Genomic DNA, 72089 nt, shown 5'->3' with positions numbered 1-72089 from the left:
CTCCCAGCAGGGGTCAACAGACACCTCATACAGGAGAGCTCTGGCTGGCTCTGGTGTCCCTTTGGGATGAAGCTTCCGGAGGAAGGCACAGGCAGCAATCTTTGCTGTTCTGCAGCCTCTGCTGGTGATACCCAGGCAAAGAGGGTCTAGAGTGGACCTCTAGCAAACTCCAGCAGACCTGCAGCAGAGGGTCCTGACTGTTAGAATGAAAACTAACAAAGAGAAAGGAATATCACCAATATCAATAAAAGATGTCTACACAAAATCCACATCCGAAAGTCACCAACGTCAAAGACCAAACGTAGATAAATCCACAAAGATGAGGAAAAACCAGCTCAAAAATGTTGAAAATTCCAAAAACCAGAATGCCTCTTCTCCTCCAAAGGATCACAACTCCTCTCCAGCAAGGAAACAAAAATGGATGGAGAATAAGTTTGATGAATTGACAGAAGTAGGCTTCAGAAGGTGAGTAATAACAAACTCCCCCGAGCTAAAGGAGCATGTTCTAACCCAATGCAAGGAAGCCAAAAACCTTGAAAAATGGTTAGAGGAATTGCTAACTAGAATAACCAGTTTAGAGAAGAACATAAATGACCTGATGGAGCTGAAAAACACAGACAAGAGAACATCTTGAAGCATACACAAGTATCAGTAGCCAAATTGATCAAGTGGAAGAAAAGACATCAGAGATTGAAGATCAACTTAATGAAATAAAGCGTGAAGACAAGATTAGAGAAAAAAGAATGAATAAGAATGAACAAAGCCTCCAAGAAATATGAGACTATGTGGAAAGGCCAAACCTACATTTGATTGTTGTACCTGAAAGTGACGGGGAGCATGGAACCAAGTTGGAAAAACACTCTTCAGGTTATTATCCAGGAGAACTTCCCCAACCTAGGAAGACAGGTCAACATTCAAATTCAGGAAACACAGAGAACACTACAAAGATACTCCTTGAGAAGAGCAACCCCAAGACACATAATCATCAATTCACCAAGATTGAAATGAAGGAAAAAATGTTAAGGGCAGTCAGAGAGAAAGGTCAGGTTACCCACAAAGGCAGGCCCGTCACACTAACAACGGATCTCTCTGCAGAAACCCTACAAGCCAGAAGAGAGTGGGGGCCAATGTTCAACACTCTTAAAAGAATTTTCAACCCAGAATTTCATATCCAGTCAAACTAATCTTTATAAGCAAAGAAGAAATAAAATCCTTTACAGATAAGCAAATGCTGAGAAATTTTGTCACCACCAGGACTGCCTTACAGGAGCTCCTGAAGGAAGCACTAAATATGGAAAGGAAGAACCAGTACCAGCCACTGCAAAAACATACCAAACTGTAAAGACCATTGACACCATAAAGAAACTGCATCAACTTATGACCAAAATAACCAGCAAGCATCATAATGACAGAATCAAATTCACACATAACCATATTAACCTTAAATGTAAATGGATTAAATGCCCCAATTAAAAGACACAGACTGGCAAATTGGAGAAAGAGTCAAGACCCATCAGTGTGCCATATTCAGGAGACCCATCTCACATGCAGAGACACACATAGGCTCAAAATAAAGGGATGGAGGAAGATTTACCAAGCAAATAGAAAGCAAAAAACAAACAAACAAACAGCAGGGGTTGCAATTCTAGTATCTGATAAACCAGACTTTAAACCAACAAAGATCAAAAAAGACAAAGAAGGGTATTACATTATGGTAAAGGGATCAATGCAACAAGAAGCGCTAACTATCCCAAATGTATATGTACCCAGTACAGGAGCACCCAATACAGATTCATAATGCAAGTTCTTAGAGACTTACAGAGAGATTTAGACTCCCACACATTAACAGTGGGAGACTTTAACACCTGCTGTCAATATTAGACAGATCAACAAGACAGAAAACTAACAAGGATATTCAGGACTTGAACTCAGCTCTGGACCAAGCAGAACTAATAGACATCTACAGAACTCTCCACCCCAAATCAACAGAATATACGTTCTACTCAGCACCACATCGCAGTTATTCTATAATTGACCACATAATTGGAAGTAAAACACTGCTCAGCAAATGCAAAAGAACGGAAATCATAACAAACAGTCTTTCAGACCACAGTGCAATCAAATTAGAACTCAGGATTGAGACACTCAAAACTACACAACTACATGGAAGCTGAACAACCTGCTCCTGAATGACTACTGGGTAAATAATGAAATTAAGGCAGAAATAAATAAGTTTCTTGAAATCAAGGAGAACAAAGTCATCATGTACTAGAATCTCTGGGACACAGCTAAAGCAGTGTTTACAGGGAAATTTACAGCATTAAATGCCCACAGGAGAAAGCAGGAAAGATGTAAAATTGACACCCTAACATCACAATTAAAAGAACTAGAGAAGCAAGAGCAAACAAATTCAAAACCTAGCAGAAGACAAGAAATAACTAAGAGCAGAACTGAAGGAGATGAACACACAAAAAAGCCTTCAAAAAATCAAGGAATCCAGGAGCTGGTTTAGTCAAAAGATCAACAAAATAGATAGACTGCACTCCAGCCTGGGTGACAGAGCGAGATTCCATCTCAAAAAAAAAAAAAAAAAGATAGACCACTAGCCAGACTAATAAAGAAGAAATGAGAGAAGAATCATATTGAGACAATAAAAAATGATAAAAGGGATATCACCACTGATCCCACAGAAATACAAACTACCATCAGAGAATACTGTAAACACCTCTATGCAAATAAACTAGAAAATCTAGAAGAAATGGATAAATTCCTGGACACATACACCCTCCCAAGACTGAACCAGGAAGAAGTCAAATCCCTGACTAGACCAATAACAAGTTCTGAAATTGAGGCAGTAATTAATAGCCTACCAACCGAAAAACGCCCAAGACCAGATGGATTCACAGCCAAATTCTACCAGAAGTACAAAGAGCAGCTGGTACCATTCCTTATGAAACTATTCCAACCAATAGAAAAAGAGGGACTCCTCCCTAACTTATTTTATAAGGCCAGCATCATCCTGATACTAAAACCTGGCAGAGACACAACAAAAAGAAAGAAAATTTCAGGCCAATATCCCTGGTGAACATCAATGCAAAAATCCTCAATAAAATACTGGCAACCCAAACCCAAAAAGCGTATTCACCACGATCAAGTTGGCTTCATCCCTGGGATGCAAGGCTGGTTCAACATACACAAATCAGTAAATGTAATCCATCACATAAACAGAACCAATTACAAAAACCACATGATTATCTCAATAGATGCAGAAAAGGCCTTCGATAAAATTCAACACCACTTCATGCTAAAAACTCTTAATAAACTAGGTATTGATGGAACATATCTCAAAATAATAAGAGCTGTTTGTGACAGACCCACAGCCAATATACTGAATGGGCAAAAGCTGGAAGTATTCCATTTGAAAACTGACACAAGACAAGGGTGCCCTCTCACCATTCCTATTCAACATAGTGTCAGAAATTCTGGCCAGGGCAATCAGGCAAGAGAAAGAAAAAACGGGTATTCAAATAGAAAAAGAGGAAGTCAAATTGTCTGTTTGCAGATGACATAATGGTATATTTAGAAAACCCCACTGTCTCAGCCCAAAATCTCCTTAAGCTGATAAACAACTTCAGCAAAGTCTCAGGATACAAAATCAATGTGCAAAAATCACAAACATTCTTGTACACCAAAAATAGACAAACAGAGCTAAATCATGAGTCAACTCCCATTCACAATTGCTACAAAGAGAATAAAATACCTAGGAATACCACTTAGAAGGGACGTGAAGGACTCCTTCAAGGAGAACTACAAACCACTGCTGAAGGAAAAAAAAGAGGACACAAACAAATGGAAAAAACATTCCATGCTCACGGATAGGAAGAATCCATATTGTGAAAATGGCCATACTGCCCAAAGTAATTTATAGATTCCATGCTATACCCATCAAGCTACCATTGACTTTCTTCACAGAATTAGAAAAAATTACTTTAAATTTCATATAAAACCAAAAAAGAACCCATATAGCCAATACAATCCTAAGCAAAAAGAACAAAGCTGGAGGCACCATGCTACCTGATTTCAAACTATACAAGATTACAGTCACCGAAACAGCATGGTTTTGGTGTTTACATTACCGAATGTAATGTCTGTTTACATTACCAAACAGACAGTATGGTAATTCCTCAAAGATCTAGAACCAGAAGTTACCCAAAGGATTATAAACCATTCTACTGTAAAGACACATGCACACATATGTTTATTGCAGCACTATTCACAGTAACAAAGACTTGAAACCAACCCAAATGCCCATCAATGATAGATGGATAAAGAAAATATGGCACATATAAACCATGGAATACTATGCAGCCATAAAAAGGATGAGTTCATGTCCTTTGGAGGGACATGGATGAAGCTAGAAACCATCATTCTCAGCAAACTAACACACGAACAGAAAAAGATACACCACATATTCTCACTCATAAGTGGGAGTTGAACAATGAGAACATATGGACACAGGGAGGGGAACATCACACACTGGGGCCTGTCAGCGGGCGAGGGGATAGGGGAGGGATAGCGTTAGGAGAAATACCTAATGTAGATGATGGGTTGATGAATGCAGCAAACCACCATGGCACGTGTATACCTATGTAACAAATCTTCACGTTCTGCACATATATCTCAGAATTTAAAGTATTATTAAAAAAATAGAAAAATAAGGCAAGTTTAAAAATTTGCAATTATTTGGCACAGAGCTAGAAAGGGTAAGTAGCATTATATTGGGGTCATCATGACCAAACGAAAATATGATCACCAAAACAAAGTGGAAAATTGTTCCTAATTCATATGAAGACAGAAAAAGGGCGAAAGGCTCACATTGCAGTATGAAATCTAAATCTAACATTCTCTCTGAAAGGTACACATCTCTAGTGCTTTTGAATATAGCCAATTTTCAATGGTCATTTATATTTCCAGTGTGGTCCTGAGGGGGAATGACTAGATGTTTTCTCAAGCAGAGTTAACTCTGTGTGTGGGGTGGAGGTGAGGGCTGGGGAAGGAGGGAGAGTTTTGATAAGTTAGCAACTTGTAAAATGTCTATCGAAACAGCTGTATTCTGTATTGTTTGATCAGACCCTCAACTAAGTTGTACTGCTTTACAAAAGAAAAGGCTTTTGCACAAGGCCCTCTTACTTTCTCACCAACGTGAGTTTCTGTGCCTGCTTTAAGAAAATGCAGTTTGAGAGATGTGATAATTGAGTAATTTTGAGGCTGTCCAGAGTACACAAGGGAAGTTGATTAAAGTAGTAAAACATAGGCTCTCTGATTATGCTGTAAGTCTTTCCAAGCCAGAAGAACAAGCATTGTTATGAAGGCTCTTTTGCTTAATAATTTGCCTTATTTGCTTAATAATTGCTTAAATAAATAATTGTATTTCAAACAACAAAAGAAACAAAACAAAACAAAAAGAGTGCCCATTATATTGTAAATTCCTTAGGTAAGTTCATAAGGCCTTTATAATGAAATGAGTAACGCATAAAATAAAATAAATGTATTTTAGTGGTTGTTCATGGGTTGTAATTTTTTTATAATTTCATATTTCCTCTTAGATTCATGGAGTACATGTACAAGTTTGCTACCTAGGTATATCACATAATGCTGAGGTTCGAAGTACGACTGAGCCCATCACCAGGTACTGAGCATAGTAGCCAAGTTACTTTTCCAGCCCTTTTCCACCCTCTCTTCCCTTCTTTAGTAGATGGCAGTTTATATTGTTGCCATCTTTATGTCCACAGGTACTGAAAGTTTAGTTCCCACTTAAGAGTGAAAGCATGTGATATTTGGTTTTCTGTTCCTGCATTATTTTACTTAAGATAATAGCCTCCAGCTGCATTTATGTTGCTTCAAAGGACATAATTTCATTCTTTTTATGGATGCATAGCATTCTATGGTATACATGTATCACATTTTTTAAATCCAATCCACCATTGATGGGCACTTACATTGATTCTAATCTTTGCTGTTGTGACTGGTGCTGCTACAAACATGCAAATACATGTGTCTTTTTGGTAGAAAAATTTATTTTCCTTTGGATATATAACCAGTAATGGGATTGCTGGATCATATGGTAGTTCTGAGTTTGTTTGTTTTGTTTGTTTGTTTGTTTTTTGAGAAATCTCCAAACTGCTTTTCACAGTGGCTCAAATAAATTACATTCCCCTACAGTGTATAAGCTTTTTTGACTTTTTAGTAATAACTTTTTTTTTTTTTTTTTTTTTTTGAGACCGTCTCACTCTGTTGCCTGGGCTGTAGTGCTGTGGTATGATCTCCGCTCACTGCAACCTCTGCTTCTTAGGTTCAAGAGATCCTTCTACCTCAGCCTCCCCAGTAGCTGGCAAGACTAACTAATTTTTTTTTTAAATTTCTGTAGAGGAGGGGTTTCACCATGTTGCTCAGGCTGGTCTGGAACTCCTGAGCTCAAGCAATCAACTCATGTTGGTTTCCTAAAGTGCTGGGATTACAGGCATGAGCCATTGCAATCGGCCATTCTGACTGATGTGAAATGCTATGTCATTGTGGTTTTAATTTTCATTTCTCTGCTGATTAGTGATGTGGAGCTTTTTTTTTCATGTTTCTTGGCCACTTATATGTCTTCTTTTGAGAAGTGTCTGTTCATGTCTTTTGACCATTTTTTAAATGGAGTTATTTGTTTTTTGCTTGTTGTATTGTTTAAGTTCTTTTTTTTTTTTTTTTTAATTTATTTATTATTATTATACTTTAAGTTGTAGGGTACATGTGCATAACATGCAGGTTTGTTACATATGTATACTTGTGCCATGTTGCTGTGCTGCACCCATCAACTCGTCATTTACATCAGGTATAACTCCCAATGCAATCCCTCCCCCCTCCCCCCTCCCCCCTCCCCATGATAGGCCCCGGTGTGTGATGTTCCCCTTCCTGAGTCCGAGTGATCTCATTGTTCAGTTCCCACCTATGAGTGAGAACATGCGGTGTTTGGTTTTCTGTTCTTGTGATAGTTTGCTAAGAATGATGGATTCCAGCTGCATCCAAGTCCCTACAAAGGACTCAAACTCATCCTTTTTTATGGCTGCATAGTATTCCATGGTGTATATGTGCCACATTTTCTTAATCCAATCTGTCACTGATGGACATTTGGGTTGATTCCAAGTCTTTGCTATTGTGAATAGTGCTGCAATAAACATACGTGTGCATGTGTCTTTATAGCAGCATAATTTATAATCCTTTGGGTATATCCCCAGTAATGGGATGGCTGGGTCATATGGTACATCTAGTTCTAGATCCTTGAGGAATCGCCATACTGTTTTCCATAATGGTTGAACTAGTTTACAATCCCACCAACAGTGTAAAAGTGTTCCTATTTCTCCACATCCTCTCCAGCACCTGTTGTTTCCTGACTTTTTAATGATTGCCATTCTAACTGGTGTGAGATGATATCTCATTGTGGTTTTGATTTGCATTTCTCTGATGGCCAGTGATGATGAGCATTTTTTCATGTGTCTGTTGGCTGTATGAATGTCTTCTTTTGAGAAATGTCTGTTCATGTCCTTTGCCCACTTTTTGATGGGGTTGTTTGTTTTTTTCTTGTAAATTTGTTTGAGTTCTTTGTAGGTTCTGGATATTAGCCCTTTGTCAGATGAGTAGATTGCAAAAATTTTCTCCCATTCTGTAGGTTGCCTGTTCACTCTGATGGTAGTGTCTTTTGCTGTGCAGAAGCTCTTTAGTTTAATGAGATCCCATTTGTCAATTTTGGCTTTTGCTGCTGTTGCTTTTGGTGTTTTAGACATGAAATCTTTGCCCATGCCTATGTCCTGAATGGTACTACCTAGGTTTTCCTCTAGGATTTTTATGGTATTAGGTCTAACATTTAAGTCTGTAATCCATCTTGAATTAATTTTCGTATAAGGAGTAAGGAAAGGATCCAGTTTCAGCTTTCTACTTATGGCTAGCCAATTTTCCCAGCACCATTTATTAAATAGGGAATCCTTTCCCCATTTCTTGTTTCTCTCAGGGTTGTCAAAGATCAAATGGCTGTAGATGTGTGGTATTATTTCTGAGGACTCTGTTCTGTTCCATTGGTCTATATCTCTGTTTTGGTACCAGTACCATGCTGTTTTGGTTACTGTAGCCTTGTAGTATAGTTTGAAGTCAGGTAGCGTGATGCCTCCAGCTTTGTTCTTTTGACTTAGGATTGTCTTGGAGACGCGGGCTCTTTTTTGGTTCCATATGAACTTTAAAGCAGTTTTTTCCAATTCTGTGAAGAAACTCATTGGTAGCTTGATGGGGATGGCATTGAATCTATAAATTACCTTGGGCAGTATGGCCATTTTCACGATATTGATTCTTCCTATCCATGAGCATGGTATGTTCTTCCATTTGTTTGTGTCCTCTTTGATTTCACTGAGCAGTGGTTTGTAGTTCTCCTTGAAGAGGTCCTTTACATCCCTTGTAAGTTGGATTCCTAGGTATTTGATTCTCTTTGAAGCAATTGTGAATGGAAGTTCATTCCTGATTTGGCTCTCTGTTTGTCTGTTACTGGTGTATAAGAATGCTTGTGATTTTTGCACATTAATTTTGTATCCTGAGACTTTGCTGAAGTTGCTTATCAGCTTAAGGAGATTTTGGGCTGAGACAATGGGGTTTTCTAAATATACAATCATGTCATCTGCAAACAGGGACAATTTGACTTCTTCTTTTCCTAACTGAATACCCTTGATTTCTTTCTCTTGCCTGATTGCCCTAGCCAGAACTTCCAACACTATGTTGAATAGGAGTGGTGAGAGAGGGCATCCCTGTCTTGTGCCAGTTTTCAAAGGGAATGTTTCCAGTTTTTGCCCATTCAGTATGATATTGGCTGTGGGTTTGTCATAAATAGCTCTTATGATTTTGAGGTACGTTCCATCAATACCGAATTTATTGAGCGTTTTTAGCATGAAGGGCTGTTGAATTTTGTCAAAAGCCTTTTCTGCATCTATTGAGATAATCATGTGGTTCTTGTGTTTGGTTCTGTTTATATGCTGGATTATGTTTATTGATTTGCGAATGTTGAACCAGCCTTGCATCCCAGGGATGAAGCCCACTTGATCATGGTGGATAAGCTTTTTGATGTGTTGCTGAATCCGGTTTGCCAGTATTTTATTGAGGATTTTTGCATCGATGTTCATCAGGGATATTGGTCTAAAATTCTCTTTTTTTGTTGTGTCCTTGCCAGGCTTTGGTATCAGGATGATATTGGCCTCATAAAATGAGTTAGGGAGGATTCCCTCTTTTTCTATTGATTGGAATAGTTTCAGAAGGAATGGTACCAACTCCTCCTTGTACCTCTGGTAGAATTCAGCTGTGAATCCATCTGGTCCTGGACTTTTTTTGGTTGGTAGGCTATTAATTGTTGCCTCAATTTCAGAGCCTGCTATTGGTCTATTCAGGGATTCAACTTCTTCCTGGTTTAGTCTTGGAAGAGTGTAAGTGTCCAGGAAATTATCCATTTCTTCTAGATTTTCCAGTTTATTTGCGAGAGGTGTTTATAGTATTCTCTGATGGTAGTTTGTATTTCTGTGGGGTCGGTGGTGATATCCCCTTTATCATTTTTAATTGCGTCGATTTGATTCTTCTCTCTTTTTCTTCTTTATTAGTCTGGCTAGTGGTCTGTCAATTTTGTTGATCTTTTCAAAAAACCAACTCCTGGATTCATTGATTTTTTGGAGGGTTTTTTGTGTCTCTATCTCCTTCAGTTCTGCTCTGATCTTAGTTATTTCTTGCCTTCTGCTAGCTTTCGAATGTGTTTGCTCTTGCTTCTCTAGTTCTTTTAATTGCGATGTTAAAGTGTCAATTTTGCATCTTTCCTGCTTTCTCTTGTGGGCATTTAGTGCTATAAATTTCCCTCTACACACTGCTTTAAATGTGTCCCAGAGATTCTGGTATGTTGTATCTTTGTTCTCATTGGTTTCAAAGAACATCTTTATTTCTGCCTTCATTTCGTTATGTACCCAGTAGTCATTCAGGAGCAGGTTGTTCAGTTTCCATGTAGTTGAGCGGTTTTGAGTGAGTTTCTTAGTCCTGAGTTCTAGTTTGATTGCACTGTGGTCTGAGAGACAGTTTGTTATAATTTCTGTTCTTGTACATTTGCTGAGGAGTGCTTTACTTCCAATTACGTGGTCAATTTTGGAGTAAGTATGATGTGGTGCTGAGAAGAATGTATATTCTGTTGATTTGGGGTGGAGAGTTCTATAGATGTCTATTAGGTCTGCTTGCTGCAGAGATGAGTTCAATTCCTGGATATCCTTGTTAACTTTCTGTCTCGTTGATCTGTCTAATGTTGACAGTGGAGTGTTGAAGTCTCCCATTATTATTGTATGGGAGTCTAAGTCTCTTTGTAAGTCTCTAAGGACTTGCTTTATGAATCTGGGTGCTCCTGTATTGGGTGCATATATATTTAGGATAGTTAGCTCTTCCTGTTGAATTGATCCCTTTACCATTATGTAATGGCCTTCTTTGTCTCTTTTGATCTTTGATGGTTTAAAGTCTGTTTTATCAGAGACTAGTATTGCAACCCCTGCTTTTTTTTGTTCTCCATTTGCTTGGTAAATCTTCCTCCATCCCTTTATTTTGAGCCTATGTATGTCTCTGCGTGTGAGATGGGTCTCCTGAATACAGCAGACTGATGGGTCTTGACTCTTTATCCAGTTTGCCAGTCTGTGTCTTTTAATTGGAGCATTTAGTCCATTTACATTTAAGGTTAAGATTGTTATGTGTGAACTTGATCCTGCCATTATGATATTAACTGGTTATTTTGCTCGTTAGTTGATGCAGTTTCTTCCTAGCATCGATGGTCTTTACATTTTGGCATGTTTTTGCAATGGCTGGTACCGGTTGTTCCTTTCCATGTTTAGTGCTTCCTTCAGGGTCTCTTGTAAGGCAGGCCTAGTGGTGACAAAATCTCTAAGCATTTGCTTATCTGTAAAGGATTTTATTTCTCCTTCACTTATGAAACTTAGTTTGGCTGGATATGAAATTCTGGGTTTAAAATTCTTTTCTTTAAGAATGTTGAATATTGGCCCCCACTCTCTTCTGGCTTGTAGAGTTTCTGCGGAGAGATCTGCTGTTAGTCTGATGGGCTTCCCTTTGTGGGTAACCCGACCTTTCTCTCTGGCTGCCCTTAAGATTTTTTCCTTCATTTCAACTTTGGTGAATCTGGCAATTATGTGTCTTAGAGTTGCTCTTCTCGAGGAGTATCTTTGTGGCGTTCTCTGTATTTCCTGGATTTGAATGTTGGCCTGCCCTACTAGGTTGGGGAAGTTCTCCTGGATGATATCCTGAAGAGTGTTTTCCAACTTGGTTCCATTTTCCCCCTCACTTTCAGGCACCCCAATCAGACGTAGATTTGGTCTTTTTACATAATCCCATACTTCTTGCAGGCTTTGTTCATTTCTTTTTCTTCTTTTTTCTTTGGGTTTCTCTTCTCGCTTCATTTCATTCATTTGATCCTCAATCGCTGATACTCTTTCTTCCAGTTGATCGAGTCGGTTACTGAAGCTTGTGCATTTGTCACGTATTTCTCGTGTCATGGTTTTCATCTCTTTCATTTCGTTTAGGACCTTCTCTGCATTAATTACTCTAGCCATCAATTCTTCCACTTTTTTTTTCAAGATTTTTAGTTTCTTTGCGCTGGGTACGTAATTCCTCCTTTAGCTCTGAGAAATTTGATGGACTGAAGCCTTCTTCTCTCATCTCGTCAAAGTCATTCTCCGTCCAGCTTTGATCCGTTGCTGGCGATGAGCTGCGCTCCTTTGCCGGGGGAGATGCGCTCTTATTTTTGGAATTTCCAGCTTTTCTGCCCTGCTTTTTCCCCATCTTTGTGGTTTTATCTGCCTCTGGTCTTTGATGATGGTGATGTACTGATGGGGTTTTGGTGTAGGTGTCCTTCCTGTTTGATAGTTTTCCTTCTAACAGTCAGGACCCTCAGCTGTAGGTCTGTTGGAGATTGCTTGAGGTCCACTCCAGACCCTGTTTGCCTGGGTATCAGCAGCAGAGGCTGCAGAAGATAGAATATTTCTGAACAGCGAGTGTACCTGTCTGATTCTTGCTTTGGAAGCTTCCTCTCAGGGGTGTACTCCTCCCTGTGAGGTGTGGGGTGTCAGACTGCCCCTAGTGGGGGATGTCTCCCAGTTAGGCTACTCAGGGGTCAGGGACCCACTTGAGCAGGGAGTCTGTCCCTTCTCAGATCTCAACCTCCGTGTTGGGAGATCCACTGCTCTCTTCAAAGCTGTCAGACAGAGTCGTTTGCGTCTGTGCAGAGGTGTCTGTGTGTCTTAGTTTACTGTGCCCTGTCCCCAGAGGTGGAGTCTACAGAGACAGGCAGGTTTCCTTGAGCTGCCGTGAGCTCCACCCAGTTCGAGCTTCCCAGCAGCTTTGTTTACCTACTTAAGCCTCAGCAATGGCGGGCGCCCCTCCCCCAGCCTCGCTGCTGCCTTGCCGGTAGATCACAGACTGCTGAGCTAGCAATGAGGGAGGCTCCGTGGGTGTGGGACCCTCCCGGCCAGGTGTGGGATATGATCTCCTGGTGTGCCTGTTTCCTAAAGCGCAGTATTGGGGTGGGAGTTACCCGATTTTCCAGGTGTTGTGTGTCTCAGTTCCCCTGGCTGGGAAAAGGGACTCCCTTCCCCCTTGCGCTTCCCAGGTGAGGCAATGCCTCGCCCTGCTTCAGCTCTCGCTGGTCGGGCTGCAGCAGCTGACCAGCACCGATCGTCCGGCACTCCCCAGTGAGATGAACCCAGTACCTCAGTTGAAAATGCAGAAATCACCGGTCTTCTGTGTCGCTCGCGCTGGGAGTTGGAGACTGGAGCTGCTCCTATTCGGCCATCTTGCTCCGCCCCTGTTTAAGTTCTTTATAGATTCTGGACATTAGACTTTTGTCAGATGCAAAGTTTGACAATACCTTCTCCCATTCTGTAGGTTGTCTGTTTACTCTGATGATAGTTTCTTTTGCTGTGCAGCTCTTTAGTTTAATTGGGTCCCACTTGTCAATTTTTGTTTTTGTTGCAATTGCTTTTGAGAACTTAGTCATAAATTATTTCCCAAGGTCAATGTCTAGAATGGTATTTCCTAGGTTTTGTTCTAGGATTATTAAAGTTTGAGGTCTCACATTTAAATATTTAATCCACTTTGAGTTAATTTTTAGTATGGTGAAAGGGAAGAGTCCAGTTTCATCCTTCTGCATTTGGTTAGTCAGCTGTGCCAGCATCATTTATCAAATAGGGAGTTCTTTCCCCATTGCTTATTTTGTTGAAGATCAGATGGCTGTAGGTGTGTGGCGTTATTTCTAGGTTCTCTCTTCTGTTCTATTGCTCTATGTGTCTGTTTTTGAACCAGGACAATTGCTGTTTTGATTATCATACCTTATGGTATAGTTTGAAGTCAAGTAAGGTGACATCTTAAGCTTTGTTCTTTTTGCTTAGGATTGCTTTTTTTTTTTTTTTTTTTTTTTTTTTTTTTTTTTTTGAGACGGAGTCTTGGTCTGTCGCCCAGGCTGGGGTGCAGTGGCACAATCTCGGCTCACTGCAACCTCCACCTCCTGGGTTCACGCCATTCTCCTGCCTCAGCCTCCCGAGCAGCTGGGACTATAGGCGCTCGCCACTACGCCCGGCTAATTTTTTGTATTCTTTAGTAGAGACGGGGTTTCACTGTGTTAGCCAGGATGGTCTCGATGTCCTGACCTTGTGATCCGCCCGCCTCGGCCTCCCAAAGTGCTGGGATTACAGGCGTGAGCCACCGCGCCCGGCCAGGATTGCTTTAGCTATTTGGGCTCTTTACTTTTATATGGTTCTGTATGAATTTAGGATAGTTTTTCTAGTTCTCTGAAAAAATATGTTGGTAGATTGACAGGAGTATTGCTAAATATGTAGATTCTTTGAGCAGTGTGGCCATTTTAATGATATCGATTCTTCATATCCATGAGCATGGAATGTTTTTCTCTTTGTTTGTGTCACATCTGAGTTCTTTCAGCAGTGTACCATAGTTTTTCCTGTAGAGATCTTTCACCTCCTTGCTTAGATGTATTCCTAGGTATTTTATTTTTGTGTGTGGATATTAAAAATGGGATTACATTCTTGATTTGGCTCTCAGCTTGAGTGTTATTGATGTATGAAAATGCTACCAATATTTTTACATTAAGTTTTTATCCTGAAACTTTAGTGAAGTCATATAGCAATTCCAGGAGCCTTTTGGTAGAGTCTTCAGGTTTTTCTAGGTATAGAATCCTATAGTTCCCAAAGAGAGATCATTTAACTTCTTTTCCTATTTGGATGACTTTTATTTATTTCTCTTGTCTGATTTCTATGGCTAGCACTTCCAGTACTACGTTGAATATGAGTAGTGAGAGTGAACATCCTTGTCTTCTTCCAGTTTTCAAGGAGAATGCTTTCACTTTTTGCACATGCAGTATGCTGAGGTATGCTCCTTTGAGGTCTAATTTCTTGCGGGTTTTTATCATGAAGTGATGTTAGATTTTATCTAAAGATTTTTCTACATCTGTTAAGATAATCATATACTTTTTGTTTTTAATTTTATCTGGTGAATCACATTTATTGATTTGCATATGTTGAACCAAGCTTGCATTCCCTGGGATAAAGGCAATGTAATTATGGTGAATTAACTTTTTGATGTGCTCCTGAATTAAATTCACTAGTATTTTGCTGAGGATTTTCTCTTTTTTTGTTTATGCTCATTAGGGATATCGGCCTGAGGATTTTTTTATTCATTGTGTCTTTGCCATGTTTTGGTCTCCAGGTGATACTAGCTTCATAGAATGAGTTAGAGAAGAGTCCCTTCGCCTTGATTTTTTGGAGTATTTTCAGTAGGACGGGTACCAGCTCTTCTTTGTACATCTAGTAGAATTTGTCTGTAAATCCATCTGGTCTGGGGCTTTTTTGGTTGATAGACTTATTATTACTGATTTGACTTTGGAACTCATATTTGTCTGTTCAGGTTTTAATTTTTCCCTGATTTCATATGGATTGGCTGTGTCCCCATTCAAATCTCACCTTGAATTGTAATAATCCCCACATATCAAGGTGGGGACAGGTGGAGATAATTGAATCATGGGGGTGGTTCCGCCATACTGTTCTCATGGTAGTGAATAAGTCTTATGAGATCTGATGGTTTTATAAATGGGAGTTCCTTTGCACAAGCACTCTTGCCTGCCACCATGTAAGACATCCCTTTGTTCTTCCTTCATCTTTCACCATAATTGTGAGGCCTCTTCAGCCATGTGGAACTGTGAGTCCATTTAACCTCTTTCCTTTATAAATTACCCAGTCTCAGGTATCTTTTTTGAGCAGCATTAGAACAGAATAACACATGGTTCAATCTTGGGAGATTGTGTGTTTCCAGGAATTTATTTATTTCCACTGGATTTTCTAGTTTGTGTGAATACAGTTGTTCATAACAGTGTCTGAGGATATTTTGTAGTTCTGTGGGATTAGTCGTAGTGTCACTTTTGTCATTTCTGATTGTTATTATTTGGATCTTCTCTTTCATTTTTTCCTTGGTTAATCTAGCTAGCTGTTTATTGTTCTTGTTTATCCTTTCAAAAAATAAACTTTTGCTTTCATTTCTCTTTGTGTTGATTTTTGAGTCTCAGTTTCCTTCAGTTCTGCTCTGATTTTACTTATTTCTGCCCAGATTACTGGCACTGAAGAAAAAATAATTTGGTAACTCAGTTTAGAGAAGATTGAGGTACTAATTTATCGACTTACCTTCATCATATTCATTGGATTTTTGTATTCAATTTGTAGTTCTATCCTTCTGTTTCCTTAGGATTTCTTTCTTTTAGTTTATTTCCTTATTTTTATTTGTATACTTATTTATTTTCTTTTGAAGCATCATTCATCTGAAAGATTAACTCTAAAACTTCAGCATGATAGCAGTGAAATGGAATAAATTCATCTGCCAAACCAACTGGTATCACTTATTTTAAACCTTTGGTAATATGAAAGAATTGGTGGAATTTCTATTTAATATGCAATCATTTATTGAGATCCCTGGGCTTATAAATTAAGAACATTTGGAAATAATAATTTTAAAAAGAAATTATAGAAAAATCATTTTAAAATTACAAACTACAAATAGATGTGAAAAACTGCTAATTTGCAGACTGTTTGGATTTTATGTGTTGGAGAGGGTGGGTAAGGAAGAATGTGTGCATGTGTCTGATGGTTGTGGAGGGTGGGGAAAAGACAAACGAGTCAGTTGCCTAAGCTGCAAAACAAGTGAGTATGTACCTCCATTTTGTGCGGAGGGTTATGTTCTGGAACAATGAAAATTTGTCACATCCAGGAAAACTAATTAATTGCCTTAACCTGCAAAAGATCCCTTCTTACTCCTCAATCTATTTAAAACACGAAGTTTCATTTCCACCCACCACAGCCTACTCACTGGTGCAAATGGCAAGAAACACCATGTTGCTCGAAGGTCCCCTGACGGTCCTCATTAAGATGCTAGAAAAAAAGACGCTGAAATACATTTGAGAATCCAAATATGTTATTTAATACCTGTTATGATTTATTTTCCTAAGGAGAGCTATGAACCCTAATTCATTTGTAGCAGAATTGGTTTTGTTCCTGACAATAAAATAAATGTATATTATTTCAGAAGATGCAAAGACTCATCATGTAGTGTGATAGTGATTTCTCTCTTTCAAGTTTTTCTTATTTCTCTTGGAAAAATATAACAATTCAAATTATTTTTCACTGTTAAGTGGACATAACCTTCACAAATCTGAAGAGCAGGAGAGGGAATAAAATGCTTAATGGGTGGTAGGTTCCCATAAAAGTTAGATATCAAATATAATCATATTGATATTTTCACACAACAAATATGATTTTAGCAATGATCCTAAATTTTAGTTAAGATTACACCAATCCCAGAGGAACTGTGAAGTTTTTAGACCTACGCTCTTCATTATTTTCTAATGATCTTTGATCCTCCCTATTTTAACTAAAGTTTTTATTTCAGAGCAGAAATATTGTAGACAATTACTACTTTTTACAGATCTGACAACTTTATCTAGGAACCCGTCTTCTCTAGTGTTTGTGGACTTGCCTTAATACCGTTACTAATTTATTTTTCAAACATTTATTATCTGTAATGTGTGCTATACAGTGTGCAAAATTGTTTTTAATAATTGGTCCTTTCTTTGGTGAGTAAACAAAGTAGGAGAGGAAAATAATGCAACAAATATATAGACCAATGCAATAAAAATTATAAGAGTAGCACAGAAAAGAATACATATTGGAATACCATTACCCAAGAATACATAAAAGAATCCTATTACCCTCTCCCTTGAATCCTCAACTTGCATATCCAATTGCTAATGTGACCTCCTTTTGATATCCAACAGACATCTCACACTTAACATCCAGAAAACTGAGCACCTTATACTTCCCAAACCTCCTCTTTCTCTATTCTTCTTCAATTCAGTAAATATCAGCTTTACCCAGGACAAAAAAAATGAAGACATCTTGAAGTTCTCTCTTTATCTCTTATGCCACACCCCATCTTCAGCACATCCTGTGGGCTTTACCTTCTCCATTGCTGCAATTTTATTCCCAGTCTCCATCATGTTTCTCTTGAATGATTGCAGTAGTCTCCTAACTGATCTCCCAGTTCCACCAGGGATCTCCTTTATACATTTTCAGTAAGGCAGTCAGAGTGAAACCATTGTTACTACAGCCTTGTCACTACTCAACTCAGAACCTTCTAGAGGCTTCCCATTTCCCTCCGAATAAAACCAAGCCATGATCCGTGAGGTTCTACAAAATTTAGTTGCCTCTTTCTTCTGTAAACACAAATCCCCATATCCTTCTTCTTGAGCTTTCTAATCCAGCCTCACTTGCTTCTCTCTGTTCATCAAACACTGGAGATGGGCTCCTGACTCCAGGGCCTCTGCTTGGAATTCTCTTCTCCCAAACATCTGCCTGACTTTCTCCTTCAGATTTGTGTTTACCTGTCATCTTTTGGGATGCCCTGCCTTAGCTATCTTCTCTGTATTAGTTAGGTCAACCTAGCTTCTGTAACATCTAGACCTAAATATACATCCTGGCTCAAATACAGAAGATGTTTATTTCTCAGTCACACAATGGTCCATGGCAGAGGCTGCTGATGGGCGGAATCCTTGGTTGGTGAGGAGCTTTCCTCCATGTGGTGATTCGGTTTCTATTCTATCTTGATCTCAACCATTCCCTAGGCCAGGGACCAGCAAAAACCTGCCTCCTGGCCAAATCTGGCCCACAGATGTTTTTCTGATATTGTATAGCCCCCAACAATTTTTTTTTAACATTATTTAAGGGTTTTGGGGTGGGAGAAGAATTTGCAAATGTGTATAGTGTAAAAAACTGAAAATATTGTATCTGGCCCTTTACAGAAAAAAAAAAAAATTGCCATTCTCTGGTCAAGAGTCAAGGCCTTAGATTACAGCCAGATTAAATATGATAATGTAAATGCCTTAACAGCTTATACCTTCTTCATTCTTCTACTAAAGGCTTTAAAAAGAAACAAACAACAACAACAAAAAAAAAAACACCCCAGTTTGTGAAACATACAAAAGGAGGTAGAGGGCTAGATTTGCCCTGAAGCCATAGTTTGCCATCTCCTGTTCAAGGCTGTTTACTTACTTTAGAAATAAAGTCCTTCTTTTCTTTTTTCTTTTCTTTTCTTTTTTTCTTTTGTTTTCTTTTTTCTCCTTCATTTCTTTCCTTCCTTCCTTCCTTCCCTCCTTTTTTTTTTTTTCTCCAGGGTCTTGCTCTGTCACCCAGGCTTGGAGTGCAGTGGTACCATCTCAGCTCGCTGCAACCTCTGTCTCTTGGGTTCAAGTGATTCTATTTCCTCAGCCTCCCAAGTAACTGGGACTACAGGCATGTGCCACCACTCCCAGCTAATTTTTGTATTTTTTGATAGAGATGAGGTTTCACCCTGTTGGTCAGTTGGCCTCAAACTTGGCCTCAAGTTATCTTCCAGCCTCTCAAAGTGCTGGGATTACAGGCATGAGCCACTGCACCCGGCCAATAAAGTCATTTTCTAGCTTCAGTCCCAACAGATATAGTGGAATTATTATTTTTTTATGATTGGTAAATATGAAAACTCTCAGCTTAATATCCTCACCTTATGTTAAAAGAGAGGAGTTGTTCGTTAAGGGGAAGAGAAGAAAATGCATTTATTCCCTCTCCAGTGTGTTTCTGTTGCTCTGACTGGTATGGTATTCAGCAGTAGACTGGTGGCCAGTGGGAACAAAAAATTACAGGACTGGAAAGTCCTAGGGAGGCCTTGGTGATGATTTTTACTTGAGCTAAATTTTTACTTTACTGGCCTGCAGGGGTAGCTACAGGGAAAATAATTTTTGTACAAGTCAGGGCAATGAACTCTGGTTAAAAAGGGGACTTTCCCCCGTATGTCCTGATAAAGCTTAAGGCATAAAGCCCCTGTCAGTTTAAATATATCCCTGTTTCCTGTGGTCTCTGTCTGCATGCCAGCAACATTCACTGTGAATTGTAACATTTCCTTACATGTATGACCAGGATGATAAAAAAAACTACCTCGTGCTAATAGAATTTATTTACTTTGTGTTGAATTTCAGGCATACTAGCACATTGTGAAGATATAAAATTGTAACAAGCTGAACCAGTGACTACCATCATTTGGAAACAGGAGAAATAAAATTTTCCTAGTGTAGGGGAAATAAATATTTGGGTGGAAAAAAAGGACGTGGAAACCACACTTGACAAAATAAAAAAAGTAACAGGTGAACGTTCCCTTTGTTCTCATATGAATTGAGTTGATGTCAGGTGATATTTAAGTTAACAATGAGGATGCTGGGAGAGAATTGGCCACCACATAGCATTTAGGTCAGTTCACACCAGTCCTTGTCTCCATTTCACTGTTTTTGCAAGATGTAGATTGTTGAAATATCTGGATTTATAATGCAGTTAAACCAGTGCAGGCAGCATGTTTTCAGTTCAATTAAACATGTATTTGCTGAGGGTCTGCTATGTGCCAGGCAGGTTGCTAGTGGATGTGGATATCATAATTATTATGTGACTACCCCTGCAACTAGGAACCTATAATCTGTTGGAGAGAGTAGCAGCCAAAAAGACCATCGTGATGCAATGTGGTCATCACTGCAAATAAAGCTGTCATCACAGAAGAAGTTACCTAGGCTGGAAACCAGCAGGTCTGAGTCCAAGCTCCCAGTTTGCTCTGGTGACATTGGACAAGGTTTTACGGGCCCTCGCTGCTGTGTCTTCATCTTTAATATTGGGGAACAATACCTGCCTCAGAGATATGAGAAGATAGATAGATACAAGATAGATAGATGAATAAATAGATTGGGGGGGATAGGTCACCTATTGATAATATTTGGCATAAAGAGTGCTCAGTAAAGAAATTTCTTCTTTCCTTTACCTAATTTTAAAGCCAGATTAACCTAACACACCTGAACATATCAAAGAGATGATCAAAAGTAGTAGTATTTTTATAGACAATATAGTTTTTTCTTTTAACAGGCCTCCATACATTTTACAGGTACTTCATAAATTGCAAAACAATATCTTTTTTGGCATGACATACATTTACCAGCTTGCCTTTCCTCACAGATAGCATTTCAATAATCAGCAAGACTCCCCTGTTTGTGAATTAAAGGCAGCTTGCAATATTAGATTCCTATATTATCAGTCAGTCTCATTAGATGTAATAAAAAGCACATTTGGTTTTAGTGTGTCATAGGTAATACATTTCCTTTGTTCATTTATTAATCATAATTGGAGTGTTTCTCTTTTTTCTGTCTATGCCTTTGACTATCATTTTTGAAATTCTTAGAATGATCAAGTATTTGCACAGATTTGACATCTGCAAAATATTTTGCAATCAGTCATTGGCTATTCGTAGTACAGTAATTAGCATATGTGAGAAAATATATGGTTTATACATCCACTTGTTAAAATTATCACTAATATGTACCTTTTCTTTATTTGTAATGTCAAAGGGTCCTTGTCATGTATCTTATTATAAATGTTTTAAATTATATTACAGGTGTGTCTTATTATACAATATTAGAGTAATGAAAATGAATTCATTACAGAATTCCACATGACTTGAATTAACAGAAACCTTCCAGTAGCATGTTTAAATGTTTACTCCCAGCTGTGTGCTTCATCACAGCAGAATTAGATGTAAGAATATATCTCAAAGTTATCAGTGAATTTAAAAGGGAAATATGAGCCACTTGAAAGTACAGAAATAAATTAAAAAAGAAAAAAGAATAAGCCGGGCATGGTGGCTCACGCCTGTAATCCTAGCACTTTGGGAGGCTGTGGTTGGTGGATCACCTGAGGTCAGGAGTTCAAGACCCAGCCTGACCATCATGATGAAACCCCACCTCTATTAAAAATACAAAATTAGCCAGGCGTGGTGGTGCATGCCTGTAATCCCAGCAACTCGGGAGACTGAGGTAGGAAAATTGCTTGAACCCAGGAAGTGGAGGTTTCAGTGAGCCGAGATCGCACCACTGCACTCCAGCCTAGGCGACAAGAGTGAAACTCCTTCTCAAAAACAAAACAAAACAAGAAGAATAACCTTATTCCATCATCTATGGATGTGCCTGCAACACCTATTAAGATAATTTTCTTTCCTCTATTATTGTTTTGTTTTCATGGATCTTGACTCTAGTAAGTTTTCAATCATTTTCCAGTATATTGGAAATCTGGCCATTCAGGGAGATTTATTTTTCTCATATGTGATTACTTTCTTGCATAGAGTGAGACTGATAAAACTGTCTTGGCCGGGCGCAGTGGCTCACACCTGTAATCCCAGCACTTTGGGAGGCCGAGGTGGGCGGATCATGAGGTCAGGAGATTGAGACTATCCTGGCTAACACACTGAAACCCCATCTCTACTAACAATACAAAGAAAAAAAAAAAAACAATTAGCCAGGTGTGGTGGCGGGCACCTGTAGTCCCAGCTACTTGGGAGGCTGAGGCAGGAGAATCGCTTGAACCTGAGAGGTGGAGGTTGCAGTGAGCTGAGATCGTGCCATTGCACTCCAGCCTGGCCGAGAGCAAGACTCTGTCTCACGAAAAAAAAAAAAAAAAAAAAAAAAAAAAAAAAAAGTGTCTCAGGACTTGAGTTTTAAAAGCTGAAAAGAAACAAAGTCACGTGCCCATCCTGAAGAGAGGGTTGTTGAATTCTTGCCTAGACAAGAAAGAGCAGTTTAGAATCGCTAAGGGTATCAGTAGGATGGCATTGTGTGATGTAGCCCCAGAAATTCATGCATAGGAATGTGTGTTTAATCTTAAGGATGACCAGACACCATAGGGACTTCTTCAATAAAGGTGGAAAGGGCAGAGACCCAGGCTGGAGTGCAGTGGTGCGATCTCGGCTCACTGCAACCTCTACTTCCTGGGTTCAAGTGATTCTCCTGCCTCAGCCTCCCGACTAACTGGGATTACAGGTGCCCGCCACCAAGCCTGGCTAATTTTTATTTTTGTATTTTTAGTAGAGCTAGGGCTTCACCATGTTGGTCAGGCTGGTCTCAAACTCCTGATCTCAAGTGACCCCCCCGGCTTGGCCTCCAAAAGTGCTGGGATTACAGGCATGAGCCACCATGCCTGGCCATCTTCACTATCTTCTATGCCTATGAGCCAGATAGGGAAAGAAGAATTAAAAGGATAGAGTTCAGAGAAAAATATGAAGACTGTTTTTCCATGAGAAGTTATAGAGAGTCACAAGACTAAACATTACAAATGTGTCGAGGAGAAGAGGAAATGGTATTCCCAATGGCGGAGAAAATTGGAGCAAGAAAATGGACCAGGATGATAGTTTTTCATGGAAATGTTATCAGTGTTGTCAGATGTCATATTAAGCATATTCCAGAGATCATTTGTGCATGGAAATAGAGTTCCCCAATTTTTACAAATGAAGCATTCATATTAGTTGTGATGAGTGCTATGGAAAAAGATACACGCAAGATGCTGTCTTAACACACACGAAGCCATCTTAGCAGGCTGGAGCTATCAAAAAGGGTTTCCATGAAGAAGCAAAGTCAGAGCTGAGTGATAAAGAAAACTAGGAGTGAGCCAGGGGTGTGGGAGTGGGGGCAGGAGTGGGAGGAGCCATGCAAGAGGCGTGGGTGTTTCCAACAGAGGGAATTGGGTCCTGTCCATTCCACTTATGTCTGCCCTGAATCTTTTTGCAAGGGAGCAGCAAAAGTAGGAAAAAAAAAAAAAAAAAAAAAAAAAAAAAAGATGGAAAGGGAAGGTGAAAGGAGTAAAGAGAGGAAAGTCAGATAAAATTAATAAGCAAATGTTTAGCAGACTATTAGTTCTTTTCCACAGAATAAATGACATATTGAATATTTTAAAACTCAGTTATCACTTTCAAGATACCATTACTTTGAATTATTTTTAAAATATCAAAATGATTCAGCCTTTCTCAGCCATCAATCTAACATATTTTGATGGTCTATGATTAGTTTCGAGTGCCTGACACCGAATTTGGTAATCAGGAGATATAGATAACAAAATTATTTTCATGCCTTCACGGAGCCTATAGTGTAGTTTGACAAGGAATCACTATTTTAACTGGTAATTTTTAAAATGTATTTTCTCTTTAAAAAGTTATACTTTTTATAGAGATAAATGGGAATTACTAACATAATTCCCATTTCCAGTTTCCTATCTCCGTAACAACTCCTTAAGAAATGATGCAACAGAATTAAGCAGTAATGAGCTAATGATTCCCATGCACACTTTAAAAACACTAATACATGTTTCAGAATTCTGTCAGCCATAGCAGATAACAACCAAAACAGTCCAAAGAAACGTGAGTTTGAAAATGTGGTTGTTAGATCGTAGTACTTAAAGTGGTTTTAGACAATTTACAGTGATTCCCTTAGAATTTCTGTGGAAATCAGTGTATCTCTATTCCAATTCTTTCAGTTCTGCAAAAGCATCAGAAACTCCTGTGCAGAAGGTGTGTGGGTGGAGGTTATGAAAGCACCTTTCATCCTGAGGGGAGGGCTGACTTTCCTACCACAGGCTGGGCTACACACATGATCTGCTTCAGAGACATGGTTTTTGAATTGCAAGAGTGACAGAAGACCAGACTTGTTTTTAAAACTGGGAAGTAAATTACAGATGATCTGATACAAACCCCTAATTTTATAAGAAAATCAATGATGACCAAGATGCTTAAATTATTTCCCTAATACTTCGTTAATGACATAGCTTAGATTATAACCCTATATCTTCAGTTCCTGAAACAACTTTCTTTCTTACTATGCCATACTACTGTAAGTTATTTAGTGCAGACTTGAAAAAAAAAATAGCCAATAGATTTCAGAATGCATTTCTTTGGCAATCAGAGACAGATTTGAGAAAAACAGTAATTGTGAATAAAATTTGATTCAAGTATTTTTAAACAGGTGCTTCCATCTGAAAGAAGGGAAAAAAAGAACCTTTCTCTAGGCAACTGAACATGGGTATTATGTGAGCAGAAATGCAAATTGGAGCATCATTCAGTCCTCTCTCCCCATTCTCTGAAAAATCTTTTGTTTCTAAGTAGAAATTAGCTAGAGAAAACATCCCCTTTACAGGAGAGGCAGGGCACCCACGTTATCAGCTGTGCTGTGCCGTCTTCCTCTCTCCTCTTTTAGTACGTGGAAGGCACAATTGTATTTTCCTACTGGCATTACATTCTTCATTATGTAGTTTTTCCTTTATTCTGCATAACTCAAGAATAGTCCCAGGAAAAAGGGGGAGAGGAGGACAAAATGAAAGAGACAGCAAGAACAAAAAAGTCAGAAATTCATTACCTTTTGCAAAGTACTCATTACGGTGAAAAGCCACGAAGGACACAGGAGAATGTAGAAAATTACTATTAAGCGCAGAGAAATGTAAATATTCCCAACTAAATTGGGGACGAGATGTAGAATAAAAAAGCTTGCTGGTGGTAAAGCAAGCAGACGGGAAAAGAGTAATGGAAATGAAACACGTTGAGGCATCTTAGTAAGACCCACAAGGAGAGGAGAAAAATAATGATTTCGTCGTTTCTAGCTGAATGTATTGGATGAACCAATATCAAATACAGACTGCTTGTGGCTATTTTTAGCAACTCCCTCTGATTTCCTTCTATAATTCAGGAATGGTCTTTAGTGTCACAACCGTTCTTTTTCTTCCCCCTTTCCCCTCAACCTTCTGCAATGGTTTTATCGCAACTCAAGTCCCGGAAGATCTTGTTTTCCAAATGGACTTTTCAGTGGCCACTCTGATTAGTACAAAGGACTGCAATAGCAGCCCATCAAGTTATAGGCAGAGACATTATAGTGACTTTTATATCCAACTTTAATCTCAGGTTCAAACATAAAGCCTATAGCTACAATCTCAAGAATAGATCAGTGTCAAAGGTAGCAAAGGAGGTCAAACTGAATGCAGAGAGAGCTTGAGGCGACTGAAAATCATATCAAGGTAGCAGGTCATCGTCATTCCACTTCATGAATACTTTACAAAGCAGGGACTGGTGGTCCCCAAACCATTTAAGGCTTTTATTGCTTTGCCAGGCAGCCTGTTTAGAATCCTGACTGTCAAACATTAGCACCTAGAGGGCTCTCCAAGGTTGGTGGAATTTTCAGTTCATTTGTTGTTCTGTCTACATAAGAGCAGTTGAGTTTGTAATAGACACTTTGGTGCACTGGTATATTCATCCCTGATATCACCCTCATCTCTGCAACTGTGATTAAATAAGCAATGCTTTCAGGTTGCATACAGCAGAAAAACACAGCTGTGCATAGATGGTGAGTATTCCATACATTTGAATAAATTCAGCACATTCAAGTAAGTTTACTGAATAAAGGCGCAAAAAATGAAAAGAGAATAAAGGAAGAATTAATGAAACAAGAAAGGAAGGCAGGAATGAAAAAGGGTAGAAGAAATATAAATGGGAGAACAAAGGGAGGAAGTAAACTAGAGAAGTCCTAAATAAGAGGAAGGAAGCAGTGGGTCTTTTAGATTCAACTATAATGTTATTGACTTGTAGAATTCAATTTTTAACAGTAAAGCTATTTTTATAGTTGGTCATCAAAATGTCATTGAGAAAGATGTGGATAGGAAATTAATGGTGATAGATCATTTTGGATTTTTAGGACAAACAATTGGAGCTATAGCTTGTGAGGAAGACCCATATGTTATTTTCTTTAGTTTAAAATTTGAGATGGGAGAATTAAGAACAAGCAAGTGGGAATGTGGGAATGGCAACTGAGAACAAGCAACTGATGAAGAAACAGACAGGAGCTCATGTGCAAAAGTTTAGAACTGTAGAAATAGATGAATAGCTATAATAGCAGAAATTCTTTGGCATACTATTGTGAATTTAGATGCTGTATTCTATAACAGTGAATTAGTTATTATGGGTTGTTTATGAAAGTTTTACCTTCTATATTCCAGATGTCTGACCACTACGGCCCTAAATTTATTTTTGAGTTAATTCTCACATTCTACCAAAAAGGAAATACAGGATACACACAAATAAGTGCCTTGAATGTGACATTCTGTCTGTCTCTCCCTTTCTCTCTCTCCCTCTCTGTCTCTCTCTCGCATGCACACACACATACACACAAACACAGAGAAAAATTCACTACTTAATAAACCCATGCCATGAATCACCTCTCTCTACCTCTACCTCTCTTTGAGATTCAACATCCCATTATCTAATTTTCAACAGCCTGGGAAATGCTTCCCTAACAATTTTAATGAAATAGCAGAATACAGACCACTATAGTTGTTAGGGTTCTGTGGAACTTATGGATAGGAAAACACTGGTAGCAGATATAGAAAGCATAATGTTCATGCATGTGTGCGCATGCGCGCACACACACACACACACACACACACACACACACACACACACTAGCACCTTAGCTCTCTGATACACAATGGATTAGACATGATTTTAATTTTTTTCTTAGTGCTTCTATGCATTCTTCAAATTTTCTACAATGAACATACTACCTTTATATTATATCATTTAATGAGAATATATTGCTGCTGTTGTTATTCCTATCCAAGTGACAAGGAGAGTAAAATCTGTATTTCATAGCACAGTGACTACTTCTTAGAATTCTTTGAAACCTTAGACATCAGTGTAGATTCTTAATTTTTACTTTACTGTCTTTCTACCCAGTCCCAGATTTTATTTTACGGATAACTCAGCAAGGCCTCCAAGACTGATCAGTGTCTTCCAGAAGCCTTTCGGACCATTCAGCTTCAGTACTATTTAACTTACAAAATGGGTATAGATTCAGGCAAACATACTACTCTCTTACAAACACCATTCTAATATATTTAAAAAATAAACACACCCCATTTTATATATGCATACACGTTGATCAAATTGAAAATTCACAGTCACTATGATTTAATTGCATAAATAGCTTTTTAAAAACTAAAAATGAATTTTACACCCTTATTGATCCAAAAATGGGAAATGGAAAAACTTTGGTTCGGTTGTTTAGCTGAATTTTAAAAGGATAAAAGTATGCCAGACATGTAACACATATGAATAGTGCTTCACTGGGGAAGTGATTATCATCTTTTAGAGCATTTATAAATTCAATGAAGTGAAGAAGAAAAAGAGAGAGAAGATTCTTGAGCACCTAAGATTTCAAATGATTTTTTTCACATTGCTAGACTATTAGTAATGAATGTGGGATTAGCTAATATGCCTGTTAATCGGATAAACCAAATAAGGTACATCTATATTTCTTTCTTTTCTTTTTCTTTTCTTTTTTTTTTTTTTTTTTTTTTTTTGAGACAGAGCCGTGCTCTGTTGCTGGAGTGCAGTGGTGCGATCTCGGCTCACTGCAACATCCGCCTCCTGCGTTCAGGAGATTCTCCTGCCCCAGCCTCCCGAGTAGCTGGAACTACAGGCACCCACCACCATGCCTGGCTAGTTTTTGTGTTTTTAGTAGAGGCGAGGTTTCACCATGTTGGCCAGTCTGGTCTCGAACTCCTGACCTCAAATGATCCATCCACCTTGGCCTCCCAAAGTGCTGAAGTTACAGGCAGGAGCCACCGCGCCCGGCTTCTTTTCTGTTTTTCTAAGTTAAAGGAGAATGTGGCAAGAAGTCTTGTCATGATGAAAGATTCACCCTTCCTTTGTCCCCATACATTCAGCAGTGTCCTTTTGTTAAATTTCTCCCCGTAAGGACACTCTCAAATTTCAGCTGTGTTTAATATATATAATATTTGAAGAGTAAGGAGGGGTCGCATATAGTGTAATTTTCCTTTAGGATATCCCTGGCTAAAAGTCATGTGTTTGAGAATTGAGTAATAGGATTAGAAAACAACCTCTGCATATCTAAGACACTGTACTGCTTCTGAAGAAAATGTCCGCTCCATGGTGAGCCGTAATCTTCCTATATTTAAAAGCAAAGATTGAGAAAGAGATGGTTGTGAAATCATAACTGGAAATGAGAGGTACAGCCAAGGAGGTACACACACCGATCTCCAGCAGCCACATTACAGTCCCTAACAGCCCTCGCACACTTACGGTGGAGAACAAACCTTGAAAATTTGTTCTCTACCATAAGGGGAAGATTTGGGTTGGTAAATTCCTCCCTGAGCATTCTAGCCCCAGGATTCATTATTCTTTATTCAGAAACCAAGGGCATGACACGTTTCAGTAGTGGTGGCAGAGCAACGTTCCCCGGAGTAGGCTTTGCATTGTTTTATTTGCGCTGATAGCAATTTTCTGTCCAAATCTGCCTTAGGAAGTTTTCCTCCAGAATAGATGCAAAAGTTGTTTCATGCAAATGGGAGTTCCACAGGTCCTCAGACTCTCCTAGTGTGAACCCCAATATAATAAAAGGGCAGACAAGGAGTTACACTTTATTCTGCCAGCAAAACACTGCTAAATAACACACTTTATCATTCTGTGTGCATGAATGTGTGTGTGTGAGTGTGTGTGCACAAGTATCCCCACTTACTCCTGGAGTGACTCCCAATAAAAATATAAACTTTGCTGCCTTTGTTTTTACACATTCCTTCTAATAAATCTTAAGCCCAACACATAGAAAGAAGCATAGAAACAACTCTTCCTCAGTATATTGAAGGAATAATAGAGGAATGTGGGTCTCCAAAGTATTTTTGTAATTGTAAGAAAAATAAATAAAAAATAGAAATAAATAACTTCATTATATGGAAAGAGTAGGGTTTGGAAGAGTGTATATTTCTAAATGTACTCGTAATTATCTGTCCTCCACAAATCATCATCTGAGTACATGTTTGTCTTTTAAGTTGACAAGAAATCTTTTGCCAAGGCAAATAGTGTCAGAAAGAGACTGGTACCTTTACAAAGTTTTGCAGTTTTCTTTTTCTTCAAAATTTTAAAGTCATGATTTAGTACTGTGAAACTAGGAGGCTGCTGTCCTAGCAGGTTCCAAGATTGATTTCTTTAAGTTCATCCTCGCCAGCCCCATTTGACATGTACAAACACAATCAATATAGTTATACCACAGGTAATCACTCATTAGAAGGACTCCATCTATTCCAAGCACTGCGTGTATCAATTTATCATTTCATTTTCATGCATGTCAGAACGGTATGTTTACCTTTCAGTGGCATCATCTGAAAAGACAAGGTTAATACCAACTTAATTTCTCTTTAATGGTCATTTAAATTGAATACGTTGATGAACATGACGACTTGGATAGTCTGCTGAGGAAATTCAATCAGAAATTGTCTCAATAATAGAACTGTGGTTTTGATGGATGGTTGTTCATACTGTTTGATTTGGTCTCCACCCCTGTTATGTAGCAGAGCAGAGGAGGAACATCACGGTGCCTGGGGCATGTTGATGAAGCTGATATTCATCACAGAACTGCACTCTTTTTTGGCCAAAGCCTGTTGCAAGAAATATCAGTTTTATTGCCCAGGGCTTTGAATGTTCTGTTTTTGTATATAATTGTATATATTAATTTGTATTGCTTTTTTATAATATTAATTAATATTTCTATTGCTTTTTCACTTGTTTCTCTGTGAAATTCCTTTCATAGTCAAGTGTCAGCCTTAGTATCAGTGTTTAATAAGACCTCCACCAGCTATGCCAGACACAGCTGGTCTCTCCTGTGTGACTTTCTCTGAATTCCACCCATAACACTTATCACATCCTTTTAGAATTATCTGTTCAAGTGTTTATTTCCCTGACTACATTCTGGTCTGCCTGTTCCTTAGCAGCTGAGCTGTAGTTATGTCTCTTTTAGGTACATACAAAGCTTAGGAGGCACCTAAAAAGCACTCTATTGACATTAATATTCATTCATACTTGTGTTTAATAAACTTTTGTTCTGTGGTGAAAATTCTTTTTTTACTCACCTATTATTTTTCTTGTGTCCGTATTCCAACTGTGAACTATAGCATTTATTTTTGAGATTTGAGTCACAGGTCATCACTTCTGAAATGCTCATAGTTTAAAACTATACTTTAAATCATGCTTTCAAAATAAATGAGTTCATTTAGAGCTAACAGCCACCTGTGAAGATAGGAACTGTAATCTTCACTTGGAAAAAGGCAGAGAATAGTGATGGGGTCGAATAGGCTATGGTTTACTTATTGTGTTTTTCATCCACTCCCCCAATTCCATGTGAGTGGAGATTTCTTTTTTCATTCATTGGTAACTACTCAACAATCAGATAATCCCCAGGCATAGTAGATGTTCAATAAATATTTGATGAATAAATGATTATGTAAATGAATGAACAAATGTCACTAAACATATATCAAATGTCAGCCAAGCCTCCAATGCTTTCTTGATTAAATGTCCTGCCTTTTCTCCCTGTAGCTGTTCTAAACCTCATCCATTGTGATCAAGCCTTTCCCTTCCCTCATGGCCCACCAGATGAACACCAGAAACCACCCAAAAACCACTTTCACAGAGAAGAAAGAGGCCTTGAGGAAGGAATTCCCTCACTTTCCTGCCCCAAGTATCAAGAGAGCACCAAAACTTCATTTTGGTCTTCTCCCTCACCCCTTCAGGGCTTAACCTTCCACCTGTATAATGGATTCTATTCGACTCTAGCTTCTCCCGGATGGTTTCTTATCAAGTATCTCATCTCTCCTGCATATTAATCTATTCCCTCTTTTTTGTCTTCTTTCTCAAACCCTGAACATGACGCAGCCACTCTTACTCTCTAAATTATATTACTCCTCTTGGTATCAGCCTCCCTTTCTTCCTTCATAGACAAGAGTCTCCTAGGAGTCTCCTTGCTGTGTCCACACATTTAAATCTCATATACTTCTCCCATGATTTTATCTGATTTCTATCCTCACCAATGCTGCTAAATCGATAATCTGTGATCTCTTAATTGCTAAAATCAATGAATGTGTTTCAGTTCTTACCTTATGTAGTCTTTGTGAAGTTTTGATTTCTCTTGACCTTTATGTGGATTTTATAACTCCTTTGCTTCCATGACACGCCTCTCTGTTTCTACCTCTGTCTTAATGACCATTGTTCTTTCCTTTTTCCCTGTTCCTTAAAGTAACAATGCTTCCTAATGTGTTCCCTTGGTTCTCTGTTGCTCTTTTTTATATGATCCCTTGGGAAATTGTCCCTGTTCCAGCGATTTGGTTGCCACATAAATGCTAATGTCTCCTAAATCTAACTCTAATATCTTGCTTGAGTTTTAAATTATAAATCTAACTTTTCACCAAACCTAATATTCTAACAATTGAATTTCTTATTTTCCCTGGAACCTGTTTATGTTTGAAATTTCATGTCCTTTTAATATGAGTACTATCAATGCAGTAACCTAGATAATTGAGCCTTCACAATTTTTTCTTCATATGCCACATCTAATTGGTTGTTAATTCCTCTCAAATTGTATGACTGAATAGTTCTTATTGCTCTTTGTACTCGTGATATTTTCACTTGAGTTTTTATCATCTCTTGTCTAGAAGACTGTAAAGGTAACTGAGGGCTGTCATTGAATCTGGTCTTTTTTCTCCTATCTATCTACCCTCTATATTGCTGCTATAATTTTATTCCTGACAAAAATCTTAATATCATACACTGCTGTTTTATTCTTTCAGTGCCTTTTAGTCATCACAGAATAAATGCTAAATTTGTTAGCTTGCCTTACAAAAAGATCTGGCATGTCCCTGACAGCTTCATCAATTAGGAATCTATGTTATTCGCTGTCCCACCCTCATTTCCTGCCAACCCTGTTCTATTTGTTCCAATCATACAAAATCTTTCAAAGACCTCGAATTGTGTTATACCTTCATTCCTTTAAAAGTATTTAGTTGGTCTAGAATAATCTTTTTATTTGCCAGTCCTGCTTTCATCTGATAAGCTATTCTTTACTTTTTAAGATACAATTGTCAACAACTCTGTTATCCCTCCCTGATCCCATCCAAAGCATAATTGATGACTTAGTCCTTTGAATATCTGCCATGATTTGTTCATCAACATAAATTTCTTGAACCACTGACTATAATTTTTCATCTTTATATTTCCAGGGTCTTACAAGAACATATAGTAACTGATCAGTAAATATTATTTGAATTAATTTAAAATTATCTATATTATAATACCAATTATGTCTTATCATTTACTTTTATGTATACCTACTCATTAATAATGAGCAATTCTTCATTAGTAATTAGTAGGTTAGTTTGACCTGATGACCTGCTCTACTTTATCGTTGGCTTTCTAATGTCTGTCACATCAGGTTGGTAAATATTAGGGTTGATAAAAATATTTTTAAGAAACTGAAGGAATTAGTAAATTGTTTCCAAAAATTATGTTGAATACTTGAGAGGATTGTTATATATGCTGGAGGCTGTTATGACTTAAAACTATTGCTTCATTTTTTTTTTTATTAGTTTATATTACTAAGGAGCATAGAGTGGCAGAAAATAGGAAGTAGAACATAAGCTATAGTAGAGTTTTACTTGAAACACATGAAGTACAATATAATAAATATCTTATAAACATTTTAGTGAGGAAAGAACACTTAAAATGAGATCTGCTCTCTTAACAGATTTTTAAGTGTACAATACAATAGTACTGTTATCTATAGGCACAACATCGTATAGCAGATCTCTAGAACTTATTCATCTTTATAACTAAAATTTTATACCCATTGATTAGTAACTGCCAGTTTCTCAATTCTCCCAGTCCGTGACAAACATAATTCTATTCTTTGCTTCCATGGATTTAACTATTTTAGATACCTTAGATGTTGGCATGGATGTGGTAACAACAGAACACTTCTACACTGCTGGTAGGAATGTGAACTGGTACAACCACTGTGGAAAACAGTGTGGAGATTCCTTAAAGAACTAAAATTAGAACTACTGTTTGATCCAGCAATCCCACTATGAGGTGTCTACCCAGAGGAAAAGAAGTCATTATACAAAAAAGATACTTACACATTCATATTTATAGCAACACAGTTCACAACTGCAAAAACATGGAACCAACCAAAATGCCCATCAATCAATGACTGGATAGAGAAATTAAATTGTGAGATATATATACACATATATATATAATCTTATATATATTATATATAAGATAACATATATAAATGTATATATATCATATATATATATATCTCTGATGGAATACTACTCAGCCATAAAAAGGAATGAATTAATGGCATAGCAGCAATCTGGATGGAACTGGAGACTATAATTGTAAGTGAAGTAACTCAGAAACAGAAAACCAAACATCATACGTTCTCACTCCTAAGTGGGAGCTAAGCTATGAGGATGTAAAGGCACAAGAATGACACAGTGGACCTTGGGGACTCGTGGGGGAGAGGGTGGGAGGAGGGTGAGGGATAAAAAACTACAAATTGGGTTTGGTGTATACTGCTCAGGAGACAGGTGCACCAAAATCTCACAAATCACCACTAAAGAACTTACTCATGCTCCCCAAAACCTATGGAAGTAAAAAAATAATAATAAATGAAACTTATATAAGGGGAATCGTGCAGTATTTGTCACTCTGTGACTGGCTAATTTCACTGAGCATAATGTCCTCCAGGTTCATCTATGTTGTCATATATTGCAAGATTTTCTTCTTTTGTTTGAAATCAAGATCTTAAATATGTATCAGCACTTCCATGTTTATTGCAGCACTATTCACAATAGCCAAAATATGAAACAACCTACATATTCATTGGTGGATGAAAGGATAAAAAATATTGTATATATATTCAATGAAATATTATTCAGCCTTAAAAAAGGAAATCCTGCAGTATAAAAATCTTAGAAACACCATGAAATTGTTTATTTGAATACATAAAATTAGGTTTTCAAGCATAAGATAATTTGCTCTTCCTCCAGACAAAATGAGCTCTTAGAAATTATAATCAACTAAATGTAATTGTGATGAATTAAGTAAAAAAGAACTGGGAATGCATACACTTCTGTTTCAACAAAATTCAGAAGGGTATAAAAGTGTGAGTAAAAAGGAAATCGGTAAACATCTTTCTATTTTGGCTAAACTCACAGTGTTTGAATAATGACTGTGAGTATTTTGACAAACACCTGCACCCACTTTACCCATCCTTGGTTGGATTTATTATTCTGTACACCCAAAGCTGGGAACCCACAGGTGTGTGATCGTTCATATTACTATTATATGAAATTAAACTGCTGTAAAGTCCTAAAAGAAGAGTTCTTAAGACCTTAGCATTACCTGTATATTTGCAAAACAATAATTCTGGAAATAATCCCCTAAGAATTCCAGAATAGTGAAAGCATATTTAAATCAATTATAGGGCACAGTCAAAATTCACCAGGCTTATATTCTATTCAGTACTTAACTGGTGAGTGAGACCTTGATATCAAATACATTATTTTTTCCTGACATAGCCATAATATTATTTTCATATTTTGCCTAAAGCTTCAACTGCAGCACTTAAAAAAAAAAAAAAAAAGAGCAAAGCAGTACTTGCTGGAATATATCTGTTGGTACAGGGCTACTGCACAAACTGTGTATACTTTTCTTGATAGGGAAGCAAGACGGACATATTGTATCCTCCTCAAAATGTCTCGAAGCTAAGGTCAAATTCCTAGTTCTACCACTTATTCGTTATGTGTCCTCTGTCACCTTACACACATCACAATGAAGTGAAGCCTGTTCCTAAGCTTGTGAAGTCTCCAGTTGCAGGTGGGGTGGGGAGAAAATGTATTTGTTGGAAATATGATAGTACTATCAAAATATATGCAATCAGCTACCTAAACCATTAAGTCAGCTTCATTCTGTTGCAATATAAAATATATTTTTCATGAAAATAGAAAAACTACGAGAAATTTGACATGTTATTTCAGCTTAACCCTTTAATTTTTAACCTACCTCTCCTGCCCTTTTGAAATTATTTGTTAAGAATAAAAATGTATGGCTTAACATTGCTTAGCATCCACCATTCTTAGTAGCATTCAAATTAATGGTTCGGAACCATATGATTTAAAGTGAAAGAATGATGGATTTGAGTTTTAGTCCACACCTGCTTTTGTGTGACTAGGACAAGTGACATTCTGAAGTTAGGATCTTTAAACTGAAAATGTATATAACAAAAATACTTACCTCATATTATAAAGGTTTTGTGTGATAGCAACCATAAAGTGCTTAGCACGTTGCAAATATGTAGTAAGTGTAAAATAATATTTTGATTATTATTATCCCAGAGATTCATTTGTTGAGATAATTAAAGCCACTATTTTTAAAGGCCAAAGTCAGGGCAGGGATGGCTGAATATAATATGTTTTCGTAAAAGCAGGTGTTCTTTTCTCCCAATTAAACTTCCATGGCCTGTGGTAAGGAAGCAGCAGTGTAAATACCTAGTTCTTCATTAGAATTTCTAAAGGACTTGACTTTCCAAGGAATCAACATGAGAAAGACAACTTTCATGGATTTGCAGTTACACCGGAGACAAAATGAGGAGGGTGTGGATTTCTCTCTAGCCTGTGGGAATACAGCTGGAGTTGTACCAGTTGGTTAACAGTTTTGACTTGGAAAATAAGCTATAAACAAAGGGGCTCAAACTATAGGACAATCTGCCAATAAGAAGTGAGAAAAAGTGAGCCAGAAAGTTCACTTGCTTAAAAATTCATCTTTGTATTCGGTTTAGGGAGTTACTTAGATAAATTTAGTTATTAAAGGACTAGAGGCAAAAAAAAAAAAAAAAAAACAACTCCCAGTGCTGGGTAGGGCCTGATAGATTATGGAGCAAGCACAGTTTCCCTGCAGCCATTCTCCTGCCCCTAAAGGCAGAAAACCAGCTGATCTAGGGCTCTCTCAAAACTTGCCAGCCTTCCTGCTTCCATGTGTGCACATTACATTAGTTATGTTATTGTCTAATAATATCTACTTGCTTTCTATCTCACAGGGATATAGTAAGAATTAATGGTATGAATTCTGCAAGCTCTTTGAGACCCCTAGAGATACGCAACATAAATACGTTATGTTTGTATACATTATTTCTTCAACTTGCTTTGTACCTGGTACATGCGAGAGGAAGATATATGCATTTATCTAGCCAGCTAACTGGTATTTCTGATTTAATCATTACACAATGTTTACACATTTCAAAATATCAAACTGTTCCCCATAAATATAATACAAATGTATGTTGATTAAAAACAAATTTTATAAGGCATTTCTTTTAAAATAAATCAAATTTTATTCTTTGAATTTTGAAAAGACGTTAATTAAGAATAAATGGTCTTGACTTTTTTGTATCCTCATCAATGATTTATTTACATGATAGCTATACTACTAATAAATATCTATACACCTAATATATTTTAATTCTTGGAAATAATCATCAGACCATTCTATCTCAACATTATTTTGTTCTTGTTCAAGCACACCTGTTCTCTGCCTACTATCCTGGCTTCTCCCATCTTTTTATAAAAACTATCTGAAAAAAGGAATTGGAAATGCACAAAATATGTAAATATATAAAATGCATAAAATAAACCCAATAAACTACTATCAGTTATTATCTAGATCAAATCATTATATTTTTCTTTAGTAAAAGAATACATTTTATGCCCAACTAATTAATGACTAATGGCATTAATAGAATGCCATTCACTTCAGATAAATAATAATGACAGCAAAGTATTTTAATAAGATGAACGGCCAGCTGACCAGTGAATCCAGTCCCTTCCTAAGGTGTGCACCCAGTCCTGATTCATCTGAAAGACACCTGCACATGAAGAGGACATGCTTCTGCAGATCCATGTTAAACTGTCCTGTTTTTGAGGAAGGGAAACTTTCCATAGCAGTATGCTGAGAATATTTTTCCCCTCGGAGCAGCAATGAATTATTTAGTACTTGATTTGTCAAAGAAAAGCTTGGCTACACTGCGGTGACAGAGTTATGCTGTAGAAATAGAATATTGTTTAAGAAATTATTGGTGCAAAAAAGGCAACTAAAGCAGAAGGCACAGTTGGTTTTCCAAATATACATACATGGCACTCACATTTATCATTATTCAAGGGCTTTATGGGAAAAAAATCCTAGCATGTTTTGCTTTTATAAACTGTCTTTATGTCCTGTGTGCATCTGTTGGCTGCCTTTTTCCCCAGTCCTCGTCTCTCTGGCCTTCTGTATTGATTTCTTTTAAGGATCCTTTTTTGTCACTTAAGTTGAAGATAAGTAGAATATTTCTTTTTATGTTATCTGCCTACTTTTTAGTACTTCTTAATCTCATATTGCATGGAATTATCTATATTAAATGTATTCAACAACATTTTCAATTCCTTTAATGTGTTTTTAAAATTTTTGAATTTTGCTTGTTTTTAACAAATATATCCCCCTTTCTCTCCTCTCTCTCTCTCTGTAAAACCGGCAATTTTCACTCTTCAAACTCCTTGTGCCTTAAGATCACAATACAGACAGTTCTTGCTTTTCCCAGTTGTGATATGCACAGATTTCAGTTATCCTGGTTTAGTTCAATAATGCCAATTCCCAATGATATGTTCAAGTTTCAGGTACCATGGTATATTAACTGTAAGTAATTGCATCAATTTCAAACTTTGCTGCTAGCCCTTCAGCTAACACATCATTACATACAGAGGAGCATCATTACTGTGACCAATCAAGCCTCTTCTTTCAAAGTCTTTTGGTGACTGATCCTTCACAGCTGTTATTCAGTTCACACACAGACAGCAAAGCATGCTGTTGTCTTTCTTTCTTTCTTGTCTCCGTGCTAAAATCACATGACTGCACAAAAATAGATACTCCAAGTTGGGAACTGGCCGTCAAAGATGGAAATGCAGCAAAGACACAAAACTTGCTAACACTGGAAGTGAAGTCTGAATTGAACACACATGGAATTGTAGAAGAAATAGCTGATCTAGGGATGCTGACCCTGCTGCCCTAGACTTTACACTTTGCATCAGCTGCCTGGACTCTAGATATACAACCAGAGAATCACTGCAAAGGCAAACTTACTGACATTAATGAGGAAAGCAATTGTAATCAAAAGGATAAAGATGTCCCAGATCAAGTGACGCTAACACAAAACTTCACACAAAAGAAAATCTCAGAGATATTTTATGTCATTTGGAAACTAAATGATAAAATGTTTACAGCTAATAGAAACTTAGCAAAGGAAAATTACAATCTACTAAAAGGTAGAAAAGATGCTCACTGCTTACTGTAATTTATGCTATTAGAAGGCAAGCATTGTTCAATGACTCTAGATCAGCATTTTACAAAGAACTAAAGCAGTAATTTTCTTTTTTTTTCCTCGGAGAAAAGGTCTCGCTTCATCACCCAGGCTAGAATGCAGTGGCATGATCATAGTTCACTGCTGCATCAAACTCCTGGACTCAAGGGAGCTGGGATTACAAGCATGCACCACGGTGCGCAGCTAATTTTTCCCTCCTTCCCTTCCTCCCTCCCTCCCTCCCTCCCCTCCTCTCTCTCTTTCTTGTTTCTTCTTCCTTCCTTCCCTCCCTCCCCTTCCTTTCTTTTCTTTTCTTTTTTTCTTTCTTTCTCTCTCTTTCTTTCTTTTCCTCCTTCCTTCCTTTTCCTTTTCCTTTTCTCTTCCCTCCTTCCCTCCTTTCCTTTTCTTCTTTCCTTCCTTCCTTCCTTCCTTCCTTCCTTCCTTCCTTCCTTCCTTCCTTCCTCCCTCCCTCCCTCCCTCCCTTCCTCTCTCTTTCTTTCTTCTCCTTCATTCCTTCCTTCTTTCCCTCCCCTCTCTTTCTTTCTCCTTCCTTACTTCCCTTTCCTTTTCCTTTTTTCTTCCCTCACTCCTTCCCTCCTTTCCTTTCTTCCTTCCTCTTTCATTTCCTTTCCCTTTTCCTTTTTTCTTCCCTCACTCCTTCCTTTCCTTTTCCTTCCTTCCTTCTTTTCTTCCTTCATTCCTTTCCTTTTCCTTCCTTCGTTCCTTCTTCCCTTCCTTCCTTTCCTTTCCTTCTCTTTCCTTTTTCTTTTCCTTTTATTCTTCACTCACTTCCTCCTTTCTTTCCCTCCCTCCCTCTCTTTCTTTCTTTCTTTTTCTTTCCTTTTCCTTTTTTTTCTTCTTTTCCTTTCTCCCTCTCTTCTTTCTCCTTCCTTCCTTCCTTCCTTCCTTCCTTCCTTCCTTCCTTCCTTCCTTCCTTCCCTCCTTTCCTCCTTCCCTCCCCCATTCCCTCCTTCCTTTCAAGATGGAGTCTTGTCATCTTGCATAGGTTGATCTCTAACTCCTGGGTTCCAGCAATTCTCCCTCCTTGCCTTCCCAAAGTGTTGGGATTACAGGCATAAGCCACTGGGCCCAGACTAAAGCAGTACTTTTCAATGTATCCAGTGTTTGAAATGACAGTGTACTAAATAAATATTAGTTTTACTATTTTTCATTCCTCTGTACATTTATAACTGACAATAAGAGTTTTTAAAGTGTTGGCAAAATTTTTTAAGGTCACATGACAATTTTCCCCACTGATAAATATGATCATACTGCATAGTTTTCCCTTGCACAATCATATTTACAGCATCGCTCTGCTCAGCCAAGTGAGAACTGCCTACAGGTTTAAAAGTTTAAAATATAGGATAGTTTGTAGTTCTGTCAATGTGGTCTCTTGGATTAAGACTTTAATTATTTAAAGTATTTACCGTATTTTAACATCACACTGTATACTTCATGACACACTGACTACTACAAATCAGAGGTACACCTTGTTTTAAGGCCATTGTCAAAGTGTGTATGTTCCAGATAATTCATGTCAAAAAAGTTACTGTTCAGGTACGAAAATCATGATCCTAAAGGACAGTAGAATGCTATCATTATTTTTATTGTAAGAGATGCCTGTCCTTTTAATAGCTAAGGACTTTTTTAGTTGGGGCTATGTTAACTGTTTGTTCCTTAAAGTTTTCCAGGTTTCATCTATGAACCCCATCCCTCTGACTTCCTACTGTGGTCATTTTTCACTTTAAAATTATTATTAAAAATAAGACAATAAGACAGAATTTTAAACATAATAAAATTAATGAATAAAAATAAACAGGACAGCCATATGAAGAATGCCTCTGCAATGTTCTTTGGCTTTTTATTTTGTCTTGTTTTATTTTGAAAAATTGCAATTGGGATCATTGTTCATTAACTTGCTTAATTAAACTTTTATAAAGCTTCTAGGAGTAAAGTTATCTTTCTAAACTCAGAAGCAAGGACACTTTTTTTTTTTCCCATAAACAGCCTTGCATCTTCATATCTGTGTTAGTTTTCTATTGCTGCTGCAATTAGTTACTGCCAATTTAGTGGCTGAAAACAACACACATTTGTTATCTTACAGTCTGGAAATCAGAAGTGCTAAAATCAATGTGTTAGCAAGGTTCTGTTCTTTCTGGAGACTCTAGGGAAGAATCCATTTCCATTCCTTTTCCAATTTCTTGGCCTTCGTTCTTGTCCTTGCATGTAGCCCCTACTTTGTAGAACCAGCAACAACATGTGGAATCCTGAGGCTGCCGTTGCTCAGGCTCTCTGCAGTTGAGGAATGTTTCCCACAATTTCAAAGACTCACATGATTAGATAGGTGTCCCCGGACAATCCCCATCTCAGGATCCTTAACTTGAATCATAACTGCCAAGTCCCTTTTACCACGTAAGCTGACATGTAACCAGAGTTCAGGGATGGGCATCTTTGGAGGCTCTTCTTCAGCAGCCATCGTATGTGATAATGAGAATGAGAAAAGGGTTGAATTTCTCCTAACTAGGCTTTTATGAAACTCAGAGCCATAAAATATACCTAGTTGTCTTAACTTCAAGTTTTGCTTTGCCTTCTTGACCTTTTCTCTGCTATTGCCTCTTTCCTATCTATTTGCTGTTTTTAATGTGTTAAGTTTCTTATTATACGTGTGCTTTTACTACAAATGGGTAGTGGTTTTATTTTTTCCTTCACTAACAAGTAAACAAAAATAATATTTGCAGTGCATATTTAATACTTCAGCCTTTTAACTTGCCAAATAGTAATGTTAAAAAGAAAAAGAGCTGATGCCATATCCATTTTATTAATAATGCAAAAAATATAAAATGGACATCATTATAGAATAAGGGCATTTCTTTCAAAGAAAATAAAATGGCAAATTAATATCTAGTATTTATAACCCCATCTCTCTAGTTTTATTTAAAATGCAGATAAATGAGATTTTGTTTTGATTTTGTGTACTTTTTTTCTTGTTGTGAACATATTGACTTGATCTGTCTTGAGTAACGACAATGGAAGTAGAGATCAAATGACAAAAGTATTTTGGTGTTTTATATTTATTCCATTTCACATGGGTAAACTGACCAAAATGGAAGCAACATACTTTTGCTTCATTCAATTTGGAATATTTGATTTTCAAATAAATATTTAGTTGACCTTTCTCTAAATTATCTGGTAGGTTAGTTTGGATAAAAATTGCACATGAGGATATAACTGTATGTCCTCGCAAAATGGCAAATTCTCAAACAAGTACCGTTTTTGCTGAGATGAATACAAATGCATTAAAGATGCCAATCATTTTCTCCGCAATTATAGACTTAGCACCCCACACCTCTCTTTTTGGAGAAGCTGCTTGCTTTCACCTTTCATAGAATGTGTTTCCATAGCCTTTTTTGAGTGGACAATGAGCCAGGCAGCCCAGAGATAGGTCCCTGACTCAAACTAGACCAATCGAATTCTTGCTTCCAAGAACTTAGACTCAGAACATGGAGAGACTGAGTTAGTTAGTTGGTAGTGCTATTGCTGTGAGCTCATGTAGGAACTGGGCTGGAGTGACTGTTTTATGTCATGTGTATGACAGCAGAAAATTCTAGGTGAGGAAGTAAGGAAAGAATGAAGAGATGCTGAGAGAGAATAAATGTTGAAAGAACGGGTGAGGAGGGGAATCACTGGGGCCACTCCAGTTTGTTACTGGTGCTTTGTTTTATGTTTTTGATCTTGAATTCCATGAATCCTTCTAATAAATTCATAAGTTTATATTTATATGAGGTAAAGGTGGATTTTTGGTTTGCCTTTTGTTTGTTGAGACAGGGTCTGACTGTCACCCAGGCTGGAATGCACTGGTGCAGTTATGGCTCACAGCAGCCTCAGCCTCATGTGCTCAAGCAGATCTTCCCACCTCAGCCTCTTGAGTAGCTAGGACTATTGGCAGTCACCACCATGCCCAGCTAATTTTGTACTTTTTGTAGAAATGGGGTTTTGCTATGTTGCCCATGCTGTTCTCGAACTCCTGGACTCAAGTGTTCTGCCTGCCTTGACATCCCCAAATCCTAGGATTACAGGCGTATGCCACCGTGCCTGGCTACAAAGTTTTTTTGTTTTGTTTTTTCTTGTTTTTGTTTGTTTGTTTTTTGGCATTCGTAACCCAAAGGCTTTGTAACTAAGACCTTAATCTATGTGAACACTCCACTTACCTAAATTGTGAAATAAAATGTTTTGATGAATATCTTGAGGTCAATTAGGCATGGCTGGTGTAATATTTAATGAGTGCTTGTTGTGTATCATATGCAGAACTAGGCTCTGGAACTGCAAGACAAGTAAGACATGGTATCCAGTCAAACACTTCTCCTTTGAAAGGAATAAGTGCAAGTCCTGCTCTGGGCCAGACAAAAGAAAGAAGCTCCCTTTACCGCTCATTTTTAATGCAGGATAAACCTTCAGTATTCAATAACAGTGTGTTTCCCTGTTAATGATGCTTGGATGCACTGCAGCAATTTTTATGATCATTCAGATCTGTCAAATTTGAATTTGACTTTTTATTGAAATAGAATGAGTATAGTAAAGGAATGATGGAAGTGTGATGGATTTAATCAGAAGAAGTTCCTAGATGAGATTTTTCAAGGATTCCATGAAATCCAGTTATACTTAGCTTTAACAACAAAAAAATGTATTTTAGGGAAAGGCTATTTGCAATTGTTATGCTTTTTTCCTCTGCCTCTGATGCCAAATCCCTTTATTTTGAAGTATAGCTCATTGTTCAGGAGCTCAGGCTCCTGAGACAGGCTTACTGGTTTTGAATCTCATCTTGCCATGTTCTCATTAGGTGATTTTAGCTAACTCAAATACTTACTCTTGTTTCCTCATGATTAAAAAGGGGATAGAACATACCTACCCAATATGGTCATTTTGCAAACTAAGTAAGATAAAAATATAAAACTCTTAAAACAGTACCCAGTACATATTCGCTGCTGAATACATAATAGTTGTTGTTATTGCTCTCTTTAAATGCATATGCAGAAACATAGCACAGCTGTGCCCACACAACAAACACAGTCAGCCCAAGTAGAGGGAAGCATGGGGTCTCAACTCATTATATTCTATAGGGCCTAAGGGATGGGAAGTGCTCCAATAAATAAATGTATGTAGAGTGACTACATTATGTTCAGTATCTTAGAGTTAAGTTAATTATGCAAGCCATCCCTCCAAAAATAAAAACAAATGATTTCTTCTTCCTTTATCCAGCTTTGCTATTCAGTAAAAATCAGTTTTATTGTTACTTATTTGAACATTGATTTTTCTCTGGTGCAATAATTAATGGAAAATGAATGTTTATGGTTACCTTTTTTTCTTCAGAGAATAAAGATGACTGGGATACAGAGAGTAAATACAGATTTATTTCTGACAATAGTAGTTTAAATAGAAAAGTTACATGCTAAGTTATTCTTTCCCTGTGAAACTTATACAAATCTAACTGAATTTATTTGATGGATTGAGGTTAAGTGAATGTGATATAAATATTTATAAAACACAATTGTATTATGTATATAATTCATATATATATACAGGTATGTGTGTGTGTGTGTGTGTGTGTGTGTGTGTGTATGTAATGGAGTATGTACTGAGGAATAAACTCAACACACAAAAATAGTGCTATGAGATTTGAGATTTAAGTACCCCTGTCACAAAATGAGAAAATGAGAAGACAAGGAAATATATCTCAATCATCAAAAACAAACCTACCACGTGCCTCTAGGGTTATTCCAAGTATTTACGTTATGGGAAGGATTGGAACATTACAGTTACTAATTATATATAAAAATGTTCATCCTCATAATGATCAATAAATGCTTAACCCAGATAAAATATTATACTGTTGCCACGTTATCCTGTTCAAGGAAATATATCCCTCGTGTTATCTTAACCGTCCCTCCCTGTATTAATCAAGTGTTGATGACCACGACTTAAGGCCTGAAAATATTATGGCAGAAAACCTTGGCGGAGGGAAAGCCAAATTGTAGTGCCTGGGGTTATTTATCATGCTGTCACTGAACACCTAGGGAAGTGCAGTTCCAGCTAATTTATTACAATGTTGTTTTCATTTTTACTGGGCGCAGAAGGACTCACACTGAGGCCATCGAGCTTTGATCTGCACTGGAACAGACGCAGTGACAATGCTACTTCACTTGCGCATTTTTTATGGCATGTATTTTTCCCTGACTCTGCTATTTTCTCATAACATTTAAGAATGTTCATTAAGCTCAAAAGAAGCTAAGATGAAGATGGAGAGGGGAAGGTGAGAAGGGTGAAACAAATGAATGCTGCCGCAAGAACTACGTGCATGTTACTTGCAAATGTGACTTGTTTAAACCCCGAATGTCTTACGTGGGGTGACTCTATCAACAAGACCTTTAAGCTGCAATCCAAATGTGGTGCCCCACACTGAAAGGGGTGACAGTGGTATCGAGCTGCTGGAATTGCTAACGCTTTCTTTTTCCAATATAAATGCACATAAAATATGAAATTGGGGATAGTGGAGACTGATGAGTGGTAAGTCACGACACCGAAAGAAGTGAAGAATTTCTTAATCTTGTGCAAACATCACATAAGAGATTCTCATATTTTCCTCCCATACACTCAGAAAGCAGCTGATTTTAAATACTCGTTTAAGATTTGCCTCCTCAAACATATTACGAACTAGGAATCAGTCATTGTAAGTTCTGGATATTTCCTGATAACATGCAATAAATCTAAATAAATATGCACATATGTGTATATACATATACAGGCATACACAAATATAATTTATATGTAAAAGCAACATCTAATAGAAATGTCTACTAAATATTTAGTTCAGTTTTAGAGCAGAAGTAAAACACAAAAATATCCTTTATCCCCAAAGTTTAGGTACACATCTTATGTTAGCCCTCTCTCACTCTGTTACCCACATGCCATTACAGACTTTATCCGTATGAATAAGCATTTGCATTGGAGAGAGATGTTTTTGTGCATCAGTCATCTAAGAATGTGCAATAATATTAACAACACATGTGTGAATATATGATATACCTATAAATGTAGAAATTACTTTCACACCTGTTATTTCATTTAAAATGTCCAGCAATCCCTAGGAATATATTAAGGGGTTTATCTTTTAGCAGCTAAAGTAACTGAGGAACAAAGATGTCAAAGGCCTACTTTATGTTACTACTTCATTAGTGACGGTGTCACAACTAGAACTAAGGACTAAGGGGTAACTAGATTGTGTCTTATATGGATATTTTAATGGAAAATTTGGATGTTATTACTGATGCTTCATACATCTATGCAGATGTTAAGATTTTTTTGATGCAGTTACACTTGACCCTTGAACAAAATGGGGGATGGAGCACTGTCACCACCACAGTTGAAGATCTATGTATAACTTTTGACAACCCCAACATGTAACTATTAATAACCTACTATTCACTGGAAGCCTCACCGATAACATAAACAGTTGATTAACACTTATTTTATATGTTATATATATTATATACTGTATTCTTAAGTTATAAAAAGGAAAATGTTACTGGGAGAGTCATAATAAAAGAGGCCAGGCCCAGTGACTTATGTCTATAATCCTAGCATTTTGGGAAGCCTAAACAGGAGGATCACTTGATATCAGGAGTTTGATACCAACCTGGGCAACCTAGTGAGAACCCATGTCCACAAAAAATAAAATACAAAAATTAACCGAGTGTGGCAGCTTGTGCCTATAGTCCTCGCTACACCAGAGGCTGAGGCAGGAAGATCACTTGAGCCCAGAGGAGGTTGAGGCTGCAGTGAGCTGTGATTGCTCCAGTGCTGAATGACAGAGCAAGACCCTGTGCCCCCAAAAAAAGGAAAAAAGAAAAGAAAATATATTTACTATTCATTAAGTGGACCTGGAACATAACATAAAGGTCTTCATCCTTGCTGTCTTCACTTTGAGTAGGTGGAGGAGAAAGAGGAAGATGAAGGGTTGGTTTTGTTTTCTCAAGGGTGGTAGAGGCAGAAGAAAATCCACATGTAAGTGAACCCACGAAGTTCAAGCCCGTGTTGTTCAAGAGTCAACTGTGTTTAACTGGTTTGAGGGCACACACTAACATGATTACAGATTTGGCATACTTAGGGGCCAGTTAATTACATTATTACTGACCATAATCTAACTCCAGCTATGCTTCTTCTCTTTTGGGGTGTATCAGTCAATAAACATTTATGGAGCCCCTACTTAGGAGGGCCTTGGTTCTAGGCTCTGGAAAGTTAGTTTACAGTATAAATTAAAAAGCAAATACTAAAACTAGAAAAAAATCCTCATATCTCCCATTCTACTGACAGTGAATCAGTAACATTAGCTTAGTAAATTGAGAGATGTCATTTATCATTAGAAAAAATTAACATTCCCCTGAAATTATTAGGGTCTAATCTCTCTGATAGCAATATCAAACACTAGCTGTAACTTTTTCATTTTACAGACTGAAATTAAACTTACTATTCTAGTTTTGAAAAGCTATAAAATAAAGGTCTTGGGAAATTATTCTGGCAGTTTCTCCAACTATAAACATAGACTTTCTCCAACATAATCATTGATTAGAGACATACAAGAAAAAGAATGGGTGAATAGATGTAAACATATCTCACCTAGCATTACTATCGTATTTAACACTGAAATAAAAGAAAAATAATTATAGATAAATTATCAAAAGTTGTACACATGCTAACAGAAAAATCATTTTCAAAGGTTGTTAGTAATCTAGTTTACAGAATATTGAAGTTTACATTTTTTTCACCTACTTTAACCAAATTTATTTTTTTCTATATCAAAGCAGTAAAAAGTTAACAAAAATGAAATTCTGGATCAACTTAAAAATAATTTTATGTGTTTTTCCTTTTCTGTCTGCCTTTTTAAAATCCTCCAAACTAAATATGTTCAATGTCCTCCATGTGAGATTTGTGTCCTCAATGTGTCTTTTGTTTGTGACAAATATCTCTTCAAATAAAATCCTCAATAGACAATGTTGTAAAAGCATCCAGAATACTCTTATAAAACCAGATTCAGGCCTAACAATATAGAGAGGATCCTGTTTGCACAAATGCCATTGTTCTGGACTCTTTTCTCTTCCAAAATCCTCTCTGCTTCACTTCTTCACTCCAGCCTCTGTTGCCACAAATATGGCAGCCAGTATACACATATGGCTGAGAACTTGAAATGTAGTTAAACCAAATTGAGATATGTTGTAAGGATAAAATACATATAAAATTTCAAAGACTTAGTTGAAAAAAGTAAAATATCTGATTAATAATGATTATATATTTAAATTATTTATGTTGGATATGTTGGGTTAAATTATTAAATGTTTTATTATATATAAAGCATACATAGTATGTACAAAATATATTAGTAAAATTATTTCAATCTATAGCATTTGAAGCTTTTATATGAAAATTTAAACATGTCTGTGACTAACAATATATTAATCTACATTATTTGGAAAATAAGTGAAATTACTTATAAATAATTTATGGTGAAAGGAGAAATCACAAGGGATATTCAAAACTTTCCAACTGAACAAATATGAGAATGTAATGTTAAAAACTGTAGAATGATGATGAAACAATGCTTTGAGGAAAATTTATAGCTATGGGTTTATTGATTATAAAATAACGATGTACAGTCATCTTAGTTTCTAGCTTAAGAACTGAAACATTATACCAATTTTAGGGGCAGTCAGAAAAACCTCCCAACCCATTTTATGAGGTTTCTGTACTGTTGAAACAAAGTCTGACAATGACAACTCAGGCAAACAAAAATAGTTTAGATCAGAAACTCTCATGATACACATGCAAAATTCTATAATAATCATTAGCAAATCAAATCCTCTAATACATCATGACATCATGAAATAAATACACCATGACCAGTGAGTTTACCCCAGAAATGTAAGCTTGGTTTAACATTAGGAAAAATTAATTGACATAATTCACCATATGAACAGAACGAAGAGAAAACTCTTTGATTATCTCAACTGATGCTGGAAAGAGGCCTTGAAAAAATTCAACACTCATTTATAATAAAACCTCTCCGCAACTAGAAAATGAGAGAAACTTCCTTAAATAATGAAACACATCTATGGAAAATCTACATCTGACATTATAATTATCAGTTAAATATTAGAAGAGTTTCCCCAAACTTGACAATAAGAAAAACCTAAATAATGAAGAGAAATACGACATTCACCGATCTGGAGAGTCAGTATTTTCAATATAGTCTTTCACTCCAAACTTTCAAAATTTCATCAGGGTTTTGGTAAAATTGACAAACTAATTAAAAAATTTCCATCTATTGTAAAACACCTAGAATAGGTAAAGGAATTTCTAACAGAAGTACAAAATTGAAAGATCTTTTTATTATCTGATTCCAAAATTTGCTACAGTGCTATGGTAATCATGAGAGTGTAGTAATGTACTAAGCACATAAAAATGGATAAATGTAACCCACCACAAATAGACCCTGTAGAACTAATTTGTGGCCATAGCACCAATTCAACTTAATGCGGATATCTTTCAACATACGGTGTTGGAACAAATAAATATTTTGACTAAAGACAAGAACTGTGACCTAGATGTTACTTAATGCACACCTTTAATCCAAGAAGAATTATAAACCTAAACATAAAAGCTAGAACAATAAAGCTTCTAGTATGTTCATAGCATTGGAATAGGACAATTTTTTTACAGGATATAAGAAGCACCAAAATGAAAAGGACAAAAAAGGAAAAAAACGACAAGTTTGAATTCATAAAAATGAAAATTTAAAGATGTAAACACAAGTGACTGTGGTAGGCAGAATAATGTCCTTCACCTCAAAGATGCTTATATTATAACCTCCAGCACCTGTGACTATGTTACCTTGTATGGCAAATGGCACTTGTAGATGTGATGTGATTGAATTAAGGATCTGGAGATGGAAAGACTGTCTTGGAGGACCTGGGTGCGCTCAATCTCATCACAAGGCTTCTTACAATTGGAGAACCTTTCCTTGCTGAGTTCAGAGTAAATTACTTTGAGTGACTACGCTGTACTTTAGTTAGTCAGGGATTTGTGGTACAGAAAAATGCTTAGAGAAATGCAACAGGCTTGGCTTGAAGATGGAGGAAGTGTCCACAGGTGAAGGAATATGTGCAGCCTCTAGAAATTGGAAACAGCAAAGAAAGGAACTCTGCTCTAGAGCCTACAGAGAGGAGTGCACCTCTGCCACCACCTTGATTTCAGCCCACTGAGACCTGTATCAGACTTCTCACCTACAGAACTGTAATACAAAATACATCTGCACAGTTTTAGGCTACTAAGTTTGTGGGAATTTATTACACAGCAACAGAAATGAAAAAAGGCAAAGACTTGAACAGATACTTCACCAAAGATAAAAAATGGCCAATAAGCAAACAAGGTGCTCCACTTCATTAGTCTTTAGGGAAACACAAACTAAAACTAGAATGAGATACCATTCTACACCCACTAGAATGACTATTGTTTGAAGAAAAACAACAACAACAACAACAGGTAACATACTCCATTGGCAAGGGTTTGGAACAACTCATGGGACTGTAAAATGACCCATCATATGCAAACTGCTCAGCACCATTGTGCTAGAGCTAAATATATACTCTATAACCCAGGAATTCCATTCCTAAGTGTTTACCCCCCAAAGAAATATAAACATATGTCCACAAAAAAACTGGACAAGGTTTTTCAGAGCAAACTTATTCGTAATACTGCAAAACACGAAATGACAATGCCATCAATGAGAAGCTGGATAAGCAAATAGTGATCTATTCCACCAGAAAAATACTAGTCAACAATATTTTTTTAAGTGTACTACAGCTACCCATCACCACATGGATGAACTTCCAAAACATTATGTTGAGTGGCAGAAGCCATGGACAGACGAACATATACTTTTTATTACATTGTTATAAAACAGATAAAATTAAATCCCCACTTCACAGTGATAGAAGTCAGAAAACAATTGGAAAGGATTGAAGAGAAAGAGAATTTAGAGCCTTTCTAGGGTGATGGTAACAGTCATATGAGGTGATGGTTTCGCCTGTAATGTAAGATGCTCAACCCCCTTTTAAATGAACCCTTAAGATCTGTGCATTTTATTTCACATAAATCTAAAGGAGAATTTACTCCAGCCTTGCACAGGTATATGTGAGTGGCACATCGCCTCACTCCTGTACTGCATACCTCCATTCTCTGCTGTGGCTCTTCTGAAATGGGGGAATGGGGAGAATTTGCTTTGCTCTCAGCATGTGCAACGCAGGAGTGGAGGACCGTGAATACCCATTTGACCATCATTGTCCAGCAAATGATGGGAGCTAGCAGATAAAAGCTTCTCTTCTCTCATTCTCTAGGGAAGGAGATCCAAGGTCTATTCCATTAGTGTCCTCTGAGGCTTCTTTTGGGATAGAGTGGCTAACCCAAAACCTCACCCACATGCTGTTGCTTTTCTCTGCTAAATCTTTTTTTTTTTTTTTTTTTTTTTTTTTTTTTTTTTTTTTTTTGAGACGGAGTCTCGCTGTGTCTCCCAGGCTGGAGTGCAGTGGCGTGATCTCGGCTCACTGCAAGCTCCGCCTCCCGGGTTCACGCCATTCTCCCACCTCAGCCTCCCAAGTAGCTGGGACTACAGGCGCCCGCCACCACGCCCGACTAGTTTTTTTTTTGTATTTTTAGTAGAGACGGGGTTTCACCATGTTAGCCAGGATAGTCTCGATCTCCTGACCTCGTGATCCACCCGCCTCGGCCTCCCAAAGTGCTGGGATTACAGGCTTGAGCCACTGCGCCCGGCCATGCTAAATCTTTTATACCACTCCCCGAATCGCCAACTCCCAAGACACGTTACCACATACACTAACTGAATACAAGAATTTGTCTCAATCTCTGTTTGGGGAGTGGGAACAGGCTAAAGTGTCCTATTAAATATAACTTATCCTCCCCAGTAATATGGATATATATTTTTCCTATCACTGACCCTTTTGTAGCTATGGTATTTTTAATAAAGAGGTTGCTTTCCTAATATAATACTTACATATAATAATTTTATTGAAATTTATGTATCTTTTTTAGATTTATAGAATATAAAAAATCCTAATCAGAAATTACTACACAGGTTTTTAAAGGTCAAATTTATTTCAGCATATTTTGTATATTAACTAGTTAGAATACTTGCAGAAATATTTTGTCCACTTGCAATCCCTTGATATTGGCATATATCTCATTGTTTAGGTCCTGATTTGTGATTATACATTTGCTGAATATTCCTTTCACATTTACATATTAAAATCTATACTACAGTTTACATCTGCAAAAACCTTAGCCATAATAGCGATCAAATTTAAAACTCATAGAGTTTTAAAGTTGGAAGCTTCTTTATGGCCAACTGCTTGACAAAAAGTCATTCAAATAATATTTAATTCCCATGAGTCAGCCTGGTGTGATGCCAGTTTTGTGAAGTAGCCCAGTTTGCTTTCATTTTGTCTCTTTATGAAATTTTATTTCCCTGAAGGTGTCACCTCTCCATCAGAATGTATTAGTCAGGGTTTTCTAGAGGGACATAACTAATAGGATATCTATGTATATAGAAAGGGGAATTGATTAAGTAGTATTAACTCACACAATCACCAGGTCCCACTATAGGCTGTCTGCAAGCTGAGGAGCAAGGAAGCTGATTTGAGTCCCAAAGTTGAAGAACTTGGAGTTTGATATTCAAGGGCAGGAAGCATCCAGCATAGGAGGAAGATGTAGCCTGGGAGGCTAAGCCAGTCTAGCCTTTTCATATTTTTTCTGCCTGCTTTATATTCACTGGAAACTTATTAGATGGTGCCCACCCAGATTAAGGGTGGGTCTTCCTTCCCCAGCCCACTGACTCAAATATTAATCTCCTTTGTCAACACCCTCACAGACACACCCAGGATTATACTTTGCATCCTTCAATCCAGTCAAGTTGACACTTGGTGTTAACCATCACAAAAGGCAACTCCCATTCAGCTGGGGTTAGTCTGTCCTTACTGTTGTGTAATTGAAAGAAGGATTTGTTCTCTGCCCCAGACCTTACCAGCTGTGTATCTGTTGAATAAATCTCTTAACTACTCTATACTATAGCTTCCTCATTGGAGGAGATTATATTTTCAAAAAACCATCATGGCAATATTTCTGATCCCTCATGTTCTTCCAGAACCTTACCAACTTCCTATTAAGAGGTGAAGCCTCCTTTCATCCTCCTTTTCTGCTTGGACCTGGGCAAGTTTTTGACTTTTATTTCTGGGCAGAAATAATACTACATGACTTCCCCAGCTAGATTAGGAAAGGGCACACAGCTTTTTCTTGGCTGTCTTTCTCTTGGGATGTTTACCCTTGGAATACAGCAACTATGCTGAAGGGAAGCCCAAACAAGTTCACCTAGAGAGGTCAAATGAAGATGCCCACAGTGAGAGAAACCAAGGCTCCCAGACCACAGTCAGCATCAATGACCACATATTAAGTGACTGTACCTTCAGATGATCCTAGTTCCAGACTTCCAGTCTTCCACTGAGACCCCAAAACACATCAGGGAGCAGAGGAAGCTATCTCTGTTGTATTTCGTCCAAACACATGAACAACTCAATCCATGAACATAGAAATTGTTGCTTTATGCCACTAAGTTTTGGGATGCTTTGTTATGCAGCCATAGTAACTGGTAGAGATTTGAGTACTTGGAACTACTGGTCGTCTGCCATTACAAACCCTAAAAATGTAGCAGTACTTTGGGGACTAAGTAGCTGCCCAGTCTGAAGGACCTTGGAGAGTGTGCCTGGTCATGGCCCACTCACAGCCCAGAGTAACAACAGAAACTGACAAGTGTCTATGGTTTCAGTGATGCCTTGAAGTGCTTCCAGATTTGATGGGAAATAGAAAGATGGGAGTTTGGGCATGGTTACTGGGAAATAACTTTCTTATTGACAGCATTAGGACTGACTTCCTGTTTACTATATTTTCCATCCTCCTGAGCCTTGATTTGTCTACCTTTGGTTCAGAGATATAGTATTTGATAAATAAAGAATACGATATTTTGAATTTCAATGTTTTCTCAAGTGATAAGAGATCACTCCCTATATGTCATTCTATCACTTTCTCAATAAACATTTTCCTCTCCTTCAAGTCCCTTTTGTTTTCTTATCCTTTAAATCATTCTACTCCTATCCCAGAGTTTACAGTAAGAAAACAGCTGACAGGGATACAATATAATTTATCAGCTTTACCATTTTCTGCAGTTTTAATAGTTCATTTTTCTTCCTATCTAGACAGTAACTCAGACCAGTAACTCAGCTTGACTGTTGGCCATCTTTAAAAGGAGCTTGCAGTGAGCTGAGGAACTGCACTCCAGCCATGGCGATACAAAAAAAAAATGCTGAGGAAGCCATGGATACAAAATTCCCACAAGATTCCTCATTCCTGGATCCTATGCTGGTGAAAGGGTGAGCTGAAAGGGATATTATTATGATGTTACTAATAACTCAAGTTTGTGAGCTCTGTCTCTTCTTTTATTGCCCTTTTTTTGTTTCAATTTTTCTTTTCTGTCCTTTACTCTTTCCCTGAAGTAAAAATGCGATTGTCAAACTGTGCACAGGTAAAGATAAAATGGTTCAAGGAGCACCCAAATGGTGCTTCCTGTCTTTCAAATAAATGCAACAACTATAGCCCAGAGAGATTTATCATTGCACTTTGTAAAATCCTTTTGGTTCACATATTTATTTATTTTTATTACACCTGCCTCTCCCCCTTACCTTCTTCCTTATACTCTATGGCTGCTGGTTCCTGTTTATCATTTATTTAAGGGGCATGTTTTCATTTATTCACAAAAAGGTGACATCACATCTATTTCAAGTGACAGCTACCAAATAGCCTAGTCTAGCCTGATTAAGTGCACACGTAGTTTATTTCCTTTTTCCCTAAAGAAGAATTATCCTCATGGATTGGAGGTAGAGGAGGAAGAAGTAGAAGGGCCTTTTGGAACACATTCATCTTTTACTAATAATTGTTAAAATTTAGCTAAGTTTTAAAGCCTCGTAGATTGGGTACATTCTATGTTTCTGAAAATAATTGTTTAATTGTCTGAAAAGGGAGAGTTGCATTTACCAAGGTAATTATTCAGTAAAAAAAGGGAACAATCAGCTACTTGGAGGACTCTAATTTTATACCTAAATAAAACATAAACAGTTCAGTAGCCAGGCTAAAACCAATTTTCTACGAATCAGCCAAGTAAAGATTCGGAATGAACAGGGTACACATTTTGGCAAATATATAACCTTGCTAAAGTAGGTAGGAAAAGCACAATGACAACCGCTTCTTAGGCCCTTTAAAAGCGAGAGACTGGGCATTCCTCCTCAGGTAGAATTAAGGTAGTAGTTAAGCTTGCTAAGGAAACAAAATTAAGAGACAGTCTAACTTTCTGCTCATTTAGTGGTTAAAATTCTGTTTTTTAAAAGTCTAGATGAAAACAAAAATCGCTAATGCCAGCTAGAGACTGGGTGCATATTTTTTGATGTCAGGTGATTCTATCTGATTAGTTTCTTCTGTCCTGAGAGCAATAGAAACTTGGGTAAAAGCAACCGTTTAGGTCTGTTAGCCTCCCTTGCTCTCCCTCATGCCTGGAGAGAATTGTGTAAACTGTATATCACTGTACATATCTCCTTGATCTTCAAATATATTGTTTATTTGTTTATATTGTTTGTTTGCTCTCCCACATTTTGCAATTGAGCCTTATAAATAGGCAGTCCAAGATTTCCCTCTCAACCTGCTCATCTGAAAACTCCAAAGACACATGGAGTCATACTCAGTTTAAAGGCATTAGGGCTACTTCCAAGTGCCAGAGGGAAGGAGAAAATGAGTGTCAAATCAATGACAGTGATCTTCTTGCCTGGATCTTTTCTTGGTGCTGTGTGTGGGGCTATGTCCACTACAATGTCCTTATTAATGTCCTTATTAGCTCAGTCCTCTGCACAGGACCTGGTGATACCTTAGAATTGGATGTAAAAAAAAAAAATAGGTTTTTCAGTTTAGACTCACAGACTTGGCTGTTCTCTCCCAGTCATGGCATTATGGCAGGGTAACTGAGCCCTGAGTGTGTACAGCTTCAGCCATGGACTCTGCTGCCATCCAGCCTTCTCCACAAAATGCCAGAGCTTGCTGAAAAACTCAGATGGCCAGTTCAAGCTCTTCTCTCCTTACAGGGCGCTCTCCTCTGGGGCCTGTATTGTCCTTTCCTGCCCCCATATCACGGTCACAGCCACTCCCACCCATGCGCTGAATCTGAAAATGGAATCAGGTATGAAACTTTCACCCAGAAGGTCTCCTGAATCCAGGGAAGATTTACCCTGTGCCTTCCAGGAATGTGCCAAACAAGAATGGTAAGAAATAGTAACATTGGTTCAGCTAGAGAAACGTTTCAGAAGGGAAAATGACACCTCCTAGATTTACATTTTTATAACTAAAAATGATCATTTAAGAGCTTTAGAAGGAGGCAAAGAACCCAGACGACCTTCTGTCTAAGTTGCTAAACAGAGAAACCTGGCAGAATGTTTGAAGTTCATCTTACCAGGAGACCTATTTTATTTGCTTGATTGAGTTTTTGTTTCATTGTGTTACTATTTGTGAAGATACCCAGTATATGACACTCATAAGTAACCTTAGTAAAGTTTCAGTTTACAAAATCAATACAGAAAAATAGGTTCCATTTCTATACACCCATAATATTCAACATGAGAACCAAATCAAGAATGCAATCCCATTTACAATAGCAACACAAAAAATACCTGGGAATACATCTAATCAAGGAGGTGAAGGATCTCTACAAGCGGAACTATAAAACACTGCTGATAGAAATCATAGATGGCACAAACAAATGGAAAAACTTTCCATGCTCATGGACTGGAAGAATAAATACAATTAAAGTGGTCATACCGGCCAAAGAATCTACATATTTAACAATACTCCTATTAAGCTGTCAACATAATTTTTCAGAGAACTATGAAAAAACTATTTTAGAATTACTATGAAACCAAAAAAGAGCCCAAATATCAAAGCAATCCTAAGCAAAAAAGAACAAAGCTGGAGGCCTCACAGTACCTGGCTTCAAACTATATTATAAGGTTACAGTAATCAAAACATCATGGTACTAGTACAAAAACAGAAACATAGACCAATGAAACAAAATAGAGAACCCAGAAATAATACCACACCTCTACAGCCATCTGATCTTCAACAAAGTTGACAAAAATAAGCAATGGAGAAAGGAATCCCTATTCAATAAATGGTGCTGGGATAGACGGCTAACTATATGCCGAAGGATGAAATTGGACCCCACCTTTCACCATATACAAAAGTTAACTTAAAGTGGATTAAATATTTAAATATAAGACCTCAAATTCTAAGAATCCTAGAAGAAAACCTAAGAAATACCATTCTGGACATTAACCTTGAGAAATAATTTATGATTAAGTCCTCAAAAGCAATTGCAACAAAAACAAAAATTGACAAGTGGGACCTAATTAAACTAAAGAGCTGCACAGCAAAAGAAACTATCAACAGAGTAAACAGACAAGCTACAGAATAGGAGAAAATTTTTCCAAACTAAGAATCTGACAAATGCCTAACATCCAGGATATATAAGGATCTGAAACAATTGAACAAGCAAAAATAATCCCATTTTATAAAGGGGCAAAAGACATGAACAGACACTTCTCAAAGGAAGACATACAAGTGGCCAGCAAACAAATGAAGCACTAATTATCAGAGAAATGCAAATCAAACCCTCAATGAGATACCACCTCATACCAGTTAGAATGGCTATTAATAAAGGGTGAAAAACCAACAGATGAGGGCAAAGTTGCAGAGAAAAAGGAATGCTTAAACACTGTTGGTGGAAATGTAAATTAATTCAGCCACTGTGGAAAGAAGTTTGAAGATTGCTCAAAGAACTACCACTTGATCCAGCAATCCCTTCACTGGGTATGTATCCCAAAGAAAATAAATGTTGCTACCAAAAAGACATGCACTTGCATGTTCAACACAGCACTATTTACAATCGCAAAGACGTAATCAACCTAGGTGCCTGTTGGTGGTGGATTCGATAAAGAAAATGTAGTACATATACAACATGGAATACTACACAAGCATAAAAAACAGTGAAATCATATTCTTTGCAGCAACATGGATGCAGCTGGAGGCTATTATCCTAAGCAAATTAATGCAGGAACAGAAATCCAAATGCCACACGTTCTCACTTATAAGTGGGAGCTAAACTTTGGACACTCGTAGACATAGAGATGGCAACAATAGACACTCTGGACTAATAGAGGAGGGAAAGAGGGAGCAGGGCAAGGTTTGCAAAACAAACTAATGGAAACTATGCTCACTATCTGGGTAGCAGGATCATTCATATCTCAAACCTCAGCATCATGCAGTATGCCCATGTAACAAACCTGCACATATACCCCCGGATATAAAATAAAACTTGAAATTACTTAAAAAAGAAGCTCCTTTTTTTTTTTTTTTGACTTTGAGACAGAATTTTGCTCTGTCACCCTGGTAAGAGTACAGTACCATGATCACTCGGCTCACTGCAACCTCTGTCTCCTGGTGATCCTCAAGTCTCAGCCTCCCAGGTAACTGAGATTACAGTCACCCGCTATAATGCCTGGCTACTTTTTGTATTTTTAGTAGAGATGGGACTTTGCCATATTGACCAGGCTGGTCTTGAACTCTTGGCCTCAGATGATCTGCCTGCTTTGGCCTCTCAAAGTGCTGAGATTACAGGCATGAGCCACTGTGCCCAGCTCAAAACTCTTCTTATAGGTTTCAAACTCGTATTTATATATTTAAAAAATCAATATATGGGATAGGGTATCCAGCTACATGGCAGTGTAATCCAAATATAACTGTTAGTAATTTTAAAAAGAAAGAAACACATTAAGTGTTCATAGCAGCCACTTTTCAGTTGTTTGATAATGCATTATTCCTCTTAATTACTAGTATCAGAAATAAATGTGTATTATTTTTATAATGAGAAAAATACTAATAATTTGAAAATCAACATGCAAGAGTTGATAACTGTGGTTTTTCCTTGTTTTTTTGAAAGTAGAAGTAACATAAGTTTCCAAAACATATGTATATAGTCTAAAACACAGAACTATAGGGATTTTTATATTGCTCTATGGTATAACTTTTGAAAAGAGAGTATCTGAAAATAGAAAAAAATATGGAAAATTGGTAGTTGCTGTTCTCACAACTCTACTTAAATATTATTAGCTTCTATTTACCCTCATATTTGAATTTATCACCTGTTAATTTAAGTCAAATTTATTAAATTTATTTTAGCCTAAGAGTCTCCAATAGCAACACATTCCAGGTGCTTACTTACAACTGTGTAAAACTTTACTGATCTTAAAACTCTTTCCCTTGCAGTGTAGATTTCATCACCTTCAATACCCTCCATCATGTTGTGTACTGCTATTATGTATTCAGTTAGTCTTTCGCTTTCCCCAATGAAAGATCTTGCTTTCATTTTTGAGTGTATTCTGACGGGGAAATGGCTCAAATCTCTTCATGATTTACTTTGTCTTTCTTAGAACAATTTCAAAGTTTTTTGTGAGGGTGCTGACCTGACCTGTGTAGGAAGTGTTCGTGGATTGCGTTTTCTTGCTTTTTCAAACCTGGCTAAGATAATTCATTAGATGTTATTTTGAATGCCTCTTTTAAAAATGCCTCAATCAAAAAGGGACTCTTTAGGGAGGGCTTTGGCATCACAGCTCTGCTTCCCACGTGCCCCCTGTGCCTTTATTTTCTCTTCAGATATATAAACAAATAAATGAACAGTCTAGACAGCACTTGAGAAAGTGAGAAACACAAAAAATAATTCAAGTAATTTTTTAGCAATTTCAAAAGTTAATAATATTTTCCTATGGTTATATTTGGATTTTGCATATACTTAATCTCTAATTAGCTCTAGTTCATAAGGAAGGTAGCTCTGGTCCTCAAAGCTTTACTATGAACCAACTCCCATCTTTGTCTATATGCCAACAAACAGCTAAATGTGTTTGTTGGCCTCAATGTTTAGGTTATGCTGGAGTAAAACATTTATAAAGGCATTAATTATATTCAAATATTATTAAAACCCTTATATTTAATCATTTTCTTTGTCTTGCATATATATATATTTGTTAAATTGAAGCACGTGAACTAATTTTGTAAATAGAACTCTTGCTTTCCTTCCCTTCCCTTCCCCTTCTTTCTCTCCTTCCTTCCTTCCTTCCTTCCTTCCTTCCTTCCTTCCTTCCTTCCTTCCTTCCTTCCTTCCTTCCTTCCTTCCTTCCTTCCTTCCTTCCTTCCTTCCTTCCTTCCTTCCTTCCTTCCTTCCTTTCTTTCTTTCTTTCTTTCTTTCTTTCTTTCTTTCTTTCTCTTCTCTCTCTTTCTCTCTTTGTTTCTTGGTGTGGGGGACAGGGTCTCACTCCGTCACCCAGGCTGTGATCACGGCTCACTGCAACCTCAACCTCCTGGGTTCAAGTGATCCTCCTACCTCAGACTCTCAAGTAGCTGGGTCCGCAGGTACGTGCCACCATGCCTGGCTAGCTTTTTGTTGTTTTTGTTTTTTTTGTTTGCTTGTTTTTGAAGAGATAAGGTCTCCCTATTTTGCCCAGGCTGGTCACCAATTCCTGGGCTCAAACAATCCTCCCATCTTGGCCTCCCACAGTGCCAGGATTAACGTAAGCCACCGTGCCCAGCGTAAACGTTCTTTCAATAAAAACAACTACAAGTTACCAATTGATGCTAGGACTATTGAGTTTGAGATGTTGGGATACTGTATACTTACTGGGTTTGAAAATATCACTCACCCATTTGTTATCAATGGAATGTGTGCCTTTATAACAAGCAGATTGCACAGTGCCACCTTAACCAAGTGATTAATTAGCACCACCAATGCTGAAATAAAATTGAAGTTAAGTGCTGCTTGCTATGAAGCAATAAAAAAAGTACACAAGGTCCCCCATGTGGTATTGTTGAAAACAAAGAGCATAAATATAATCAGTTATGAGGAAACAATCAAAGAGACCCAGACTGTGGGACAATCTACACAAACTCCAGCCTGAATGTTTAAAAAAAAAAACACATGTCGGGGCCAGGTGCAGTGGCTCACGCTTGTAATCCTAGCACTTTAGGAGGCTGAGGCGGGTGGATTACAAGGTCAGGAGTTTAGGACTAGTCTGACCAAGATGGTGAAACCCCGCCTCTACTAAAAATAAAAAAAAAAAAAAAAAAAATTAGCCAGGCATGGTGGCAGGCGCCTGTAATCCCAGCTACTCGGGAGGCTGAGGCCGGAGAGTCACTTGAACCCAGGAGGCGGAGATTGCAGTGAGCCAAGATCGCGCCACTGCACTCCAGCCTGGGCAACAGAGTGAGACTCTGTCTCAAAAAAAAAAGAGAACAAAAAAAAGTCATGATTCAAAATATGGACTAAATATTAGTATAATTAGATTTATTGCTCACATGTGTTTAATTGTGAGTATACTGGTTATGTGGAAAAATGTCTTGATTCTCAAGAAATGCATGACAAAGTATTTAGAGGTGAAACATCACAGTGTCTGCAACTTACCTTCAAATGGCTGTCCACCACCATTAACAAAGTATTAACATTTAAGATAGAAAGAAAACAACAATAGCTAAATATTGAGTTAATTTTTTAAGTGAAGAATAGATGAATGTTTGTTGTGCTATATTTCAATTTTTTGTAAATTTGAGAACTTTCAAAACAAAATATGGAACTGAAGAAAAAAAGACCACTAAATGTAGCAGGAAAATTATCCATTACGAATAAAGTTGCACAGAGTCCTGAAGTTGCATTTCTGTTTACTGTTTTTGCATTTAGAAACATTGCCCTGATGTCTCAAAAGGAATTGTGTCCTCCTACATAGTTAATGTGACTGCTTGTTATGTCTGCCATTTCCTGAAGGCATGTATTTAGTAGGTGCTGAATGATCTCTCTTACTCTTAGCTAAAATATTTGAAAACAAACGAACTGAAGGCAGCTCAAAGAAGCATGTTTCTTTCCAGGGTTTCTCTGTGAGCCATGTGTGCAGTTCATCCATAATCAGGTATCTATTAATGGCTTGAGATTGTTTAGAGGGTGAGTACAGAATAGATATCACAGAGAGACATCTGGGAGTGAAATTTGTGGCATATGTGACCATAAAAGTATGAATATAAATGTGCGGGTGTGGATAAGAGAGGGAATATATATGTATATATCACTAAATGATGTTTATAGCTGTAGTAAATTTAGAAAGAGCTATTTATAATTAAGAGCATATTGAATGGCTTCAGATCATCTATAAGAGTGTGCACATTCTCACTCATACACGATTTCTCAAGGTGCATGAGAGAACGACAGGAAGATCAATACCACGCTGACTGATTATAAGAGGCCGGAAAGATTAGGTTGAACATTTTCACAGACTAAATGACAATATAACAAATCAAAAGTGTTGAGGTCAAATAAAAGGCAGCTTAATTCCCACACCTCTGTGGATAGTACTGAGATCATACCTCAGCATGACACAGAATTAGCAAACACAGATGCTTGCTTATATATTTCACCTCTTTATGTCATTGGAAGCCATTGTTCCCATTATCTCAAACCCTCTCTAAGACCAGCAAAAGAAAAGGCTCGTTTTCCCTTCCAGTTAATTTACTATTTCAATTCATTTTATTCAAAAAACCTTAATATTACAAAATACCCACACAGAAATAAAATCAACTTGAAATTTCTTTGGAAAAAGAATCACTCCTTGGCCATATGTTAAATATATTCAAATAGGTCTGGCAGAATGTTGCATCTGTTCTTGTCTTCCCTTATAGCTTTATCAGTTTTAAAGGTCAATTGTGATGGTGTTTATTAAATAAAAAGAACAAGGGAGTTTGCTTCACCTTTAAATCTTCCACCTACTTTGCATTAGGCTCTCTCCTCAAGACGCAAAACCCATTAAAGCAATTTTACCGTATTTGTAAATTATATATCCTGCACTGGTTTTTCTTCCTTAGGAAAGGTCTTGTTTTCTTTTTCATTGGTACAGGTTAATTCAGAGTGTGAGTAATAACTGGAAATTGAAAAAAAAAAAGTGTTATATGCATGTATCTTGAATTGAATTAAGTCATTAATATTCAATAGTACTCTTCTTGAATTACCAGTCAACATTAAGTACTTGGGAATTTTGCAGATATAATTCAGTAACAAACACAGAAAGTGAGACCATCAATGTTTTTCACTTGCGTATTATTTTTAATGAAAAAGAATATTTTAATAAAAAAAAGAATATCCATCCAAATTATGTTATTCTTTTAAGGAGAAAAGTGAACATTTTCTATTTATCAACTCCTTTTATTCCCATGCACGATATTACATGCTTTTCTGAGTAAACTGACTGGAAGCCTAAAGAAAACTTTAACATTTAGGTAAATATTTTGTGTGGGACAAAGCATTTCTGTAGGTTATCATTTTTTTTGGAATTGAGGTGGATACACTGGCAAAGGATATGGGGAAGCCATGCCCAGAGACATAGGCAGGCATCCAGGAGAAAGTGACATAGGGAGAATCAAGGACAGAAGGAGTCTCTAAGAAGTCAAGAATGCCAACTGGGTCAAATGCTGCTGAGAAAATAAGATAAGCTTGGCAAGGGTCCATTAGATTTATTGTCATGAAAGTCATAGGTGGTCAATTTGGAGGAGTGGTGAGCACAACCACCAGACTGGAGTGTCTTCAGAAATTCAAACCAGGAACCAGCACTGGTTTCAATGTTGAGAACCGCGTACATCCTTCAGAACTGTCTGATGGTGAAATGGACTCCTTAAGGGATAATGTGTTTCCTGTACAAGGAAATGCTCAAGGCAAGGCTGAATTGCCAGTTTTCAAAGATGTGATGGCATGAATTGAAACATCTGTTGAGAGATGAAGAAAGGGTATCTATTTAGTACCCCTAAGGATCTTCCAGATACTAAAAACAAGCTTTCTAACTTTTACAGGGTTTGGTCTTATTCAGCCATAAATAATAATATTATCAATAATAGCATGTATTATTATTATTATTTGAGACAGAATTTTGCTCTGTCGCCCAGGCTTGAGTGCGGTGGTGTGATCTAAGCTCACCGCAACCTCCACCTCCCAGGTTCATGCAATTCTCTTGCCTCAGCCTCCAGCAAGAGGCTGCCTCAGCTGAGATTACAGGCGTCCACCACAATGCCTGGCTAATTTTTGTGCTTTTAGTAGAGACAGTGTTTTGCCATTTTGGCCAGGCTGAACTCCTGACCTCAGATGATCTGCCCACCTTGGCCTCCCAAAGTGCTGGGATTACAGGCATGAGCCACTGCGCCCGACCAACATGTATTATTGATAGTTAAGTGCTTTATAGCTTATACAACATAAGTCTTGCTTACACAGTTTACCTAATCCTCACAACAATCCTAGAAAGTAGGTAGGCAGTCATTAACAGTAGAGCTGTTAAATGTTAGGGCAAAAGCTTCATCTCAGTCTTCTAACTTTAAACGCAATGCTCTTTATATCACATTATAATTCTTCACATTTATTCACATCCTTCTGATTCATTCTCTTTTGATTCAGTGGTAGCCAGTGTTACATTTTGTGAGGTTACAAACGGAAGAAAACCCTCTAACCACATAATTCACTATTCTGTGCTATAACCACATCTGAATCTTGGGTCATCTGAGAAGAGGCCTGGGATAGGTGGCAGGAGTGAGGTAATGTACACTGACGATAATCATTGCATTTTTAATCACAAGGAACTATGACAAGTGGCTACCAAAAATAATGGCGATTTAGCCTGCTAAAATAGCAAAGACAGATCATTTATATATTGAGAATATAGCCTCTGGGGCTCAGTGGGTGCCCAATATCTTTTAAACTTAGCTGCTCTCACATTATTGAATACAATATATTTCTTGTGAAAATGAGCTCCATGCCCTTAATTTCATTTCTGGATAAACATCACTAACTAATCCCACTTTCCTGCCTTGGACAAATTTGTGACATGGGTGAATACCAGAGAGGCTCATCTTCTATTAACAGATTCTGAAGGGAAATTGATTAGTCAGTCTGTGCCTCATCAAAAGTATATGCACCAGTACATCATGGTACTGGTATATGCTGGCTATGAACAAACATGCCACATGCCCATTTCTAAGTGCCACCTGCTCAAGCCACTATTCAAAGTTAGGCCATGTCATGGAAAAGGCCTACCTAGATGCTAGAGAGTGGAGAAAACCCTTTGCTACTTGCCCCCTTGAGTCTTTATTGGCAAGGTTGTTGTTGAAATTAACCTCAGTTGTAATCTCACAACCACATACATGATGGAAGTTCTCAAAATGATTTTGTAAGAATCAGGCAACCAAAAAAGGGGGAGAATTTTTGATGTTGGTGCACAATACTATTAAAATGAAAAAATAATTTTTGTCTTGAATATTACCCTATTATAATTAACATAACTTTTAACCTGAAAATGAGAACATGTACATTTTGATCTATCTGAACTCATTGAGGAAAGAGACAGTTTATGAGCTAAAGAAAATATAGGAATAGTGTTTTTATTTCATGATAGAGATGTACAGATTCTGAGAACTTCCTACAAGATTAAGCAAATAGAAGTCTCATGTAGCTGGAAGGCAAAAAGGAATTAGAAATATCTACAAAATCATAACAGAAACATCATTCCCTCAAAATTACTGGGAAAAGAGAGACTTTGGTTGACAAATATACAATCCCTCTAAATATAATCTAGAACAATAATGCCTGCAATCTAAAGTAAGTAAGGGTAAGAAGAAGGAAAAAACAAATGGAGAAAGTAGGAAGAACTTTGGCCTTAAGAAATTAAAATATATCAATAAATAAAACTTTTGGAGTTATATATGTAAACATATGTCTACATAAGCAAAAAATGGATTGTGACAGCTAAAAGGTAGATAGTAAAAGTGTCAAGATTATTCTGAACAACAGTATATCTCACAATAGGAGATATTCTCTTCTGAAACACAAAAATATGGAATATCCTGTCTGCGACTCCCCATGTCAGAGAAGGCATGGTATTAATAGGTATATGACTATAGGATTAATTTTACAAATATTTATTAATACCTACTATGTCCATAGCATTTTTCTGGGTACTAGGGGAATATCAGCAAACAAAACCAAAAAAGAAATCCCTGACTTAATGGAGCCAGTGTTCTAATACAAGACATCAACAATTAAAGAATCATTAAGTAAAATGTATAGTATGCTAGAAGCAATAAGCACCCAAGGGGAAAAGTGAAATATACAATGAGATATGCAGTGTCAGGGAACAGGAGCTGACATCTTAGATGGGAGCCAAGACATCACTAACAAAGTAACTATTTTAGCATATGACTGAAGAAAAAGAGGGAGTGACCCAGAACAGTGTCTGAGAAAAGACCATTCCAGGAATAGAAAAACTTCTACCTCAATGCACACTTGAGGAGAAGTATGCATGGCTTGTTCAAGGAAAAGCCAGAGGCCAGCATGTCCAGGGCAGGAGGAACAAAATGGAGAGTAGTTGGGATGACCTTAGAAAGATAACAAGAATTTGAGTAGATCCGGTAGCGCTTTGCAGTCATTGTATGGATTTTATCTTTTATCCCCAAATGACAATCCACCAGAGGGCTGCAACAGAGGAGTAATGTTACCTGTCTTAGATTGTAAGGTTCTCTCTGACTACAGGGTTGGGACTGCATTGAAGGGTAGCACTTGAGGAAACAGTTAAAGGGTAGCTTCAGAACTCCACATACTCATGCTGGTGGTCTGAACCAGGAGTATGACTGTGAGGATGGAAAGAAATGGTTGCTTTACAGACACGTTTTGAAGACAGAGCTGAGAGATTTTCTGTAAGTTGTGAGTGAAAGAAAAATGTCAAAGATGGCACCATAGCTTTTGAAGCCTGAGCGCTGAGAAGAATAGACACCCCATTTCCTGAGATGAGGGAGGAATTCGTTTGCGGGTGAGGTTAGGTTGAGATCAGGTTCTCCTCTTTTAGAAATGTCAAATTTGAAATCCCAAATTAGACCTCCAGCCGGAGTTCTTAAAAAGGCAGTTCGTTAGAAAAGTCTGAAATTCAGAAGAGAGATCTGGGCAAAATATAAATGTTGAGACTCATCAGCATATATATGGTAATTAAAGAGTTAAATCCATGAGAGATAATGATATCATTGAATGAAACCTTTATAGTAATTTTGAAGAAAATCATAACTAAAATATCAAATGATTTTTTCATGATTTTATATACAGACAGCCCTTTGTATGTGTGGGCTGGGTTCCCACATCTCTAGATTCAACTAAGCACAGGTAGAAAAATATTCAATAAATAACACAATAAAAGTAGTACAGATTAAAAAAAGGTATAACAGCTATTTACATAGTATTTACATTATAGTAGGTATTATAAGTAATCTAGAGATGACTTAAAGTATATGGGAGGTTGTGTGTAGCTTAAATGCACATACTACACCATTTTATATAAGGGACTTGAGCATCCCTGGATTTTGTTGTCTCTGGGGGTCCTAGAACCAATCTCCCAAGGAAGCAATTGAACCACTGTATCTTACTAAATGTGCAGATGTCCAGTCACTGTAGCTATGCATGCATAGGTATATATGGACACACTTTTATATAGACATATGAATATATACATGTATTAATATTGTATAATATTAAAGATATTAATACTTTTTATAAAGAAAAACTAGCCATTGTAGGAAAAACTTGTTCATATGTATATCTAAAGAAGAAAAATATAGAAGTGTAAATTGGTGTTTCTTTTCTAGAGAAGCCTATCTCTACAGTAAGCTGTCTATCTATATGTCTGTCTGTCTGTCTGTCATCTATCACAGTCTATTCCTACAAGTGCCTCATTTCTGACATTCCACCTTGTGGAATTTACTATTCATTCAAAGGTTGGCTGTCAGCCTTATGGTCTCAGAAAATGGATTTTATCAGTACAATGAGCCTGTATTGTGGTAGACTGTTAGTGGTTGAGCAAGGCTATTTTTTTTTCTTCTTGGGGACACACCAGACTATATTGCTCATCTCCTTTTCAGCTATATGTGGCAAGAAGCAGTGGAAGTGATGTATGCCCATTCCAGTGCTGGCACTTAAAAATATCTCATGCATACTTCTCTATGCTCTTTTCTTTTTTACTGAGTTGAATAAAAACTGTTCCAAAAGATCTAAGAGCTACATCTGCATACATTTTTACTGTTTTGTTATTCCTGTACTATTAAGTGAATAAGAACTAAACATTTATTCTTTCTAAGCCATCATTGTTAATCTATCAAATAAGTAGATTTGCATTAATCTTTCTGTTCTGAAATATACAACAGAACACCAGTGAGAAAGACAACTGATATTTTAGTCTACATGGCCAGTCCTTCTCTCCTTGTAAGCAAAATATTTGCAGTGCCAAGAAATGGCATGTATAAGGGCAGATTGGCCAGCTTGAGCCTACCAAGGTTTCCACAAATTCCTCCTGCAAACTTCCCCAATTTAAATGCAACCAAATTTTATTTTAAATTTTCACATTTATTTGAATGCAGTCTTGAGTCTCCCCTTCAGTTCTATACTTCCAGCTAATATCTTCCTAGATTGAAATTTTAAAGCTTCTAATGTAGATATGTATAAGAAGCTAAAACATAATCAAAATGTCGCTTGGTGAACACATATTTGGAGCAGAGAGAACTGAGTGAATTAAGTATTTAATAGTATCAGGATAAGATGGCCAAATATATTTATTAATAATAAAATAGGGATAATCTTGTCAATGACACCAGAATAAGATTAATTTTGATTTAGCTTTCCTATACCTGAAACACTCCTCCGAGGACACGATCGACAACTAATTTTGATTTTTTTCCATGCTTCTACTGCCTGAGCATCCTTGTTTTGATTAACCCTCCCCTTCTTCACACTACTGTTACTGTGATGTCAGTACATTTTAATTGAGGATAAGTTGTTATCCATTTTCTAAGTTCTTGGGGAACAGGATGAACTTCAAGTCCAGAGATATAGTTTAAGCTAATAATATTTGGCCCCCTCCAAGGTCTTTAGAAACTTATTCCTATAATACCCAAAGATTAATGACACAAGCTTCTAAACCACAGATTTCAAAAGCCTTTCTTCTACTGAGTCCTCTTGAGAAAAAATTATCATGAACTCCCAAAGTTCATGCTGGTTGTCAGTTGTCACTAACTTAGCCTCCTAACCTGCCAAAGCATTTCATCTTGGATCTTTGTAGATTAACTCTGACAACAGGCTTCTCCATATGTCTGCCAATTGCTTTGCTGGGAACTGCTTGCCCCAAGCATCGACATAACTAGTCCCTCCATTCCCCAGAGCACAGCTTACACTAAGCTCTCTCTATTGCAACTCTAGAGGTGACTGGAAAATAACAAAAGTAAAATACCAAGAGGAATTACAATTGCTGGGACCTGTCCTCTGGGCTAACTTGGGGACAAAGTGAACCTCTCATTCACCACTTCAAGCCCATCTCCCTCCTTTCCTGCTCTAAGATGAATGATATGAGACTAGCCACTCCACTCAGGGGAAATCACTTATCCCAACCATGGAGATGGTCTTCAGATAGAAACACATGCATATTTCCAAATGTCTGTCCTATTCTGTCTTAAATTATGTCATTCACATGATGCCAATAGCTCAATATAGTTTGTGCTACATGAAGTCCTGTGCAGCTTTTGTCAAAATTTCCCTCTAAGATGAGATCAAAAAGAAATTCAAATCATTGGGATTTTTAGGTACTATACTCTTATTTCAATTCTGCCACATTGTTTTTCAGTACAGAGAATATTTAAATATAATTTTTTTATATTTCCCTTGTTCTCACTTTCTTACAGTTGGCAGGCAAACAGGTTTCCTGACCCATTCGTTATAAATCTAAAAGTGTTGCATGGGGGTCAGTCCTATACTAGCAAGAAGTCTATGTCCTGATACATGTGACCATCCCCATATTTCACTTTTTTTAAAAAAAAATCCTTTTCCAAGGATTCTTAGCCATGACTCTGGAAATGAAGTTTTTTAAAGAGGAGTCAAAAGTTATTAGGAAAACTGTAGACATCTGAAATGCCCATATGTTTCAAACACCACTATCAAAAATGCATGTGGTGTGTGCCTGCAAGACAGAATATAATTTAATCTTTTTTTAAAAGGCAAGGCCAAGAAAATGTTTTAATATCATTATACGTTACTGGTGGAAAAAACTCATGATTCCCTGAAATGTTACTTAATGTTTTGTGTAAAATGGAGAAATTTACCAGAAAGGTACTATAGTAATTTGGAGTCCACATACTCATAGATTCTTCTAATTCTAATTTGTCCTTTCCTGGTAGTCAGCAAGATCCTAATGCTTTGCTTGACTACTCAAAGAGGTGATTTCTTTTCGGTAAATTAAATCAATTTCCATTTGTTCTGGGTCTAGGAAATTTTATTTTCTCTTGTCTTTATTCAATTTTCAATTCATTCTTCCCAGAGCATAAATCAATGTCTTCCTTTGATTTCATGGCAGGTATTCCCATTTCTTTTGCATTATAGTAGAGCCAGAAAAAAAATCATTACATTAAGCATTATTCCAGGCTTTAAAGCTGTAGTGGTAAAAGTAATGAACTAATATCAGAGCATTTCTAATGCTATGGAAAATATCAAAAGCTTAATATCCAAATATATTAATAATTTAGGAGAAATAATTAGATTCTCTTGGATAGGTTTTCCATTTCAGCACAGTATTATGGAGCAGGAATAGTATACACCGAGCGAAAAAAATATTATTCCTGTCTCAACTCTCAGAAGAACTTAGGTCATAATGATAATTGTATTAAGACGCTTCTCTTCCTAGCACAATTCTACCTGTCTTGGTTTAGATTTGCAATTATAAATAATATAGTTCTCTCTACGTATAATTATATATATAATTATAATATAGTTCTTTATATTATATATTATAAATATATATTATAATATAATTATATAATATATAGTTATTTATATAATATATTATATATTTTTATAGTACATAATATATTATGTACTATATAATTATATATACTATATATAACTACATATAATTATATATATAATTATATTGTATACTATATATACTATATATAATATATAAAGAGATATGTATTATAATACAATATATAATATATAAAATATAATATAATTATAATTATATGTATATAATATATAGCGAGAACTATATTAGTTCTCTAGGGCTGCCATTACAAGGTACCACAGACTGGGTGGCTTCAGCAACAGAAACAGAAATTTGTTTTCTCACAATTCTGGAGGCTGAAAGTCTGACTAACTTGTCAACAGGGCTGGTTTCTTCTGAGACCTCTCTCCTTGGCTTGAAGATGGCCATCTTCTCTTCCTTTTATCTTTACATGACCTTTCCTGTGTGCATCCATGTCCTAATCTTCCTTCTTAAAAGGACACCCATTATATTGTATTGGGACCACCTTAGTGACATTGTTTTAGCTTAATAATTACACTTTTGTATAAACTCTATCTCCAAATACAGTCACATTCTGAGGTCCTGGAGATCAGGACTTCAATAGAAGAACTTGGTGGGAGAAGGACACAAGCCAGTTTATAACAGGAACAATTATTCCTAAAGAGCATTGTGTGTGGCCTGGTGGAGATCATAGAGACATTTTATCAGAAAATTAAACACTGAGATAAAATTTGTGTCTGCCCTAATAAAAGGTAAAATATAAAAAATAAGAATACATGCTTTTAACCATATGTGTCAAAACAGTGGTGGATCAATGAAAACTTTCAACTTTTTCTGTTAAATAGCATTGAGTGGTTCAATTCTTTCTCCAGCCCTGTACTCTCTTACTCCTTTGCATTCCCCTCTCAACATCTAGAAATATTTTCATGGACATTATGAATATAGGGCTTTGACATTTCCTCTGTTTATGAAAGGAGTGATTTATTTTTGACAATTGAATCAATATCAGGTCAGTTTCAAGAATTCTCTTATCATTATGTAACTTATCATTTAATCTTCATAGTTTATACATAATTTTTATTCTTCTTAAAATTATTAACCAATGCAGAAATATTGGATTAAAAAGTAGAATATTCCTAATGTAGATGATGGGTACAGCAAACCACCAT

This window comes from Macaca thibetana, chromosome 4 (assembly GCF_024542745.1).
Source record: "Macaca thibetana thibetana isolate TM-01 chromosome 4, ASM2454274v1, whole genome shotgun sequence".
NCBI classification, from domain to species: Eukaryota; Metazoa; Chordata; class Mammalia; order Primates; family Cercopithecidae; genus Macaca; species Macaca thibetana.
This window is presented reverse-complemented; position numbering follows the sequence as displayed.